This window comes from Styela clava, chromosome 12 (genome assembly GCF_964204865.1).
Source record: "Styela clava chromosome 12, kaStyClav1.hap1.2, whole genome shotgun sequence".
NCBI classification, from domain to species: Eukaryota; Metazoa; Chordata; class Ascidiacea; order Stolidobranchia; family Styelidae; genus Styela; species Styela clava.
In genome coordinates, this window is record NC_135261.1 from 10660704 (window position 1) to 10731594 (window position 70891).

At 34.6% G+C, this 70891-nt stretch overlaps 8 protein-coding genes across 8 annotated transcripts; all 8 read right to left on the bottom strand.

Annotated features, from left to right (window-relative positions):
• Positions 1-3445: 3445 nt before the first annotated feature.
• LOC144430835 (uncharacterized) lies at positions 3446-6133 on the bottom strand. The gene is made up of 10 exons (XM_078118961.1): positions 5938-6133; positions 5675-5855; positions 5427-5600; positions 5200-5360; positions 4927-5134; positions 4735-4856; positions 4455-4659; positions 4081-4387; positions 3712-4013; positions 3446-3642 (listed from the first exon to the last, which is right to left on the bottom strand). Exons 2-10 carry the CDS (start codon positions 5851-5853, stop codon positions 3579-3581), a joined length of 1722 nt encoding a protein of 573 aa, XP_077975087.1. The 5' UTR covers positions 5854-5855; positions 5938-6133; the 3' UTR covers positions 3446-3578.
• A 5294-nt stretch (positions 6134-11427) lies between these two features.
• LOC144430823 (uncharacterized) lies at positions 11428-14315 on the bottom strand. Its single transcript, XM_078118951.1, has 11 exons — positions 14172-14315; positions 13911-14103; positions 13648-13828; positions 13400-13573; positions 13173-13333; positions 12900-13107; positions 12708-12829; positions 12428-12632; positions 12054-12360; positions 11685-11986; positions 11428-11615 (listed from the first exon to the last, which is right to left on the bottom strand). Exons 1-11 carry the CDS (start codon positions 14205-14207, stop codon positions 11552-11554), a joined length of 1953 nt encoding a protein of 650 aa, XP_077975077.1. The 5' UTR covers positions 14208-14315; the 3' UTR covers positions 11428-11551.
• A 5245-nt stretch (positions 14316-19560) lies between these two features.
• LOC144430469 (uncharacterized) lies at positions 19561-22395 on the bottom strand. Its single transcript, XM_078118410.1, has 11 exons — positions 22247-22395; positions 21986-22178; positions 21723-21903; positions 21475-21648; positions 21248-21408; positions 20975-21182; positions 20783-20904; positions 20503-20707; positions 20129-20435; positions 19760-20061; positions 19561-19690 (listed from the first exon to the last, which is right to left on the bottom strand). Exons 1-11 carry the CDS (start codon positions 22280-22282, stop codon positions 19627-19629), a joined length of 1953 nt encoding a protein of 650 aa, XP_077974536.1. The 5' UTR covers positions 22283-22395; the 3' UTR covers positions 19561-19626.
• Positions 22396-27676: 5281 nt separating this feature from the next.
• Positions 27677-30472, bottom strand: LOC144430815 (uncharacterized). Its single transcript, XM_078118947.1, has 11 exons — positions 30316-30472; positions 30055-30247; positions 29800-29980; positions 29552-29725; positions 29324-29484; positions 29051-29258; positions 28859-28980; positions 28579-28783; positions 28205-28511; positions 27836-28137; positions 27677-27766 (listed from the first exon to the last, which is right to left on the bottom strand). The coding sequence occupies exons 1-11, from the start codon at positions 30349-30351 to the stop codon at positions 27703-27705; spliced, it is 1953 nt and encodes a 650-aa protein (XP_077975073.1). The 5' UTR covers positions 30352-30472; the 3' UTR covers positions 27677-27702.
• Positions 30473-35700: 5228 nt separating this feature from the next.
• Positions 35701-38055, bottom strand: LOC144430470 (uncharacterized). The gene is made up of 9 exons (XM_078118411.1): positions 37877-38055; positions 37629-37802; positions 37401-37561; positions 37128-37335; positions 36936-37057; positions 36656-36860; positions 36282-36588; positions 35913-36214; positions 35701-35843 (listed from the first exon to the last, which is right to left on the bottom strand). Exons 1-9 carry the CDS (start codon positions 38053-38055, stop codon positions 35780-35782), a joined length of 1722 nt encoding a protein of 573 aa, XP_077974537.1. The 3' UTR covers positions 35701-35779.
• A 5657-nt stretch (positions 38056-43712) lies between these two features.
• Positions 43713-46121, bottom strand: LOC144430472 (uncharacterized). Its single transcript, XM_078118412.1, has 9 exons — positions 45943-46121; positions 45695-45868; positions 45467-45627; positions 45194-45401; positions 45002-45123; positions 44722-44926; positions 44348-44654; positions 43979-44280; positions 43713-43909 (listed from the first exon to the last, which is right to left on the bottom strand). Exons 1-9 carry the CDS (start codon positions 46119-46121, stop codon positions 43846-43848), a joined length of 1722 nt encoding a protein of 573 aa, XP_077974538.1. The 3' UTR covers positions 43713-43845.
• Positions 46122-54815: 8694 nt separating this feature from the next.
• LOC144430704 (uncharacterized) lies at positions 54816-57795 on the bottom strand. The gene is made up of 11 exons (XM_078118744.1): positions 57562-57795; positions 57301-57493; positions 57046-57226; positions 56798-56971; positions 56570-56730; positions 56297-56504; positions 56105-56226; positions 55825-56029; positions 55451-55757; positions 55082-55383; positions 54816-55012 (listed from the first exon to the last, which is right to left on the bottom strand). The coding sequence occupies exons 1-11, from the start codon at positions 57595-57597 to the stop codon at positions 54949-54951; spliced, it is 1953 nt and encodes a 650-aa protein (XP_077974870.1). The 5' UTR covers positions 57598-57795; the 3' UTR covers positions 54816-54948.
• Positions 57796-62793: 4998 nt separating this feature from the next.
• Positions 62794-65642, bottom strand: LOC144430703 (uncharacterized). The gene is made up of 11 exons (XM_078118743.1): positions 65532-65642; positions 65271-65463; positions 65008-65188; positions 64760-64933; positions 64532-64692; positions 64259-64466; positions 64067-64188; positions 63787-63991; positions 63413-63719; positions 63044-63345; positions 62794-62974 (listed from the first exon to the last, which is right to left on the bottom strand). The coding sequence occupies exons 1-11, from the start codon at positions 65565-65567 to the stop codon at positions 62911-62913; spliced, it is 1953 nt and encodes a 650-aa protein (XP_077974869.1). The 5' UTR covers positions 65568-65642; the 3' UTR covers positions 62794-62910.
• Positions 65643-70891: the final 5249 nt, after the last annotated feature.

Sequence of the window (70891 nt, forward strand, 5' to 3'; positions counted from 1 at the left end):
GCTCGTACTGGAGAGCCTGCTGATGGGTTAGAAAACTCTCTTGGAGATTTTCCTGACTGGTAACAGTATTCGTCACCATCAATGACAAAGCGGTATCTCGAAAGTATCCTCAAACAATTTTCAGGGGATGAATCATGATTTTGATTAAGGTGAACTTATGATGAATAATTTGCCAATAATTAAATCATGAATTGAAATACATATTTATAACTGAACGTATTTGCAATCGTAGAGGTAGAAATTAATAACATACATATATTCAATTTAGAAAAAAAAAGGTTATGACCAAAATGTCCTCATAATATCCTGAGCATCATTTTTTTATCGTCACTTTTCAATTTCCCAAGTTTTACGTTAACTTAAAATAACCAAATCGGTCTGACTTTAGCACATTGTACAGTTATACTATCAACTGCCGAGCAGGATAATGGTGTTCAGCACAACACCATCGTCGGCAATATATTGTGTGCAGGCATGCATCTTTCAAAAATCCCATATTTTATTTCACCAAAGACCAAAATTTGATGAAAAATCCAATTTGTTAAAAAATCATCTAAATTAAGAAATGAAGACCTAAAATTGAACATTTCATATGACATTGAATTATTTTGCACAAATCCTGGAATAACATAATATAAATATGTACGATTCATAACATGCATTAAGTGGGAAAACTGTTCCAATCATAAAATATTAAATAGCTGATCCCATCTTTGGGGGGTAGCCCACAGAATTTCTTTATTATTTCTCCTTTTTTTTAAGGGCTGATCCAAAGATGTCTAACTTGATTATCCGTTCATGTTGTAGTTTACAGGTGGCAGGAGTTATAGCTTGCATATTCTAAAATCGTTTAAATCTTCTAAACCATTTCATGATTTTTTTACACGAAGTAACAACAAACCATGACTGGGAAAGTCTGCGAATCAAAGCTCCGGAAGGGTGAAATTGAGGGAAGGGTACGAGCAGGATATATGTGACTTGTGGGAAGGTATAGGATTCTGTATGGATTCAATACTGTTACCGACAACAACAGCTACCGTAGTTGCTGTAGAACGGATCCACCGATTCACCGAACGGATTCGGACAGGCCGAACGGATTCACCGATTTTCACAACTAGTAATGCAAGATCAGACTCTCAACATTCATTTATTTTTATTTTTTCCTGCCTGCTTTCACTTTTATGGTTGAACTTGAATGTCCAGGAAGAATAACCTATTATATTGATAACTGATAATAATACGTCTTTTGGCTTAAATATATTATTTAATTACCTCATTAATTAATTACCTTTTCTTTAATGTACTTTATTTCAGCTATCTGAGAATCACTCTACAATACATGAACTAACAACCTCTATTGACTTGAATAAAATACACGCAGTCAATACATCTTGCTATATGAAATCCTATTTCATAAATATATATACCAAATAGGCTATGATGGATGCTTACCTGCCCTTTCACCCCAATTAATTCATTTATATATTTTACCATATTTCCATGCATATTTTGAGGTTGTTTTTTCGAGTTGCGCCTAAAAGTGGTTTGCGTGTTTAAAACTATAATTTCACATGACATTTAACGGTATTAATTCCGAATGTCAACCCAGGTAGATCCAAATTTTAACTTCGTTCCATGACTCCAATATTAGGAAATCGTTGCGTCTTCAAAAAGTTTGGGTTACTACTGTTTGATGAATAAAGTTGAATAAAATCCAGAAAAACACATTTAGTGTTACAACAACGTACAATGTTTTTGAAATTTGTTCCGGAGAATACAAGCAAACGGACAGTAACCCCAACACCTGTTTTGCATAGTCGTTCCCGAAGTTGGCGATTAATCATCAGTGGCTTTAAAAAACTATAATGACGTCATATTGGATATAACGCATTGAGCCAAATAAAAAAATAACGTTGTACTTAAGTTTTCAATTTGTAAACTGAATTTATTAAGATCGGATGCCCTTGATTCTTCTGATTATATTCTCCAAGTTTTTGTTACTCTAAGTTTAGGTAATGTTTCCTAATTATCAATAAAATACCAGTCTTTCGAAACAGGAATGTACTAGAGCAGGGGTCAGCCTACGGCCCGCGGGCCAGATCCTGTCCGCGGAGTAAAATAATCCAGCACGCGATTCTTTACTGAATTATAGAAATCGGCTGTTTTGATGATTATATTCTTTACGTAACAGAATTTATTTTAAGTCACGTGTAGACTAATTTATACTATAACCTAACAAGTAAATAAGTAGGCTACTCGTTTATTAATTATAATTAGACAAATGGCAACAAACCGCAGAATAGTTTATGCTAAGTGCAAAGGGTTCAATGGCGCAGAAAATATTTAAATGAGTTTTATTGAGATGAAGAAATAAATTTATATTCCTTTTTAAGAAATGTATCTTTGCTTGATTTTTATAAAAAAGTATCTTCTTGAAAGAAAACCTTACCCCAATTTGAGTGACAAATCATGCGAATAATTTTCTATCGATGTTTGGAAGTACATATGTACGCGAACAATTATTTCAGAAAACGAACATTACAAGAAACAAGCTGAGAATTCGGATTAGTGATGCCCATTAATAAAATGTTTTTATCTTGGCTTCATTCAGTGTCCCATTCAGAAAACGTTTCCCATTCAGTGACGTTGAAAACGTATTAAGCGGGTTGCAACAAAAAGTGTCACATTAAATGTCATTTGTAATTTTTCTTCTCAAGTAAAACGATTAAGTTGAGTTCACGAGTTGTCGCAGTCTTCGCACGCTGCTTAAATCCTAAAATGTCAACATCTGATCTGATCAAAAAATTGCGATTAATCGGCCATACCTTCGGTTTTTAACTTTCTAAAAATATGTGACACCCAACAAGACTCGCAACCTTTAGTTTTGGTCCGCGAGCGACAAAAGGTTGCCGACATCATAAAGTTTTCTTATATGGTGCACAAATATCACCAGTATGTTATTAAGATATACTAATTGTGGAATTTGGCAATAATATGATTGTTCTGAGACATTCTTTTTAATATAATTCCATTTCTCATCCAACATTTGTCATTTCTGAACCTAACAATTTGACCTGTATTTCCCATTTTTATTTCTTGTGCATCGCTCAGAGTTTCATCTCAAATTATCAATTTTTAGAAGTACAATTTCAATGAGAAGTTTGAAAGTATCGGTTGTGCTTTAATAGGGATTTGGGAAATGAATTTTCGGCACAACAGTTTTTTCTACTATTTGCACCCTGGCGTTACCGGGTCGCAAATAAAGGAGGTTACAAGGAGTATGAAGCATGCATGTTGAAAAATAAAGCTCTTTGTGCTTTGCGAAGTATGTAACTGATGTTATTGCGTGATACAATTTTACATGTAAATGTATAGAAATAGTGTTCAATCCACACGTACTTTCAAATCCCGGTCACTAAGAATGCTTCTAACCACATTATAACACTTCTATTTGCATTTGCTTAGAATTTATTGTCAATATCAGCAGATGGTAAAGGCAATTGGCATAAATTCATCAGCCTAATCTAAAACTAAGATATTTCCATGGTCGTTTGTCGTTCGGTTGATGTCGGCGGTGTTTATATACATCTGACATATCTGAAGCATCCGTCATACTTGACAATGCGGTAGGATTTGTACGTGCTGAAATAGGATTATGTTAAGCAGGAAAAACTCTGATTCAATTCAATTACAAAACTAACTAAGACTTACCAGAATTGCTTGTAAGCAAAGCAATAAGAAGAAGACGTGGGCAACACGCATCGATAATTATAGGTGATCTTAAGTTCTCGAAGTTGCACACAGTATGTACATTTGAATCCACAAGCATAATGCTCCTTCAGATCACTGAGATGTTTCCCCCAGTCTTGTTCAATCTTGGTCACTATGTCGGTGTTTTCTTTCTTCGTTTTCTCTTCGTAGGCGTTGTACAATTTTTGAGCTTCGTTGCCGAGTGGTTTGCCCATATAAAATTCAAGCAGTTTCAAATACTGTTCTGTTCTGAGTTGGGCAATCTAAACATTTTTGCAAGAATTATATAAATATAAATTCATATTTTAAACAAAATGTCACGCTGTCAACCTTTTCCAATCTCTCTGTAATGCATTTCAGTCTTCTTTCAAACCGTTCCGATAAGCACTTTACGTAGCTTTCGATCTTTGTCTTTCTGGTAGATAGGCATGTTGCATATTGTGCAACATATTTGGCAATTCGCTCATTGAACCTTTGCTCGTGGCAACCAATCATGTCAGTGTATGCCTTGGAAGCGCGAGAAAGGCGCTCCCCAAGCTTTTTTTCATACTCTGCAATCGCTTTTTTCTTTTGTTCGTCCAATGATTTCTGATATTCTTCTAGGGAAGTCAAGTTATCTGCTGTGATGCAATTGTTTCTAGAAATATAAAGAGCAACTGAGCCAAATGTCATCTTATGATATACTTATTCACCGTGACACTTACTGTACTAAGTAATTTGCTTTATAATACGTTATCAAACATTTGTGTCTCTCATCAACAATCTTTTTGAAAGACTCCAATGCCTTCTGATTAGTTATTTTTGCTTGCGCATACCAATCATCATATGTTTTCTTCATGGATTCAATTATTGTCTTAGCTTTATTATCAAGGTCTTCTTTGAATTTTTGTTCGGTGATATTAACTTCATCTTAAGTGTAATAAAAACATTAAATTCAGTGAAACATAAAGACAATTGAGCAAACGTTTTAGGACTTGCACTAACCGGTTACACATTTTTTCAGCTCCTTGTATTTGATTGTCCTGTATTGAAATTTGTAGGTCAAGAAACGGAAGCAACTTCTTTGGGTAGTAATTTTGTACGTCCACCATTTCCCGATACTTCGACTATAAAGAAAAAACCAAGAGTAGAATTATATTGATATATACTATTTACCTGCCATTTATTTATAATTACCAATTGGTGTAAAATTGACTTCTGCCAAAACAGAGAGTTCCGCCGTATGCGCACTGATAAGCGCATGCGTAGCTTTTTACAAGTTCTCCGATAGCTGCAGTTAGCTTCGCGGTGTATTCGTCCAACTGTGTTTGATATGATTGAGTTTCTTTAGTTTTGAAAGCCTCCAAAACTGCATTAACGTCTGCTCCGTTCCAATCCTCAGAACCTAGATGTAAAGTTCCATTGTGAATAAAATTATGTTCAAAATTCGAAAGAAAAGAAAAAACTTACAATGGGCTCTGTATATCAGTTTTTGGAACACTTGAGATCTCTGTTTTACGATGGCTTCCATGACACATTTATATTTTGTCTCGTACTCTGTCACGCGCTTTTCGAGAGCTTTTTTGTATTCTTCTATTTTAGCTAAACGAGTGGTGAAGCATGTAACAGACCTGGAATAAGAAAGGTTCGAATTTTAGTTCTCTTGTAAACGAACTTTTAAACTTACAGTAACTCACCTCTCGACAAGTTTTTCGTGATATTCCAGCACACAAGCGTATCTTTTCTTCATGTCATCGTTATAATTTTTTTTTGCTTCTTCCAACAAAGAATCTAGTTTTGTATTATAATTTTCAATAGCCTTCTTGTTGGTCTGCTTCATTTCTTCTGACTCTTCCTGCAATCCCGTAATTCTAAAAATTCACGATGTTAGTAATTTGAGTAAGAAAAGAATACGTAAGAAAGAATTGTAAGAAGAAATACAAACTTCAAATACTGCTTTGTATATTCCTCGATAGCGTCTTCGTGCTTTGTCTTTGCCTCGGTATTTTGATTTGTTGCAGTTTCAACCCAATCTTCATATTTTTGTTGCATATCAAGATCTATTTTATCGGCCACTTCTTTCAATTGTTTTTTAACTTCAGTTTCAAAAACGGCGACCGTCATCTCTATAATACAAAAATTCATGCCTCAAAATGTGTGTTTCTCAAATTATTCAGAAAAACTTATCAAGATACAATTCAGAATTACCTTCGAATCCATCCTCTGTGCATTTCTCTCCTGGATAGCTCTTCAGAACATTAGAGTAATATTTCGTTGTGAACCAAGCAGGACAGTAGTAGCTTCGGAAACTGTAGCATCCGTAATTTATTCGGTAAAATTGTCCGACATTGTAAGTAACATATCCGCAATGACTCGGTTGGTATAGAGCGGCATTGGCAACCTGTAAACATTATAATTTAGGTAAAATTGATAAAAAGAAACGAAGGGCACTATTTATCAAATACTTACGGCCAAACAGCCTAGAAGTAACAATAGAATCTTCATGATCGTCTTTATTCAGGTTGTTGAACAACGACTTGTCGAATCCCTGTTGTGCGCTTGTAGATATAGGATTTCTTCCCTCTCTTCAAAATCCAAGTACCAGCTCCTTTATGTTTTAATGTTACTTTAGTGAGCTCTTATCTCGACCACAATGATTGAAATTGTCAGAAGCGCAACAAATGTTTACCTCGAATCGCTATGCCGTAGTTATAACAGAAAGTTCAGTTTATTTCATTTAAATCTTCCATCATTGTGCATTTAGTAAAAAGGTAATTGTTAATTAATCTTTTTATTGTGAAGTACATTATTTTTCAACTAATAAGATACCACTTCGACATAGCTATTCACTTCATCAGTACGCATTGTTTATATAAATATAACTTCAGGGTTGAAGATAGTTAGTCAATAGCTATTACATCCAATTGAACAGCATTACTAAAAAAATAGAAGTTTTTCAACAACACCTTATTTTTATTATTCACTCTTTGGTATACGCATACAATTGTTTTAACAGCAAAATGTACGACTTTTGAATCATAGATTGATTGACGTTCTCGTGCTTGACAGCGTCAATCAATCAGAAAAATTTCCTGATCATATAAGCATTAACAATGTATCTGGAATAGCCATAATGAATGGACACTGTAATATGAGTTATTCGGACATGGATTGTGCACACGAAGAATATTTCACTCGTTGTCAGTGGTATTGGAGTTGGGAATTATCTTTTCACCTCCAAAATGATAAATCGGAAATTGGTGTAGAATACTCCAATTAATTTAAAAATGAATTTTATGTTCTGTTTAATTGCTGGCATTTAAACATATATATATCTAACGCCAACGACAACCTCTAAATGAAAAGATAACGATTGTATTAATATCGGGATCGACACAAAACAGGATTATACAGAACTCGACGACGTTCGTCGACAACACCAATAAAGTCGAAATATCCAGTTTCATAACGTTTCGTCATAGGTCTCAAAGTCGAAAATTTTATTTCCGAATTCGGAATTCTCAAAACATTCGAATCCTACTTCAATATGATAAAGTTGGAAAGTACTAAATATTTTTAGTGTATTTCCATCATATTCAAAGCAAAAACACAAAATGTTGAGTTATAAATTATATTTTTAATCAAGAGCTGTCATATCCGTATAAATAATATCACAAATAAACCATTTGTTTTTGACGAAGCACTTATATCCTTATGTTAGAACAAGCAGTTTATTTTGCATATTCGTATGCAAGTAAAACGTTGATGTTTCGATAGATTGATTGACGTTGTCATTCTCCGAGAATACTGAATCCCAAAAGAATATTTCAACTACTTACCTAGCATCTAGTGGACAGTTTCATATCGGACGCCTTTAAATATATGGACTTCAAGATATTTTTTTGTAATTCGAAACAAATTTCCAAACATCATCAATATTTCCCGGATTCTCCTCATGCATAAATATTTCTATTTCTGAAAATATTCAATATGCTAATGTGCAGCTCGACTTTTGACGCGCGTCAAATATTGTTTGACAACGTCAATCAAACAAAACATGTAATTGTTTAGATAATAGATGCTCAAAAATTGTAAGCAAAACAATGTTTGTGATTACACCCTGTAGGAAGTGGATAATTCAGAACCGAAGATCAGCCATCATCAGAATTTGTTAAAACTCGTCAGTTGTTAAATATCATATTAATTAAAAGGCTATATCATGATATTAGTTCATGAAATGGTTTATTTTTCTGGAGAGCCTGCTGATGGGTTAGAAAACTCTCTTGGAGATTTTCCTGACTGGTAACAGTATTCGTCACCATCAATGACAAAGCGGTATCTCGAAAGTATCCTCGAAACAATTTTCAGGGGATGAATCATGATTTTGATTAAGGTGAACTTATGATGAATAATTTGCCAATAATTAAATCATGAATTGAAATACATATTTATAACTGAACGTATTTGCAATCGTAGAGGTAGAAATTAATAACATACATATATTCAATTTAGAAAAAAAAAGGTTATGACCAACATGTCCTCATAATATCCTGAGCATCATTTTTTTTATCGTCACTTTTCAATTCCCCAAGTTTTACGTTAACTTAAAATAACCAAATCGGTCTGACGTTAGCACATTGTACAGTTATACTATCAACTGCCGAGCAGGATAATGGTGTTCAGCACAACACCATCGTCGGCAATAGATTGTGTGCAGGCATGCATCTTTCAAAAATCCCATATTTTATTTCACCAAAGACCAAAATTTGATGAAAAATCCGATTTGTTAAAAAATCATCTAAATTAAGAAATGAAGACCTAAAATTGAACATTTCATATGACATTGAATTATTTTGCACAAATCCTGGAATAACATAATATAAATATGTACGATTCATAACATGCATTAAGTGGGAAAACTGTTCTAATCATAAAATATTAAATAGCTGATCCCACCTTTGGGGGTAGCCCACAGAATTTCTTTATTATTTCTCCTTTTTTTTAAGGGCTGATCCAAAGATGTCTAACTTGATTATCCGTTCATGTTGTAGTTTACAGGTGGCAAGAGTTATAGCTTGCATATTCTAAAATCGTTTAAATCTTCTAAACCATTTCATGATTTTTTTAAACGAAGTAACAACAAACCATGACTGGGAAAGTCTGCGAATCAAAGCTCCGGAAGGGTGAAATTGAGGGAGGTATACGAGCAGGATATATGTGACTTGTGGTAAGGTATAGGATTCTGTATGGATTCAATACTGTTACCGACAACAACAGCCACCGTAGTTGATGTAGAACGGATCCACCGATTCACCGAACGGATTCGGACAGGCCGAATGGATTCACCGATTTTCACAACGAGTAATGCAAGATCAGACTCTCAACATTCATTTATTTTTATTTTTTCCTGCCTGCTTTCACTTTTATGGTTGAACTTGAATGTCCAGGAAGAATAACCTATTATATTGATAACTGATAATAATACGTCTTTTGGCTTAAATATATTATTTAATTACCTCATTAATTAATTACCTTTTCTTTAATGTACTTTATTTCAGCTATCTGAGAATCACTCTACAATACATGAACTAACAACCTCTATTGACTTGAATAAAATACACGCAGTCAATACATCTTGCTATATGAAATCCTATTTCATAAATATATATACCAAATAGGCTATGATGGATGCTTACCTGCCCTTTCACCCCAATTAATTCATTTATATATTTTACCATATTTCCATGCATATTTTTAGGTTGTTTTTTTGAGTTGCGCCTAAAAGTGGTTTGCGTGTTTAAAACTATAATTTCACATGACATTTAACGGTATTAATTCCGAATGTCAACCCAGGTAGATCCAAATTTTAACTTCGTTCCATGACTCCAATATTAGGAAATCGTTGCGTCTTCAAAAAGTTTGGGTTACTACTGTTTGATGAATAAAGTTGAATAAAATCCAGAAAAACACATTTAGTGTTACAACAACGTACAATGTTTTTGAAATTTGTTCCGGAGAATACAAGCAAACGAACAGTAACCCCAACACCTGTTTTGCATAGTCGTTCCCGAAGTTGGCGATTAATCATCAGTGGCTTTAAAAAACTATAATGACGTCATATTGGATATAACGCATTGAGCCAAATAAAAAAATAACGTTGTACTTAAGTTTTCAATTTCTAAACTGAATTTATTAAGATCGGATGCCCTTGATTCTTCTGATTATATTCTCCAAGTTTTTGTTACTCTAAGTTTAGGTAATGTTTCCTAATTATCAATAAAATACCAGTCTTTCGAAACAGGAATGTACTAGAGCAGGGGTCAGCCCACGGCCCGCGGGCCAGATCCTGTCCGCGGAGTAAAATAATCCAGCACGCCATACTTTACTGAATTATAGAAATCGGCTGTTTTGATGATTATATTCTTTACGTAACAGAATTTATTTTAAGTCACGTGTAGACTAATTTATACTATAACCTAACAAGTAAATAAGTAGGCTACTCGTTTATTAATTATAATTAGACAAATGGCAACAAACCGCAGAATAGTTTATGCTAAGTGCAAAGGGTTCAATGGCGCAGAAAATATTTAAATGAGTTTTATTGAGATGAAGAAATAAATTTATATTCCTTTTTAAGAAATGTATCTTTGCTTGATTTTTATAAAAAAGTATCTTCTTGAAAGAAAACCTTACCCCAATTTGAGTGACAAATCATGCGAATAACTTTCTATCGATGTTTGGAAGTACATATGTACGCAAACAATTATTTCAGAAAACGAACATTACAAAGAACAAGCTGAGAATTCGGATTAGTGATGCCCATTTATAAAATGTTTTTATCTTGGCTTCATTCAGTGTCCCATTCAGAAAACGTTTCCCATACAGTGACGTTGAAAACGTATTAAGCGGGTTGCAACAAAAAGTGTCACATTAAATGTCATTTGTAATCTTTCTTCTCAAGTAAAACGATTAAGTTGAGTTCACGAGTTGTCGCAGTCTTCGCACGCTGCTTAAATCCTAAAATGTCAACATCTGATCTGATCAAAAAATTGCGATTAATCGGCCATACCTTCGGTTTTTAACTTTCTAAAAATATGTGACACCCAACAAGACTCGCAACCTTTAGTTTTGGTCCGCGAGCGACAAAAGGTTGCCGACATCATAAAGTTTTCTTATATGGTGCACAAATATCACCAGTATGTTATTAAGATATACTAATTGTGGAATTTGGCAATAATATGATTGTTCTGAGACATTCTTTTTAATATAATTCCATTTCTCATCCAACATTTGTCATTTCTGAACCTAACAATTTGACCTGTATTTCCCATTTTGATTTCTTGTGCATCGCTCAGAGTTTCATCTCAAGTTATCAATTTTTAGAAGTACAATTTCAATGAGAAGTTTGAAAGTATCGGTTGTGCTTTAATAGGGATTTGGGAAATGAATTTTCGGCACAACAGCTTTTTCTACTATTTGCACCCTGGCGTTACCGGGTCGCAAATAAAGGAGGTTACAAGGAGTATGAAGCATGCATGTTGAAAAATAAAGCGCCTTGTGCTTTGCGAAGTATGTAACTGATGTTATTGCGTGATACAATTTTACATGTAAATGTATAGAAATAGAGTTCAATCCACACGTACTTTCAAATCCCGGTCACTAAGAATGCTTCTAACCACATTATAACACTTCTATTTGCATTTGCTTAGAATTTATTGTCAATATCAGCAGATGGTAAAGGCAATTGGCATAAATTCATCAGCCTAATCTAAAACTAAGATATTTCCATGGTCGTTTGTCGTTCGGTTGATGTCGGCGGTGTTTATATACATCTGACATATCTGAAGCATCCGTCATACTTGACAATGCGGTAGGATTTGTACGTGCTGAAATAGGATTATGTTAAACAGGAAAAACTCTGATTCAATTCAATTACAAAACTAACTAAGACTTACCAGAATTGCTTGTAAGCAAAGCAATAAGAAGAAGACGTGGGTAACACGCATCGATAATTATAGGTGATCTTAAGTTCTCGAAGTTGCACACAGTATGTACATTTGAATCCACAAGCATAATGCTCCTTCAGATCACTGAGATGTTTCCCCCAGTCTTGTTCAATCTTGGTCACTATGTCGGTGTGTTCTTTCTTCGTTTTCTCTTCGTAGGCGTTGTACAATTTTTGAGCTTCGTTGCCGAGTGGTTTGCCCATATAAAATTCAAGCAGTTTCAAATACTGTTCCGTTCTGAGTTGGGCAATCTAAAAATTTTTGCAAGAATTATATAAATATAAATACATATTTTAAACAAAATGTCACGTAGTCAACCTTTTCCAATCTCTCTGTAATGCATTTCAGTCTTCTTTCAAACCGTTCCGATGAGCACTTTACGTAGCTTTCGATCTTTGTCTTTCTGGTAGATAGGCATGTTGCATATTGTGCAACATATTTGGCAATTCGCTCATTGAGCCTTTGCTCGTGGCAACCAATCATGTCAGTGTATGCCTTGGAAGCGCGAGAAAGGCGCTCCCCAAGCTTTTTTTCATACTCTGCAATCGCTTTTTTCTTTTGTTCGTCCAATGATTTCTGATATTCTTCTAGGGAAGTCAAGTTATCTGCTGTGATGCAATTGTTTCTGGAAATATAAAGAGCAACTGAGCCAAATGTCATCTTATGATATACTTATTCACCGTGACACTTACTGTACTAAGTAATTTGCTTTATAATACGTTATCAAACATTTGTGTCTCTCATCAACAATCTTTTTGAAAGACTCCAATGCCTTCTGATTAGTTATTTTTGCTTGCGCATACCAATCATCATATGTTTTCTTCATGGATTCAATTATTGTCTTAGCTTTATTATCAAGGTCTTCTTTGAATTTTTGTTCGGTGATATTAACTTCATCTTAAGTGTAATAAAAACATTAAGTTCAGTGAAACATAAAGACAATTGAGCAAACGTTTTAGGACTTGCACTAACCGGTTACACATTTTTTCAGCTCCTTGTATTTGATTGTCCTGTATTGAAATTTGTAGGTCAAGAAACGGAAGCAACTTCTTTGGGTAGTAATTTTGTACGTCCACCATTTCCCGATACTTCGACTATAAAGAAAAAACCAAGAGTAGAATTATATTGATATATACTATTTACCTGCCATTTATTTATAATTACCAATTGGTGTAAAATTGACTTCTGCCAAAACAGAGAATTCCGCCGTATGCGCACTGATAAGCGCATGCGTAGCTTTTTACAAGTTCTCCGATAGCTGCAGTTAGCTTCGCGGTGTATTCGTCCAACTGTGTTTGATATGATTGAGTTTCTTTAGTTTTGAAAGCCTCCAAAACTGCATTAACGTCTGCTCCGTTCCAATCCTCAGAACCTAAATGTAAAGTTCCATTGTGAATAAAATTATGTTCAAAATTCGAAAGAATAGAAAAAACTTACAATGGGCTCTGTATATCAGTTTTTGGAACACTTGAGATCTCTGTTTTACGATGGCTTCCATGACACATTTATAGTTTGTCTCGTACTCTGTCACGCGCTTTTCGAGAGCTTTTTTGTATTCTTCTATTTTAGCTAAACGAGTGGTGAAGCATGTAACAGACCTGAAATAAGAAAGGTTCGAATTTTAGTTCTCTTGTAAACGGACTTTTAAACTTACAGTAACTCACCTCTCGACAAGTTTTTCGTGATATTCCAGCACACAAGCGTATCTTTTCTTCATGTCATCGTTATAATTTTTTTTTGCTTCTTCCAACAATGAATCTAGTTTTGTATTAAAATTTTCAATAGCCTTCTTGTTGGTCTGCTTCATTTCTTCTGACTCTTCCTGCAATCCCGTAATTCTAAAAATTCACGATGTTAGTAATTTGAGTAAGAAAAGAATACGTAAGAAAGAATTGTAAGAAGAAATACAAACTTCAAATACTGCTTTGTATATTCCTCGATAGCGTCTTCGTGCTTTGTCTTTGCCTCGGTATTTTGATTTGTTGCAGTTTCAACCCAATCTTCATATTTTTGTTGCATATCAAGATATATTTTATCGGCCACTTCTTTCAATTGTTTTTTAACTTCAGTTTCAAAAACGGCGACCGTCATCTCTATAATACAAAAATTCATGCCTCAAAATGTGTGTTTCTCAAATTATTCAGCAAAACATATCAAGATACAATTCAGAAGTACCTTCGAATCCATCCTCTGTGCATTTCTCTCCTGGATAGCTCTTCAGAACATTAGAGTAATATTTCGTTGTGAACCAAGCAGGACAGTAGTAGCTTCGGAAACTGTAGCATCCGTAATTGATTCGGTAAAATTGTCCGACATTGTAAGTAACATATCCACAATGACTCGGTTGGTATAGAGCGGCATTGGCAACCTGTAAACATTATAATTTAGGCAAAATTGATAAAAAGAAACGAAGGGCACTATTTATCAAATACTTACGGCCAAACAGCCTAGAAGTAACAATAAAATCTTCATGATCGTCTTTATTCAGGTTGTTGAACAACGACTTGTCGAATCCCTGTTGTGCGCTTGTATATATGGGATTTCTTCCCTCTCTTCAAAATCCAAGTACCAGCTCCTTTATGTTTTAATGTTAATTTAGTGAGCTCTTATCTCGACCACAATGATTGAAATTGTCAGAAGCGCAACAAATGTTTACCTCGAATCGCTATGCCGTAGTTATAACAGAAAGTTCAGTTTATTTCATTTAAATCTTCCATCATTGTGCATTTAGTAAAAAGGTAATTGTTAATTAATCTTTTTATTGTGAAGTACATTATTTTTCAACTAATAAGATACCACTTCGACATAGCTATTCACTTCATCAGTACGCATTGTTTATATAAATATAACTTCAGGGTTGAAGATAGTTAGTCAATAGCTATTACATCCAATTGAACAGCATTACTAAAAAAATAGAAGTTTTTCAACAACACTTTATTTTTATTATTCACTCTTTGGTATACGCATACAATTGTTTTAACAGCAAAATGTACGACTTTTGAATCATAGATTGATTGACGTTCTCATGCTTGACAGCGTCAATCAATCAGAAAAATTTCCTGATCATATAAGCATTAACAATGTATCTGGAATAGCCATATTGAATGGACACTGTAATATGAGTTATTCGGACATGGATTGTGCACACGAAGAATATTTCACTCGTTGTCAGTGGTATTGGAGTTGGGAATTATCTTTTCACCTCCAAAATGATAAATCGGAAATTGGTGTAGAATACTCCAATTAATTTAAAAATGAATTTTATGTTCTGTTTAATTGCTGGCATTTAAACATATATATATCTAACGCCAACGACAACCTCTAAATGAAAAGATAACGATTGTATTAATATCGGGATCGACACAAAACAGGATTATACAGAACTCGACGACGTTCGTCGACAACACCAATAAAGTCGAAATATCCAGTTTCATAACGTTTCGTCATAGGTCTCAAAGTCGAAAATTTTATTTCCGAATTCGGAATTCTCAAAACATTCGAATCCTACTTCAATATGATAAAGTTGGAAAGTACTAAATATTTTTAGTGTATTTCCATCATATTCAAAGCAAAAACACAAAATGTTGAGTTATAAATTATATTTTTAATCAAGAGCTGTCATATCCGTATAAATAATATCACAAATAAACCATTTGTTTTTGACGAAGCACTTATATCCTTATGTTAGAACAAGCAGTTTATTTTGCATATTCGTATGCAAGTAAAACGTTGATGTTACGATAGATTGATTGACGTTGTCATTCTCCGAGAATACTGAATCCCAAAAGAATATTTCAACTACTTACCTAGCATCTAGTGGACAGTTCCATATCGGGCGCCTTTAAATATATGGACTTCAAGATATTTTTTTGTAATTCGAAACAAATTTCCAAACATCATCAATATTTCCCGGATTCTCCTCATGCATAAATATTTCTATTTCTGAAAATATTCAATATGCTAATGTGCAGCTCGACTTTTGACGCGCGTCAAATATTGTTTGACAACGTCAATCAAACAAAACATGTAATTGTTTAGATAATAGATGCTCAAAAATTGTAAGCAAAACAATGTTTGTGATTACACCCTGTAGGAAGTGGATAATTGAGAACCGAAGATCAGCCATCATCAGAATTTGTTAAAACTCGTCAGTTGTCAAATATCATATTAATTAAAAGGCTATATCATGATATTAGTTCATGAAATAGTTTATTTTTACTGCCTAATAACCGGTAACCAAGACTGAAACAAGCAAATTAAATTCAGAGGAAACCCTACAGACGACGATCAATCTGTTGGGGTAGCTTTGCTCGTACTGGAGAGCCTGCTGATGGGTTAGAAAACTCTCTTGGAGATTTTCCTGACTGGTAACAGTATTCGTCACCATCAATGACAAAGCGGTATCTCGAAAGTATCCTCGAAACAATTTTCAGGGGATGAATCATGATTTTGATTAAGGTGAACTTATGATGAATAATTTGCCAATAATTAAATCATGAATTGAAATACATATTTATAACTGAACGTATTTGCAATCGTAGAGGTAGAAATTAATAACATACATATATTCAATTTAGAAAAAAAAAGGTTATGACCAACATGTCCTCATAATATCCTGAGCATCATTTTTTTTATCGTCACTTTTCAATTCCCCAAGTTTTACGTTAACTTAAAATAACCAAATCGGTCTGACTTTAGCACATTGTACAGTTATACTATCAACTGCCGAGCAGGATAATGGTGTTCAGCACAACACCATCGTCGGCAATATATTGTGTGCAGGCATGCATCTTTCAAAAATCCCATATTTTATTTCACCAAAGACCAAAATTTGATGAAAAATCCGATTTGTTAAAAAATCATCTAAATTAAGAAATGAAGACCTAAAATTGAACATTTCATATGACATCGAAATATTTTGCACAAATCCTGGAATAACATAATATAAATATGTACGATTCATAACACGCATTAAGTGGGAAAACTGTTCTAATCATAAAATATTAAATAGCTGATCCCACCTTTGGGGGTAGCCCACAGAATTTCTTTATTATTTCTCCTTTTTTTTAAGGGCTGATCCAAAGATGTCTAACTTGATTATCCGTTCATGTTGTAGTTTACAGGTGGCAAGAGTTATAGTTTGCATATTCTAAAATCGTTTAAATCTTCTAAACCATTTCATGATTTTTTTACACGAAGTAACAGCAAACCATGACTGGGAAAGTCTGCGAATCAAAGCTCCGGAAGGGTGAAATTGAGGGAAGGGTACGAGCAGGATATATGTGACTTGTGGGAAGGTATAGGATTCTGTATGGATTCAATACTGTTACCGACAACAACAGCTACCGTAGTTGCTGTAGAACGGATCCACCGATTCACCGAACGGATTCGGACAGGCCGAACGGATTCACCGATTTTCACAACGAGTAATGCAAGATCAGACTCTCAACATTCATTTATTTTTATTTTTTCCTGCCTGCTTTCACTTTTATGGTTGAACTTGAATGTCCAGGAAGAATAACCTATTATATTGATAACTGATAATAATACGTCTTTTGGCTTAAATATATTATTTAATTACCTCATTAATTAATTACCTTTTCTTTAATGTACTTTATTTCAGCTATCTGAAAATCACTCTACAATACATGAACTAACAACCTCTATTGACTTGAATAAAATACACGCAGTCAATACATCTTGCTATATGAAATCCTATTTCATAAATATATATACAAAATAGGCTATGATGGATGCTTACCTGCCCTTTCACCTCAATTAATTCATTTATATATTTTACCATATTTTCATGCATATTTTGAGGTTGTTTTTTCGAGTTGCGCCTAAAAGTGGTTTGCGTGTTTAAAACTATAATTTCACATGACATTTAACGGTATTAATTCCGAATGTCAACCCAGGTAGATCCAAATTTTAACTTCGTTCCATGACTCCAATATTAGGAAAACGTTGCGTCTTCAAAAAGTTTGGGTTACTACTGTTTGATGAATAAAGTTGAATAAAATCCAGAAAAACACATTTAGTGTTACAACAACGTACAATGTTTTTGAAATTTGTTCCGGAGAATACAAGCAAACGAACAGTAACCCCAACACCTGTTTCGCATAGTCGTTCCCGAAGTTGGCGATTAATCATCATTGGCTTTTAAAAACTATTATGACGTCATATTGGATATTACGCATTGAGCCAAATACAAAAATGACGTTGTACTTGTGTTTTTAATTTGTAAACTGAATTTATTAAGATCGGATGCCCTTGATTCTTCTAATTATATTCTCCAAGTTTTTTGTTACTATAAGTTGAGGTAATGTTTCCTAATTATCAATAAAATACCAGTCTTTCGAAACAGGAATGTACTAGAGCAGGGGTCGGCCTACGGCCCGCGGGCCAGATCCGGTCCGCGGAGTAAAATAATCCAGCCCGCGATTCTTTACTGAATTATAGTAAGAAATCGGCTGTTTTGATAATTATATTCTTTACGTAACAGAATTTATTGTAAGTCACGTGTAAACTAATTTATACTATAACCTAACAAGTAAATAAGTAGGCTACTCGTTTATTAATTATAATTAGACAAATGGCAACAAACCGCAGAATAGTTTATTCTAAGTGCAAAGGGTTCAATGGCGCAGAAAATATTTAAATGAATTTTATTGAGATGAGGAAATAAACTTATATTCCTTTTTAAGAAATGTATCTTTGCTTGATTTTTATAAAAAAGTATCTTCTTGAAAGAAAACCTTACCCCAATTTGAGTGACAAATCATGCGAATAATTTTCTATCGATGTTTGGAAGTACATATGCACGCGAACAATTATTTCAGAAAACGAACATTACAAAGAACAAGCTGAAAATTCGGATTAGTGATGCCCATTTATAAAAGGTTTTTATCTTGGCTTCATTCAGTGTCCCATTCAGAAAACGTTTCCCATTCAGTGATGTTGAAAACGTATTAAGCGGGTTGCAACAAAAAGTGTCACATTAAATGTCATTTGTAATTTTTCTTCTCAAGTAAAACGACTAAGTTGAGTTCACGAGTTGTCGCAGTCTTCGCACGCTACTTAAATCTTAAAATGTCAACATCTGATCTGATCAAAAAATTGCGATTAATCGGCCATACCTTCGGTTTTTAACTTTCTAAAAATATGTGACACCCAACAAGACTTGCAACCTTTAATTTTGGTCCGCGAGCGACAAAAGGTTGCCGACATCATAAAGTTTTCTTATATGGTGCACAAATATCACCAGTATGTTATTAAGATATACTAATTGTGGAATTTGGCAATAATATGATTGTTCTGAGACATTCTTTTTAATCTAATTCCATTTCTCATCCAACATTTGTCATTCTTGAACCTAACAATTTGACCTGTATTTCCCATTTTGATTTCTTGTGCATCGCTCAGAGTTTCATCTCAAGTTATCAATTTTTAGAAGTACAATTTCAATGAGAAGTTTGAAAGAATCGGTTGTGCTTGAAAAGAATTTGGGAAATGAATTTTTGGCACAACAGCTTTTTCTACTATTTGCACCCTGGCGTTACCGGGTCGCAAATAAAGGAGATTACAAGGAGTATGAAGCATGCATGTTGAAAAATAAAGCGCCTTGTGCTTTGCGAAGTATGTAACTGATGTTATTGCATGATACAATTTTACATGTAAATGTATAGAAATAGAGTTCAATCCACACGTACTTTCAAATCCCGGTCACCAAAGATGCCTCTAACCACATTATAACACTTCTATTTGCATTTGCTTAGAATTTATTGTCAATATCAGCAGATGGTAAAGGCAATTGGCATAAATTCATCAGCCTAATCTAAAACTAAGATATTTCCAAGGTCGTTTGTCGTTCGGTTGATGTCGGCGGTGTTTATATACATCTGACATATCTGAAGCATCCGTCATACTTGACAATGCGGTAGGATTTGTACGTGCTGAAATAGGATTATGTTAAACAGGAAAAACTCTGATTCAATTCAATTACAAAACGAACTAAGCCTTACCAGAATTGCTTGTAAGCAAAGCAATAAGAAGAAGACGTGGGCAACACGCATCCATAATTATAGGTGATCTTAAGTTCTCGAAGTTGCACACAGTATGTACATTTGAATCCACAAGCATAATGCTCCTTCAGATCACTGAGATGTTTCCCCCAGTCTTGTTCAATCTTGGTCACTATGTCGGTGTGTTCTTTCTTCGTTTTCTCTTCGTAGGCGTTGTACAATTTTTGAGCTTCGTTGCCGAGTGGTTTGCCCATATAAAATTCAAGCAGTTTCAAATACTGTTCCGTTCTGAGTTGGGCAATCTAAACATTTTTGCAAGAATTATATAAATATAAATACATATTTTAAACAAAATTTCACACTGTCAACCTTTTCCAATCTCTCTGTAATGCATTTCAGTCTTCTTTCAAACCCTTCCGATAAGCACTTTACGTAGCTTTCGATCTTTGTCTTTCTGGTAGATAGGCATGTTGCATATTGTGCAACATATTTGGCAATTCGCTCATTGAGCCTTTGCTCGTGGCAACCAATCATGTCAGTGTATGCCTTGGAAGCGCGAGAAAGGCGCTCCCCAAGCTTTTTTTCATACTCTGCAATCGCTTTTTTCTTTTGTTCGTCCAATGATTTCTGATATTCTTCTAGTGAAGTCAAGTTATCTGCTGTGATGCAATTGTTTCTGGAAATATAAAGAGCAACTGAGCCAAATGTCATCTTATGATATACTTATTCACCGTGACACTTACTGTACTAAGTAATTTGCTTTATAATACGTTATTAAACATTTGTGTCTCTCATCAACAATCTTTTTGAAAGACTCCAATGCCTTCTGATTAGTTATTTTTGCTTGCGCATACCAATCATCATATGTTTTCTTCATGGATTCAATTATTGTCTTAGCTTTATTATCAAGGTCTTCTTTGAATTTTTGTTCGGTGATATTAACTTCATCTTAAGTGTAAGAAAATCATTAAATTCAGTGAAACATAAAGACAATTGAGCAAACGTTTTAGGACTTGCACTAACCGGTTTCACATTTTTTCAGCTCCTTGTATTTGATTGTCCTGTATTGGAATTTGTAGGTCAAGAAACGGAAGCAACTTCTTTGGGTGGTAATTTTGTACGTCCACCATTTCCCGATACTTCGGCTATAAAGAAAAAACCAAGAGTAGAATTATATTGATATATACTATTTACCTAACATTTATTTATAATTACCAATTGGTGTAAAATTGACTTCTGCCAAAACAGAGAGTTCCGCCGTATGCGCACTGATAAGCGCATGCGTAGCTTTTTACAAGTTCTCCGATAGCTGCAGTTAGCTTCGCGGTGTATTCGTCCAACTGTGTTTGATATGATTGAGTTTCTTTAGTTTTGAAAGCCTCCAAAACTGCATTAACGTCTGCTCCGTTCCAATCCTCAGAACCTAAATGTAAAGTTCCATTGTGAATAAAATTATGTTCAAAATTCGAAAGAATAGAAAAAACTTACAATGGGCTCTGTATATCAGTTTTTGGAACACTTGAGATCTCTGTTTTACGATGGCTTCCATGACACATTTATATTTTGTCTCGTACTCTGTCACGCGCTTTTCGAGAGCTTTTTTGTATTCTTCTATTTTAGCTAAACGAGTGGTGAAGCATGTAACAGACCTGAAATAAGAAAGGTTCGAATTTTAGTTCTCTTGTAAACGGACTTTTAAACTTACAGTAACTCACCTCTCGACAAGTTTTTCGTGATATTCCAGCACACAAGCGTATCTTTTCTTCATGTCATCGTTATAATTTTTTTTTGCTTCTTCCAACAATGAATCTAGTTTTGTATTATAATTTTCAATAGCCTTCTTGTTGGTCTGCTTCATTTCTTCTGACTCTTCCTGCAATCCCGTAATTCTAAAAATTCACGATGTTAGTAATTTGAGTAAGAAAAGAATACGTAAGAAAGAATTGTAAGAAGAAATACAAACTTCAAATACTGCTTTGTATATTCCTCGATAGCGTCTTCGTGCTTTGTCTTTGCCTCGGTATTTTGATTTGTTGCAGTTTCAACCCAATCTTCATATTTTTGTTGCATATCAAGATATATTTTATCGGCCACTTCTTTCAATTGTTTTTTAACTTCAGTTTCAAAAACGGCGACCGTCATCTCTATAATACAAAAATTCATGCCTCAAAATGTGTGTTTTTCAAATTATTCAGCAAAACATATCAAGATACAATTCAGAATTACCTTCGAATCCATCCTCTGTGCATTTCTCTCCTGGATAGCTCTTCAGAACATTAGAGTAATATTTCGTTGTGAACCAAGCAGGACAGTAGTAGCTTCGGAAACTGTAGCATCCGTAATTGATTCGGTAAAATTGTCCGACATTGTAAGTAACATATCCACAATGACTCGGTTGGTATAGAGCGGCATTGGCAACCTGTAAACATTATAATTTAGGCAAAATTGATAAAAAGAAACGAAGGGCACTATTTATCAAATACTTACGGCCAAACAGCCTAGAAGTAACAATAAAATCTTCATGATCGTCTTTATTCAGGTTGTTGAACAACGACTTGTCGAATCCCTGTTGTGCGCTTGTATATATGGGATTTCTTCCCTCTCTTCAAAATCCAAGTACCAGCTCCTTTATGTTTTAATGTTACTTTAGTGAGCTCTTATCTCGACCACAATGATTGAAATTGTCAGAAGCGCAACAAATGTTTACCTCGAATCGCTATGCCGTAGTTATAACAGAAAGTTCAGTTTATTTCATTTAAATCTTCCATCATTGTGCATTTAGTAAAAAGGTAATTGTTAATTAATCTTTTTATTGTGAAGTACATTATTTTTCAACTAATAAGATACCACTTCGACATAGCTATTCACTTCATCAGTACGCATTGTTTATATAAATATAACTTCAGGGTTGAAGATAGTTAGTCAATAGCTATTACATCCAATTGAACAGCATTACTAAAAAAATAGAAGTTTTTCAACAACACTTTATTTTTATTATTCACTCTTTGGTATACGCATACAATTGTTTTAACAGCAAAATGTACGACTTTTGAATCATAGATTGATTGACGTTCTCATGCTTGACAGCGTCAATCAATCAGAAAAATTTCCTGATCATATAAGCATTAACAATGTATCTGGAATAGCCATATTGAATGGACACTGTAATATGAGTTATTCGGACATGGATTGTGCACACGAAGAATATTTCACTCGTTGTCAGTGGTATTGGAGTTGGGAATTATCTTTTCACCTCCAAAATGATAAATCGGAAATTGGTGTAGAATACTCCAATTAATTTAAAAATGAATTTTATGTTCTGTTTAATTGCTGGCATTTAAACATATATATATCTAACGCCAACGACAACCTCTAAATGAAAAGATAACGATTGTATTAATATCGGGATCGACACAAAACAGGATTATACAGAACTCGACGACGTTCGTCGACAACACCAATAAAGTCGAAATATCCAGTTTCATAACGTTTCGTCATAGGTCTCAAAGTCGAAAATTTTATTTCCGAATTCGGAATTCTCAAAACATTCGAATCCTACTTCAATATGATAAAGTTGGAAAGTACTAAATATTTTTAGTGTATTTCCATCATATTCAAAGCAAAAACACAAAATGTTGAGTTATAAATTATATTTTTAATCAAGAGCTGTCATATCCGTATAAATAATATCACAAATAAACCATTTGTTTTTGACGAAGCACTTATATCCTTATGTTAGAACAAGCAGTTTATTTTGCATATTCGTATGCAAGTAAAACGTTGATGTTACGATAGATTGATTGACGTTGTCATTCTCCGAGAATACTGAATCCCAAAAGAATATTTCAACTACTTACCTAGCATCTAGTGGACAGTTCCATATCGGGCGCCTCTAAATATATGGACTTCAAGATATTTTTTTGTAATTCGAAACAAATTTCCAAACATCATCAATATTTCCCGGATTCTCCTCATGCATAAATATTTCTATTACTGAAAATATTCAATATGCTAATGTGCAGCTCAACTTTTGACGCGCGTCAAATATTGTTTGACAACGTCAATCAAACAAAACATGTAATTGTTTAGATAATAGATGCTCAAAAATTGTAAGCAAAACAATGTTTGTGATTACACCCTGTAGGAAGTGGATAATTGAGAACCGAAGATCAGCCATCATCAGAATTTGTTAAAGCTCGTCAGTTGTCAAATATCATATTAATTAAAAGGCTATATCATGATATTAGTTCATGAAATGGTTTATTTTTACTGCCTAATAACCGGTAACCAAGACTGAAACAAGCAAATTAAATTCAGAGGAAACCCTACAGACGACGATCAATCTGTTGGGGTAGCTTTGCTCGTACTGGAGAGCCTGCTGATGGGTTAGAAAACTCTCTTGGAGATTTTCCTGACTGGTAACAGTATTCGTCACCATCAATGACAAAGCGGTATCTCGAAAGTATCCTCGAAACAATTTTCAGGGGATGAATCATGATTTTGATTAAGGTGAACTTATGATGAATAATTTGCCAATAATTAAATCATGAATTGAAATACATATTTATAACTGAACGTATTTGCAATCGTAGAGGTAGAAATTAATAACATACATATATTCAATTTAGAAAAAAAAAGGTTATGACCAACATGTCCTCATAATATCCTGAGCATCATTTTTTTTATCGTCACTTTTCAATTCCCCAAGTTTTACGTTAACTTAAAATAACCAAATCGGTCTGACTTTAGCACATTGTACAGTTATACTATCAACTGCCGAGCAGGATAATGGTGTACAGCACAACACCATCGTCGGCAATATATTGTGTGCAGGCATGCATCTTTCAAAAATCCCATATTTTATTTCACCAAAGACCAAAATTTGATGAAAAATCCGATTTGTTAAAAAATCATCTAAATTAAGAAATGAAGACCTAAAATTGAACATTTCATATGACATTGAATTATTTTGCACAAATCCTGGAATAACATAATATAAATATGTACGATTCATAACATGCATTAAGTGGGAAAACTGTTCTAATCATAAAATATTAAATAGCTGATCCCACCTTTGGGGGTAGCCCACAGAATTTCTTTATTATTTCTCCTTTTTTTTAAGGGCTGATCCAAAGATGTCTAACTTGATTATCCGTTCATGTTGTAGTTTACAGGTGGCAAGAGTTATAGCTTGCATATTCTAAAATCGTTTAAATCTTCTAAACCATTTCATGATTTTTTTACACGAAGTAACAACAAACCATGACTGGGAAAGTCTGCGAATCAAAGCTCCGGAAGGGTGAAATTGAGGGAAGGGTACGAGCAGGATATATGTGACTTGTGGGAAGGTATAGGATTCTGTATGGATTCAATACTGTTACCGACAACAACAGCTACCGTAGTTGCTGTAGAACGGATCCACCGATTCACCGAACGGATTCGGACAGGCCGAACGGATTCACCGATTTTCACAACGAGTAATGCAAGATCAGACTCTCAACATTCATTTATTTTTATTTTTTCCTGCCTGCTTTCACTTTTATGGTTGAACTTGAATGTCCAGGAAGAATAACCTATTATATTGATAACTGATAATAATACGTCTTTTGGCTTAAATATATTATTTAATTACCTCATTAATTAATTACCTTTTCTTTAATGTACTTTATTTCAGCTATCTGAGAATCACTCTACAATACATGAACTAACCACCTCTATTGACTTGAATAAAATACACGCAGTCAATACATCTTGCTATATGAAATCCTATTTCATAAATATATATACCAAATAGGCTATGATGGATGCTTACCTGCCCTTTCACCCCAATTAATTCATTTATATATTTTACCATATTTTTATGCATATTTTGAGGTTGTTTTTTCGAGTTGCGCCTAAAAGTGGTTTGCGTGTTTAAAACTATAATTTCACATGACATTTAACGGTATTAATTCCGAATGTCAACCCAGGTAGATCCAAATTTTAACTTCGTTCCATGACTCCAATATTAGGAAAACGTTGCGTCTTCAAAAAGTTTGGGTTACTACTGTTTGATGAATAAAGTTGAATAAAATCCAGAAAAACACATTTAGTGTTACAACAACGTACAATGTTTTTGAAATTTGTTCCGGAGAATACAAGCAAACGAACAGTAACTCCAACACCTGTTTCGCATAGTCGTTCCCGAAGTTGGCGATTAATCATCATTGGCTTTTAAAAACTATTATGACGTCATATTGGATATTACGCATTGAGCCAAATACAAAAATGACGTTGTACTTGTGTTTTTAATTTGTAAACTGAATTTATTAAGATCGGATGCCCTTGATTCTTCTAATTATATTCTCCAAGTTTTTTGTTACTATAAGTTGAGGTAATGTTTCCTAATTATCAATAAAATACCAGTCTTTCGAAACAGGAATGTACTAGAGCAGGGGTCGGCCTACGGCCCGCGGGCCAGATCCGGTCCGCGGAGTAAAATAATCCAGCCCGCGATTCTTTACTGAATTATAGTAAGAAATCGGCTGTTTTGATAATTATATTCTTTACGTAACGGAATTTATTGTAAGTCACGTGTAAACTAATTTATACTATAACCTAACAAGTAAATAAGTAGGCTACTCGTTTATTAATTATAATTAGACAAATGGCAACAAACCGCAGAATAGTTTATGCTAAGTGCAAAGGGTTCAATGGCGCAGAAAATATTTAAATGAATTTTATTGAGATGAAGAAATAAATTTATATTTCTTTTTAAGAAATGTATCTTTGCTTGATTTTTATAAAAAAGTATCTTCTTGAAAGAAAACCTTACCCCAATTTGAGTGACAAATCATGCGAATAACTTTCTATCGATGTTTGGAAGTACATATGTACGCGAACAATTATTTCAGAAAACGAACATTACAAATAACAAGCTGAGAATTCGGATTAGTGATGCCCATTTATAAAATGTTTTTATCTTGGCTTCATTCAGTGTCCCATTCAGAAAACGTTTCCCATTCAGTGACGTTGAAAACGTATTAAGCGGGTTGCAACAAAAAGTGTCACATTAAATGTCATTTGTAATTTTTCTTCTCAAGTAAAACGATTAAGTTGAGTTCACGAGTTGTCGCAGTCTTCGCACGCTGCTTAAATCCTAAAATGTCAACATCTGATCTGATCAAAAAATTGCGATTAATCGGCCATACCTTCGGTTCTTAACTTTCAAAAAATATGTGTCACCCAACAAGACTCGCAACCTTTAGTTTTGGTCCACGAGCGACAAAAGGTTGCCGACATCATAAAGTTTTCTTATATGGTGCACAAATATCACCAGTATGTTATTAAGATATACTAATTGTGGAATTTGGCAATAATATGATTGTTCTGAGACATTCTTTTTAATATAATTCCATTTCTCATCCAACATTTGTCATTTCTGAACCTAACAATTTGACCTGTATTTCCCATTTTGATTTCTTGTGCATCGCTCAGAGTTTCATCTCAAGTTATCAATTTTTAGAAGTACAATTTCAATGAGAAGTTTGAAAGTATCGGTTGTGCTTTAATAGGGATTTGGGAAATAAATTTTCGGCACAACAGCTTTTTCTACTATTTGCACCCTGGCGTTACCGGGTCGCAAATAAAGGGGGTTACAAGGAGTATGAAACATGCATGTTGAAAAATAAAGCGCCTTGTGCTTTGCGAAGTATGTAACTGATGTTATTGCGTGATACAATTTTACATGTAAATGTATAGATATAGTGTTCAATCCACACGTACTTTCAAATCCCGGTCACCAAAGATGCCTCTAACCACATTATAACACTTCTATTTGCATTTGCTTAGAATTTATTGTCAATATCAGCAGATGGTAAAGGCAATTGGCATAAATTCATCAGCCTAATCTAAAACTAAGATATTTCCATGGTCGTATGTCGTTCGGTTGATGTCGGCGGTGTTTATATACATCTGACATATCTGAAGCATCCGTCATACTTGACAATGCGGTAGGATTTGTACGTGCTGAAATAGGATTATGTTAAACAGGAAAAACTCTGATTCAATTCAATTACAAAACTAACTAAGACTTACCAGAATTGCTTGTAAGCAAAGCAATAAGAAGAAGACGTGGGCAACACGCATCGATAATTATAGGTGATCTTAAGTTCTCGAAGTTGCACACAGTATGTACATTTGAATCCACAAGCATAATGCTCCTTCAGATCACTGAGATGTTTCCCCCAGTCTTGTTCAATCTTGGTCACTATGTCGGTGTGTTCTTTCTTCGTTTTCTCTTCGTAGGCGTTGTACAATTTTTGAGCTTCGTTGCCGAGTGGTTTGCCCATATAAAATTCAAGCAGTTTCAAATACTGTTCCGTTCTGAGTTGGGCAATCTAAACATTTTTGCAAGAATTATATAAATATAAATACATATTTTAAACAAAATGTCACGCTGTCAACCTTTTCCAATCTCTCTGTAATGCATTTCAGTCTTCTTTCAAACCGTTCCGATAAGCACTTTACATAGCTTTCGATCTTTGTCTTTCTGGTAGATAGGCATGTTGCATATTGTGCAACATATTTGGCAATTCGCTCATTGAGCCTTTGCTCGTGGCAACCAATCATGTCAGTGTATGCCTTGGAAGCGCGAGAAAGGCGCTCCCCAAGCTTTTTTTCATACTCTGCAATCGCTTTTTTCTTTTGTTCGTCCAATGATTTCTGATATTCTTCTAGGGAAGTCAAGTTATCTGCTGTGATGCAATTGTTTCTGGAAATATAAAGAGCAACTGAGCCAAATGTCATCTTATGATATACTTATTCACCGTGACACTTACTGTACTAAGTAATTTGCTTTATAATACGTTATCAAACATTTGTGTCTCTCATCAACAATCTTTTTGAAAGACTCCAATGCCTTCTGATTAGTTATTTTTGCTTGCGCATACCAATCATCATATGTTTTCTTCATGGATTCAATTATTGTCTTAGCTTTATTATCAAGGTCTTCTTTGAATTTTTGTTCGGTGATATTAACTTCATCTTAAGTGTAATAAAAACATTAAATTCAGTGAAACATAAAGACAATTGAGCAAACGTTTTAGGACTTGCACTAACCGGTTACACATTTTTTCAGCTCCTTGTATTTGATTGTCCTGTATTGAAATTTGTAGGTCAAGAAACGGAAGCAACTTCTTTGGGTAGTAATTTTGTACGTCCACCATTTCCCGATACTTCGACTATAAAGAAAAAACCAAGAGTAGAATTATATTGATATATACTATTTACCTGCCATTTATTTATAATTACCAATTGGTGTAAAATTGACTTCTGCCAAAACAGAGAGTTCCGCCGTATGCGCACTGATAAGCGCATGCGTAGCTTTTTACAAGTTCTCCGATAGCTGCAGTTAGCTTCGCGGTGTATTCGTCCAACTGTGTTTGATATGATAAAGTTTCTTTAGTTTTGAAAGCCTCCAAAACTGCATTAACGTCTGCTCCGTTCCAATCCTCAGAACCTAAATGTAAAGTTCCATTATGAATAAAAGTATGTGCAAAATTCGAAAGAATAGAAAAAACTTACAATGGGCTCTGTATATGAGTTTTTGGAACACTTCAGATCTTTGTTTTACGATGGCTTCCATGACACATTTATATTTTGTCTCATACTCTGTCACGCGCTTTTCGAGAGCTTTTTTGTATTCTTCTATTTTAGCTAAACGAGTGTTGAAGCATGTAACAGACCTGAAATAAGAAAGGTTCGAATTTTTTGTTCTCTTGTAAACGAACTTTTGAACTTACAGTAACACACCTCTCGACAAGTTTTTTGTGATATTCCTGCACACAAGCGAATCTTTTCTGCATGTCATCGTTATAATTTTTTTTTGCTTCTTCCAACAATGAATCTAGTTTTGTATTATAATTTTCAATAGCCTTCTTGTTGGTCTCCTTCATTTCTTCTGACTCTTCCTGCAATCCCGTAATTCTAAAAATTCACGATGTTAGTAATTTGAGTAAGAAAAGAATACGTAAGAAAGAATTGTAAGAAGAAATACAAACTTCAAATACTGCTTTGCATATTCCTCGATAGCGTCTTCGTGCTTTGTCTTTGCCTCGGTATTTTGATTTGTTGCAGTTTCAACCCAATCCCCCTTTTTTTGTTGCATATCAAGATATATTTTATCGGCCACTTCTTTCAATTGTTTTTTAACTTCAGTTTCAAAAACGGCCACCGTCATCTCTATAATACAAAAAATCATGCCTCAAAATGTGTGTTTCTCAAATTATTCAGAAAAACATACAATTCAGAATTACCTTCGAATCCATCCTCTGTGCATTTCTCTCCTGGATAGCTCTTCAGAACATTAGAGTAATATTTCGTTGTGAACCAAGCAGGACAGTAGTAGCTTCGGAAACTGTAGCATCCGTAATTGATTCGGTAAAATTGTCCGACATTGTAAGTAACATATCCACAATGACTCGGTTGGTATAGAGCGGCATTGGCAACCTGTAAACATTATAATTTAGGCAAAATTGATAAAAAGAAACGAAGGGCACTATTTATCAAATACTTACGGCCAAACAGCCTAGAAGTAACAATAAAATCTTCATGATCGTCTTTATTCAGGTTGTTGAACAACGACTTGTCGAATCCCTGTTGTGCGCTTGTATATATGGGATTTCTTCCCTCTCTTCAAAATCCAAGTACCAGCTCCTTTATGTTTTAATGTTACTTTAGTGAGCTCTTATCTCGACCACAATGATTGAAATTGTCAGAAGCGCAACAAATGTTTACCTCGAATCGCTATGCCGTAGTTATAACAGAAAGTTCAGTTTATTTCATTTAAATCTTCCATCATTGTGCATTTAGTAAAAAGGTAATTGTTAATTAATCTTTTTATTGTGAAGTACATTATTTTTCAACTAATAAGATACCACTTCGACATAGCTATTCACTTCATCAGTACGCATTGTTTATATAAATATAACTTCAGGGTTGAAGATAGTTAGTCAATAGCTATTACATCCAATTGAACAGCATTACTAAAAAAATAGAAGTTTTTCAACAACACTTTATTTTTATTATTCACTCTTTGGTATACGCATACAATTGTTTTAACAGCAAAATGTACGACTTTTGAATCATAGATTGATTGACGTTCTCATGCTTGACAGCGTCAATCAATCAGAAAAATTTCCTGATCATATAAGCATTAACAATGTATCTGGAATAGCCATAATGAATGAACACTGTAATATGAGTTATTCGGACATGGATTGTGCACACGAAGAATATTTCACTCGTTGTCAGTGGTATTGGAGTTGGGAATTATCTTTTCACCTCCAAAATGATAAATCGGAAATTGGTGTAGAATACTCCAATTAATTTAAAAATGAATTTTATGTTCTATTTAATTGCTGGCATTTAAACATTTATATATATAACGCCAACGACAACCTCTAAATGAAAAGATAACGATTGTATTAATATCGGGATCGACACAAAACAGGATTATACAGAACTCGACGACGTTCGTCGACAACACCAATAAAGTCGAAATATCCAGTTTCATAACGTTTCGTCATAGGTATCAAAGTCGAAAATTTTATTTCCGAATTCGGAATTCTCAAAACATTTGAATCCTACTTCAATATGATAAAGTTGGAAAGTACTAAATATTTTTAGTGTATTTCCATCATATTCAAAGCAAAAACACAAAATGTTGAGTTATAAATTATATTTTTAATCAAGAGCTGTCATATCCGTATAAATAATATCACAAATAAACCATTTGTTTTTGACGAAGCACTTATATCCTTATGTTAGAACAAGCAGTTTATTTTGTATATTCGTATGCAAGTAAAACGTTGATGTTTCGATAGATTGATTGACGTTGTCATTCTCCGAGAATACTGAATCCCAAAAGAATATTTCAACTACTTACCTAGCATCTAGTGGACAGTTTCATATCGGGCGCCTTTAAATATATGGACTTCAAGATATTTTTTTGTAATTCGAGACAAATTTCCAAACATCATCAATATTTCCCGGATTCTCCTCATGCATAAATATTTCTATTTCTGAAAATATTCAATATGCTAATGTGCAGCTCGACTTTTGACGCGCGTCAAATATTGTTTGACAACGTCAATCAAACAAAACATGTCATTGTTTAGATAATAGATGCTCAAAAATTGTAAGCAAAACAATGTTTGTGATTACACCCTGTAGGAAGTGGATAATTGAGAACCGAAGATCAGCCATCATCAGAATTTGTTAAAACTCGTCAGTTGTCAAATATCATATTAATTAAAAGGCTATATCATGATATTAGTTCATGAAATGGTTTATTTTTACTGCCTAATAACCGGTAACCAAGACTGAAACAAGCAAATTAAATTCAGAGGAAACCCTACAGACGACGATCCATCTGTTGGGGTAGCTTTGCTCGTACTGGAGAGCCTGCTGATGGGTTAGAAAATTCTCTTGGAGATTTTCCTGACTGGTAACAGTATTCGTCACCATCAATGACAAAGCGGTATCTCGAAAGTATCCTCGAAACAATTTTCAGGGGATGAATCATGATTTTGATTAAGGTGAACTTATGAAGAATAATTTGCCAATAATTAAATCATGAATTGAAATACATATTTATAACTGAACGTATTTGCAATCGTAGAGGTAGAAATTAATAACATACATATATTCAATTTAGAAAAAAAAAGGTTATGACCAACATGTCCTCATAATATCCTGAGCATCATTTTTTTTATCGTCACTTTTCAATTCCCCAAGTTTTACGTTAACTTAAAATAACCAAATCGGTCTGACTTTAGCACATTGTAGGTACAGTTATACTATCAACTGCCGAGCAGGATAATGGTGTTTAGCGCAACACCATCGTCGGCAATATATTGTGTGCGGGCATGCATCTTTCAAAAATCCCATATTTTATTTCACCAAAGACCATAATTTGATGAAAAATCCGATTTGTTAAAAAATCATCTAAATTAAGAAATGAAGACCTAAAATTGAACATTTCATATGACATTGAATTATTTTGCACAAATCCTGGAATAACATAATATAAATATGTACGATTCATAACATGCATTAAGTGGGAAAACTGTTCTAATCATAAAATATTAAATAGCTGATCCCACCTTTGGGGGTAGCCCACAGAATTTCTCTATTATTTCTCCTTTTTTTTAAGGGCTGATCCAAAGATGTCTAACTTGATTATCCGTTCATGTTGTAGTTTACAGGTGGCAAGAGTTATAGCTTGCATATTCTAAAATCGTTTAAATCTTCTAAACCATTTCATGATTTTTTTACACGAAGTAACAACAAACCATGACTGGGAAAGTCTGCGAATCAAAGCTCCGGAAGGGTGAAATTGAGGGAAGGGTACGAGCAGGATATATGTGACTTGTGGGAAGGTATAGGATTCTGTATGGATTCAATACTGTTACCGACAACAACAGATACCGTAGTTGATGTAGAACGGATCCACCGATTCACCGAACGGATTCGGACAGGCCGAACGGATTCACCGATTTTCACAACGAGTAATGCAAGATCAGACTCTCAACATTCATTTATTTTTATTTTTTCCTGCCTGCTTTCACTTTTATGGTTGAACTTGAATGTCCAGGAAGAATAACTTATTATATTGATAACTGATAATAATACGTCTTTTGGCTTAAATATATTATTTAATTACCTCATTAATTAATTACCTTTTCTTTAATGTACTTTATTTCAGCTATCTGAGAATCACTCTACAATACATGAACTAACAACCTCTATTGACTTGAATAAAATACACGAAGTCAATACATCTTGCTATATGAAATCCTATTTCATAAATATATATACCAAATAAGGCAAATAGGCTATGATAGATGCTTACCTGTCCTTTCACCCCAATCAATTCATTTATATATTTTACCATATTTCCATGCATATTTTGAGGTTGTTTTTTCGAGTTGCGCCTAAAAGTGGTTTGCGTGTTTAAAACTATAATTTTACATGACATTTAACGGTATTAATTCCGAATGTCAACCCAGGTAGATCCAAATTTTAACTTCGTTCCATGACTCCAATATTAGGAAATCGTTGCGTCTTCAAAAAGTTTGGGTTACTACTGTTTGACGAATAAAGTTGAATAAAATCCAGAAAAACACATTTAGTGTTACAACAACGTACAATGTTTTTGAAATTTGTTCCGGAGAATACAAGCAAACGAACAGTAACCCCAACACCTGTTTTGCATAGTCGTTCCCGAAGTTGGCGATTAATCATCAGTGGCTTTAAAAAACTATAATGACGTCATATTGAATATAACGCATTGAGCCAAATAAAAAAATAACGTTGTACTTAAGTTTTCAATTTGTAAACTGAATTTATTAAGATCGGATGCCCTTGATTCTTCTGATTATATTCTTCAAGTTTTTGTTACTCTAAGTTTAGGTAATGTTTCCTAATTATCAATAAAATACCAGTCTTTCGAAACAGGAATGTACTAGAGCAGGGGTCAGCCTACGGCCCGCGGGCCAGATCCTGTCCGCGGAGTAAAATAATCCAGCACGCGATTCTTTACTGAATTATAGAAATCGGCTGTTTTGATGATTATATTCTTTACGTAACAGATTTTATTTTAAGTCACGTGTAGACTAATTTATACTATAACCTAACAAGTAAATAAGTAGGCTACTCGTTTATTAATTATAATTAGACAAATGGCAACAAACCGCAGACTAGTTTATGCTAAGTGCAAAGGGTTCAATGGCGCAGAAAATATTTAAATGAATTTTATTGAGATGAAGAAATAAATTTATATTCCTTTTTAAGAAATGTATCTTTGCTTGATTTTTATAAAAAAGTATCTTCTTGAAAGAAAACCTTACCCCAATTTGAGTGACAAATCATGCGAATAACTTTCTATCGATGTTTGGAAGTACATATGTACGCGAACAATTATTTCAGAAAACGAACATTACAAAGAACAAGCTGAGAATTCGGATTAGTGAAGCCCATTTATAAAATGTTTTTATCTTGGCTTCATTCAGTGTCCCATTCAGAAAACGTTTCCCATTCAGTGACGTTGAAAACGTATTAAGCGGGTTGCAACAAAAAGTGTCACATTAAATGTCATTTGTAATTTTTCTTCTCAAGTAAAACGATTAAGTTGAGTTCACGAGTTGTCGCAGTCTTCGCACGCTGCTTAAATCCTAAAATGTCAACATCTGATCTGATCAAAAAATTGCGATTAATCGGCCATACCTTCGGTTTTTAACTTTCTAAAAATATGTGACACCCAACAAGACTCGCAACCTTTAGTTTTGGTCCGCGAGCGACAAAAGGTTGCCGACATCATAAAGTTTTCTTATATGGTGCACAAATATCACCAGTATGTTATTAAGATATACTAATTGTGGAATTTGGCAATAATATGATTGTCCTGAGACATTCTTTTTAATATAATTCCATTTCTCATTCAACATTTGTCATTTCTGAACCTAACAATTTGACCTGTATTTCCCATTTTGATTTCTTGTGCATCGCTCAGAGTTTCATCTCAAGTTATCAATTTTTAGAAGTACAATTTCAATGAGAAGTTTGAAAGTATCGGTTGTGCTATAATAGGGATTTGGGAAATGAATTTTCGGCACAACAGCTTTTTCTACTATTTGGACCCTGGCGTTACCGGGTCGCAAATAAAGGAGGTTACAAGGAGTATGAAGCATGCATGTTGAAAAATAAAGCGCCTTGTGCTTTGCGAAGTATGTAACTGATGTTATTGCGTGATACAATTTTACATGTAAATGTATAGAAATAGTGTTCAATCCACACGTACTTTCAAATCCCGGTCACCAAAGATGCCTCTAACCACATTATAACACTTCTATTTGCATTTGCTTAGAATTTATTGTCAATATCAGCAGATGGCAAAGGCAATTGGCATAAATTCATCAGCCTAATCTAAAACTAAGATATTTCCATGGTCGTTTGTCGTTCGGTTGATGTCGGCGGTGTTTATATACATCTGACATATCTGAAGCATCCGTCATACTTGACAATGCGGTAGGATTTGTACGTGCTGAAATAGGATTATGTTAAACAGGAAAAACTCTGATTCAATTCAATTACAAAACTAACTAAGACTTACCAGAATTGCTTGTAAGCAAAGCAATAAGAAGAAGACGTGGGCAACACGCATCGATAATTATAGGTGATCTTAAGTTCTCGAAGTTGCACACAGTATGTACATTTGAATCCACAAGCATAATGCTCCTTCAGATCACTGAGATGTTTCCCCCAGTCTTGTTCAATCTTGGTCACTATGTCGGTGTGTTCTTTCTTCGTTTTCTCTTCGTAGGCGTTGTACAATTTTTGAGCTTCGTTGCCGAGTGGTTTGCCCATATAAAATTCAAGCAGTTTCAAATACTGTTCCGTTCTGAGTTGGGCAATCTAAACATTTTTGCAAGAATTATATAAATATAAATACATATTTTAAACAAAATGTCACGCTGTCAACCTTTTCCAATCTCTCTGTAATGCATTTCAGTCTTCTTTCAAACCGTTCCGATAAGCACTTTACATAGCTTTCGATCTTTGTCTTTCTGGTAGATAGGCATGTTGCATATTGTGCAACATATTTGGCAATTCGCTCATTGAGCCTTTGCTCGTGGCAACCAATCATGTCAGTGTATGCCTTGGAAGCGCGAGAAAGGCGCTCCCCAAGCTTTTTTTCATACTCTGCAATCGCTTTTTTCTTTTGTTCGTCCAATGATTTCTGATATTCTTCTAGGGAAGTCAAGTTATCTGCTGTGATGCAATTGTTTCTGGAAATATAAAGAGCAACTGAGCCAAATGACATCTTATGATATACTTATTCACCGTGACACTTACTGTACTAAGTAATTTGCTTTATAATACGTTATCAAACATTTGTGTCTCTCATCAACAATCTTTTTGAAAGACTCCAATGCCTTCTGATTAGTTATTTTTGCTTGCGCATACCAATCATCATATGTTTTCTTCATGGATTCAATTATTGTCTTAGCTTTATTATCAAGGTCTTCTTTGAATTTTTGTTCGGTGATATTAACTTCATCTTAAGTGTAATAAAAACATTAAATTCAGTGAAACATAAAGACAATTGAGCAAACGTTTTAGGACTTGCACTAACCGGTTACACATTTTTTCAGCTCCTTGTATTTGATTGTCCTGTATTGAAATTTGTAGGTCAAGAAACGGAAGCAACTTCTTTGGGTAGTAATTTTGTACGTCCACCATTTCCCGATACTTCGACTATAAAGAAAAAACCAAGAGTAGAATTATATTGATATATACTATTTACCTGCCATTTATTTATAATTACCAATTGGTGTAAAATTGACTTCTGCCAAAACAGAGAGTTCCGCCGTATGCGCACTGATAAGCGCATGCGTAGCTTTTTACAAGTTCTCCGATAGCTGCAGTTAGCTTCGCGGTGTATTCGTCCAACTGTGTTTGATATGATAAAGTTTCTTTAGTTTTGAAAGCCTCCAAAACTGCATTAACGTCTGCTCCGTTCCAATCCTCAGAACCTAAATGTAAAGTTCCATTATGAATAAAAGTATGTGCAAAATTCGAAAGAATAGAAAAAACTTACAATGGGCTCTGTATATGAGTTTTTGGAACACTTCAGATCTTTGTTTTACGATGGCTTCCATGACACATTTATATTTTGTCTCATACTCTGTCACGCGCTTTTCGAGAGCTTTTTTGTATTCTTCTATTTTAGCTAAACGAGTGTTGAAGCATGTAACAGACCTGAAATAAGAAAGGTTCGAATTTTTTGTTCTCTTGTAAACGAACTTTTGAACTTACAGTAACACACCTCTCGACAAGTTTTTTGTGATATTCCTGCACACAAGCGAATCTTTTCTGCATGTCATCGTTATAATTTTTTTTTGCTTCTTCCAACAATGAATCTAGTTTTGTATTATAATTTTCAATAGCCTTCTTGTTGGTCTCCTTCATTTCTTCTGACTCTTCCTGCAATCCCGTAATTCTAAAAATTCACGATGTTAGTAATTTGAGTAAGAAAAGAATACGTAAGAAAGAATTGTAAGAAGAAATACAAACTTCAAATACTGCTTTGCATATTCCTCGATAGCGTCTTCGTGCTTTGTCTTTGCCTCGGTATTTTGATTTGTTGCAGTTTCAACCCAATCCCCCTTTTTTTGTTGCATATCAAGATATATTTTATCGGCCACTTCTTTTAATTGTTTTTCAACTTCAGTTTCAAAAACGGCCACCGTCATCTCTATAATACAAAAAATCATGCCTCAAAATGTGTGTTTCTCAAATTATTCAGAAAAACATACAATTCAGAATTACCTTCGAATCCATCCTCTGTGCATTTCTCTCCTGGATAGCTCTTCAGAACATTAGAGTAATATTTCGTTGTGAACCAAGCAGGACAGTAGTAGCTTCGGAAACTGTAGCATCCGTAATTGATTCGGTAAAATTGTCCGACATTGTAAGTAACATATCCACAATGACTCGGTTGGTATAGAGCGGCATTGGCAACCTGTAAACATTATAATTTAGGCAAAATTGATAAAAAGAAACGAAGGGCACTATTTATCAAATACTTACGGCCAAACAGCCTAGAAGTAACAATAAAATCTTCATGATCGTCTTTATTCAGGTTGTTGAACAACGACTTGTCGAATCCCTGTTGTGCGCTTGTATATATGGAATTTCTTCCCTCTCTTCAAAATCCAAGTACCAGCTCCTTTATGTTTTAATGTTACTTTAGTGAGCTCTTATCTCGACCACAATGATTGAAATTGTCAGAAGCGCAACAAATGTTTACCTCGAATCGCTATGCCGTAGGTATAACAGAAAGTTCAGTTTATTTCATTTAAATCTTCCATCATTGTGCATTTAGTAAAAAGGTAATTGTTAATTAATCTTTTTATTGTGAAGTACATTATTTTTCAACTAATAAGATACCACTTCGACATAGCTATTCACTTCATCAGTACGCATTGTTTATATAAATATAACTTCAGGGTTGAAGATAGTTAGTCAATAGCTATTACATCCAATTGAACAGCATTACTAAAAAAATAAAAGTTTTTCAACAACACTTTATTTTTATTATTCACTCTTTGGTATACGCATACAATTGTTTTAACAGCAAAATGTACGACTTTTGAATCATAGATTGATTGACGTTCTCATGCTTGACAGCGTCAATCAATCAGAAAAATTTCCTGATCATATAAGCATTAACAATGTATCTGGAATAGCCATAATGAATGAACACTGTAATATGAGTTATTCGGACATGGATTGTGCACACGAAGAATATTTCACTCGTTGTCAGTGGTATTGGAGTTGGGAATTATCTTTTCACCTCCAAAATGATAAATCGGAAATTGGTATAGAATACTCCAATTAATTTAAAAATGAATTTTATGTTCTGTTTAATTGCTGGCATTTAAACATATATATATCTAAGGCCAACGACAACCTCTAAATGAAAAGATAACGATTGTATTAATATCGGGATCGACACAAAACAGGATTATACAGAACTCGACGACGTTCGTCGACAACACCAATAAAGTCGAAATATCCAGTTTCATAACGTTTCGTCATAGGTCTCAAAGTCGAAAATTTTATTTCCGAATTCGGAATTCTCAAAACATTTGAATCCTACTTCAATATGATAAAGTTGGAAAGTACTAAATATTTTTAGTGTATTTCCATCATATTCAAAGCAAAAACACAAAATGTTGAGTTATAAATTATATTTTTAATCAAGAGCTGTCATATCCGTATAAATAATATCACAAATAAACCATTTGTTTTTGACGAAGCACTTATATCCTTATGTTAGAACAAGCAGTTTATTTTGAATATTCGTATGCAAGTAAAACGTTGATGTTTCGATAGATTGATTGACGTTGTCATTCTCCGAGAATACTGAATCCCAAAAGAATATTTCAACTACTTACCTAGCATCTAGTGGACAGTTTCATATCGGGCGCCTTTAAATATATGGACTTCAAGATATTTTTTTGTAATTCGAGACAAATTTCCAAACATCATCAATATTTCCCGGATTCTCCTCATGCATAAATATTTCTATTTCTGAAAATTTCAATATGCTAATGTGCAGCTCGACTTTTGACGCGCGTCAAATATTGTTTGACAACGTCAATCAAACAAAACATGTCATTGTTTAGATAATAGATGCTCAAAAATTGTAAGCAAAACAATGTTTGTGATTACACCCTGTAGGAAGTGGATAATTGAGAACCGAAGATCAGCCATCATCAGAATTTGTTAAAACTCGTCAGTTGTCAAATATCATATTAATTAAAAGGCTATATCATGATATTAGTTCATGAAATGGTTTATTTTTACTGCCTAATAACCGGTAACCAAGACTGAAACAAGCAAATTAAATTCAGAGGAAACCCTACAGACGACGATCAATCTGTTGGGGTAGCTTTGCTCGTACTGGAGAGCCTGCTGATGGGTTAGAAAACTCTCTTGGAGATTTTCCTGACTGGTAACAGTATTCGTCACCATCAATGACAAAGCGGTATCTCGAAAGTATCCTCGAAACAATTTTCAGGGGATGAATCATGATTTTGATTAAGGTGAACTTATGATGAATAATTTGCCAATAATTAAATCATGAATTGAAATACATATTTATAACTGAACGTATTTGCAATCGTAGAGGTAGAAATTAATAACATACATATATTCAATTTAGAAAAAAAAAGGTTATGACCAACATGTCCTCATAATATCCTGAGCATCATTTTTTTATCGTCACTTTTCAATTCCCCAAGTTTTACGTTAACTTAAAATAACCAAATCGGTCTGACTTTAGCACATTGTAGGCTACAGTTATACTATCAACTGCCGAGCAGGATAATGGTGTTTAGCACAACACCATCGTCGGCAATATATTGTGTGCAGGCATGCATCTTTCAAAAATCCCATATTTTATTTCACCAAAGACCAAAATTTGATGAAAAATCCGATTTGTTAAAAAATCATCTAAATTAAGAAATGAAGACCTAAAATTGAACATTTCATATGACATTGAATTATTTTGCACAAATCCTGGAATAACATAATATAAATATGTACGATTCATAACATGCATTAAGTGGGAAAACTGTTCTAATCATAAAATATTAAATAGCTGATCCCACCTTTGGGGGTAGCCCACAGAATTTCTCTATTATTTCTCCTTTTTTTAAGGGCTGATCCAAAGATGTCTAACTTGATTATCCGTTCATGTTGTAGTTTACAGGTGGCAAGAGTTATAGCTTGCATATTCTAAAATCGTTTAAATCTTCTAAACCATTTCATGATTTTTTTACACGAAGTAACAACAAACCATGACTGGGAAAGTCTGCGAATCAAAGCTCCGGAAGGGTGAAATTGAGGGAAGGGTACGAGCAGGATATATGTGACTTGTGGGAAGGTATAGGATTCTGTATGGATTCAATACTGTTACCGACAACAACAGATACCGTAGTTGATGTAGAACGGATCCACCGATTCACCGAACGGATTCGGATAGGCCGAACGGATTCACCGATTTTCACAACGAGTAATGCAAGATCAGACTCTCAACATTCATTTATTTTTATTTTTTCCTGCCTGCTTTCACTTTTATGGTTGAACTTGAATGTCCAGGAAGAATAACTTATTATATTGATAACTGATAATAATACGTCTTTTGGCTTAAATATATTATTTAATTACCTCATTAATTAATTACCTTTTCTTTAATGTACTTTATTTCAGCTATCTGAGAATCACTCTACAATACATGAACTAACAACCTCTATTGACTTGAATAAAATACACGCAGTCAATACATCTTGCTATATGAAATCCTATTTCATAAATATATATACCAAATAGGCTATGATGGATGCTTACCTGCCCTTTCACCCCAATTAATTCATTTATATATTTTACCATATTTCCATGCATATTTTGAGGTTGTTTTTTCGAGTTGCGCCTAAAAGTGGTTTGCGTGTTTAAAACTATAATTTCACATGACATTTAACGGTATTAATTCCGAATGTCAACCCAGGTAGATCCAAATTTTAACTTCGTTTCATGACTCCAATATTAGGAAATCGTTGCGTCTTCAAAAAGTTTGGGTTACTACTGTTTGACGAATAAAGTTGAATAAAATCCAGAAAAACACATTTAGTGTTACAACAACGTACAATGTTTTTGAAATTTGTTCCGGAGAATACAAGCAAACGAACAGTAACCCCAACACCTGTTTTGCATAGTCGTTCCCGAAGTTGGCAATTAATCATCAGTGGCTTTAAAAAACTATAATGACGTCATATTGGATATAACGCATTGAGCCAAATAAAAAAATAACGTTGTACTTAAGTTTTCAATTTGTAAACTGAATTTATTAAGATCGGATGCCCTTGATTCTTCTGATTATATTCTCCAAGTTTTTGTTACTCTAAGTTTAGGTAATGTTTCCTAATTATCAATAAAATACCAGTCTTTCGAAACAGGAATGTACTAGAGCAGGGGTCAGCCTACGGCCCGCGGGCCAGATCCTGTCCGCGGAGTAAAATAATCCAGCACGCGATTCTTTACTGAATTATAGAAATCGGCTGTTTTGATGATTATATTCTTTACGTAACAGAATTTATTTTAAGTCACGTGTAGACTAATTTATACTATAACCTAACAAGTAAATAAGTAGGCTACTCGTTTATTAATTATAATTAGACAAATGGCAACAAACCGCAGAATAGTTTATACTAAGTGCAAAGGGTTCAATGGCGCAGAAAATATTTAAATGAATTTTATTGGGATGAAGAAATAAATTTATATTCCTTTTTAAGAAATGTATCTTTGCTTGATTTTTATAAAAAAGTATCTTCTTGAAAGAAAACCTTACCCCAATTTGAGTGACAAATCATGCGAATAACTTTCTATCGATGTTTGGAAGTACATATGTACGCGAACAATTATTTCAGAAAACGAACATTACAAAGAACAAGCTGAGAATTCGGATTAGTGATGCCCATTTATAAAATGTTTTTATCTTGGCTTCATTCAGTGTCCCATTCAGAAAACGTTTCCCATTCAGTGACGTTGAAAACGTATTAAGCGGGTTGCAACAAAAAGTGTCACATTAAATGTCATTTGTAATTTTTCTTCTCAAGTAAAACGATTAAGTTGAGTTCACGAGTTGTCGCAGTCTTCGCACGCTGCTTAAATCCTAAAATGTCAACATCTGATCTGATCAAAAAATTGCGATTAATCGGCCATACCTTCGGTTTTTAACTTTCAAAAAATATGTGACACCCAACAAGACTCGCAACCTTTAGCTTTGGTCCACGAGCGACAAAAGGTTGCCGACATCATAAAGTTTTCTTATATGGTGCACAAATATCACCAGTATGTTATTAAGATATACTAATTGTGGAATTTGGCAATAATATGATTGTTCTGAGACATTCTTTTTAATATAATTCCATTTCTCATCCAACATTTGTCATTTCTGAACCTAACAATTTGACCTGTATTTCCCATTTTGATTTCTTGTGCATCGCTCAGAGTTTCATCTCAAGTTATCAATTTTTAGAAGTACAATTTCAATGAGAAGTTTGAAATTATCGGTTGTGCTTTAATAGGGATTTGGGAAATAAATTTTCGGCACAACAGCTTTTTCTACTATTTGCACCCTGGCGTTACCGGGTCGCAAATAAAGGGGGTTACAAGGAGTATGAAGCATGCATGTTGAAAAATAAAGCGCCTTGTGCTTTGCGAAGTATGTAACTGATGTTATTGCGTGATACAATTTGACATGTAAATGTATAGAAATAGTGTTCAATCCACACGTACTTTCAAATCCCGGTCACCAAAGATGCCTCTAACCACATTATAACACTTCTATTTGCATTTGCTTAGAATTTATTGTCAATATCAGCAGATGGTAAAGGCAATTGGCATAAATTCATCAGCCTAATCTAAAACTAAGATATTTCCATGGTCGTTTGTCGTTCGGTTGATGTCGGCGGTGTTTATATACATCTGACATATCTGAAGCATCCGTCATACTTGACAATGCGGTAGGATTTGTACGTGCTGAAATAGGATTATGTTAAACAGGAAAAACTCTGATTCAATTCAATTACAAAACTAACTAAGACTTACCAGAATTGCTTGTAAGCAAAGCAATAAGAAGAAGACGTGGGCAACACGCATCGATAATTATAGGTGATCTTAAGTTCTCGAAGTTGCACACAGTATGTACATTTGAATCCACAAGCATAATGCTCCTTCAGATCACTGAGATGTTTCCCCCAGTCTTGTTCAATCTTGGTCACTATGTCGGTGTGTTCTTTCTTCGTTTTCTCTTCGTAGGCGTTGTACAATTTTTGAGCTTCGTTGCCGAGTGGTTTGCCCATATAAAATTCAAGCAGTTTCAAATACTGTTCCGTTCTGAGTTGGGCAATCTAAACATTTTTGCAAGAATTATATAAATATAAATACATATTTTAAACAAAATGTCACGCTGTCAACCTTTTCCAATCTCTCTGTAATGCATTTCAGTCTTCTTTCAAACCGTTCCGATAAGCACTTTACATAGCTTTCGATCTTTGTATTTCTGGTAGATAGGCATGTTGCATATTGTGCAACATATTTGGCAATTCGCTCATTGAGCCTTTGCTCGTGGCAACCAATCATGTCAGTGTATGCCTTGGAAGCGCGAGAAAGGCGCTCCCCAAGCTTTTTTTCATACTCTGCAATCGCTTTTTTCTTTTGTTCGTCCAATGATTTCTGATATTCTTCTAGGGAAGTCAAGTTATCTGCTGTGATGCAATTGTTTCTGGAAATATAAAGAGCAACTGAGCCAAATGTCATCTTATGATATACTTATTCACCGTGACACTTACTGTACTAAGTAATTTGCTTTATAATACAATATCAGACATTTGTGTCTCTCATCAACAATCTTTTTGAAAGACTCCAATGCCTTCTGATTAGTTATTTTTGCTTGCGCATACCAATCATCATATGTTTTCTTCATGGATTCAATTATTGTCTTAGCTTTATTATCAAGGTCTTCTTTGAATTTTTGTTCGGTGATATTAACTTCATCTTAAGTGTAATAAAAACATTAAATTCAGTGAAACATAAAGACAATTGAGCAAACGTTTTAGGACTTGCACTAACCGGTTACACATTTTTTCAGCTCCTTGTATTTGATTGTCCTGTATTGAAATTTGTAGGTCAAGAAACGGAAGCAACTTCTTTGGGTAGTAATTTTGTACGTCCACCATTTCCCGATACTTCGACTATAAAGAAAAAACCAAGAGTAGAATTATATTGATATATACTATTTACCTGCCATTTATTTATAATTACCAATTGGTGTAAAATTGACTTCTGCCAAAACAGAGAGTTCCGCCGTATGCGCACTGATAAGCGCATGCGTAGCTTTTTACAAGTTCTCCGATAGCTGCAGTTAGCTTCGCGGTGTATTCGTCCAACTGTGTTTGATATGATAAAGTTTCTTTAGTTTTGAAAGCCTCCAAAACTGCATTAACGTCTGCTCCGTTCCAATCTTCAGAACCTAAATGTAAAGTTCCATTATGAATAAAAGTATGTGCAAAATTCGAAAGAATAGAAAAAACTTACAATGGGCTCTGTATATGAGTTTTTGGAACACTTCAGATCTTTGTTTTACGATGGCTTCCATGACACATTTATATTTTGTCTCATACTCTGTCACGCGCTTTTCGAGAGCTTTTTTGTATTCTTCTATTTTAGCTAAACGAGTGTTGAAGCATGTAACAGACCTGAAATAAGAAAGGTTCGAATTTTTTGTTCTCTTGTAAACGAACTTTTGAACTTACAGTAACACACCTCTCGACAAGTTTTTTGTGATATTCCTGCACACAAGCGAATCTTTTCTGCATGTCATCGTTATAATTTTTTTTTGCTTCTTCCAACAATGAATCTAGTTTTGTATTATAATTTTCAATAGCCTTCTTGTTGGTCTCCTTCATTTCTTCTGACTCTTCCTGCAATCCCGTAATTCTAAAAATTCACGATGTTAGTAATTTGAGTAAGAAAAGAATACGTAAGAAAGAATTGTAAGAAGAAATACAAACTTCAAATACTGCTTTGCATATTCCTCGATAGCGTCTTCGTGCTTTGTCTTTGCCTCGGTATTTTGATTTGTTGCAGTTTCAACCCAATCCCCCTTTTTTTGTTGCATATCAAGATATATTTTATCGGCCACTTCTTTCAATTGTTTTTCAACTTCAGTTTCAAAAACGGCCACCGTCATCTCTATAATACAAAAAATCATGCCTCAAAATGTGTGTTTCTCAAATTATTCAGAAAAACATACAATTCAGAATTACCTTCGAATCCATCCTCTGTGCATTTCTCTCCTGGATAGCTCTTCAGAACATTAGAGTAATATTTCGTTGTGAACCAAGCAGGACAGTAGTAGCTTCGGAAACTGTAGCATCCGTAATTGATTCGGTAAAATTGTCCGACATTGTAAGTAACATATCCACAATGACTCGGTTGGTATAGAGCGGCATTGGCAACCTGTAAACATTATAATTTAGGCAAAATTGATAAAAAGAAACGAAGGGCACTATTTATCAAATACTTACGGCCAAACAGCCTAGAAGTAACAATAAAATCTTCATGATCGTCTTTATTCAGGTTGTTGAACAACGACTTGTCGAATCCCTGTTGTGCGCTTGTATATATGGGATTTCTTCCCTCTCTTCAAAATCCAAGTACCAGCTCCTTTATGTTTTAATGTTACTTTAGTGAGCTCTTATCTCGACCACAATGATTGAAATTGTCAGAAGCGCAACAAATGTTTACCTCGAATCGCTATGCCGTAGTTATAACAGAAAGTTCAGTTTATTTCATTTAAATCTTCCATCATTGTGCATTTAGTAAAAAGGTAATTGTTAATTAATCTTTTTATTGTGAAGTACATTATTTTTCAACTAATAAGATACCACTTCGACATAGCTATTCACTTCATCAGTACGCATTGTTTATATAAATATAACTTCAGGGTTGAAGATAGTTAGTCAATAGCTATTACATCCAATTGAACAGCATTACTAAAAAAATAGAAGTTTTTCAACAACACTTTATTTTTATTATTCACTCTTTGGTATACGCATACAATTGTTTTAACAGCAAAATGTACGACTTTTGAATCATAGATTGATTGACGTTCTCATGCTTGACAGCGTCAATCAATCAGAAAAATTTCCTGATCATATAAGCATTAACAATGTATCTGGAATAGCCATAATGAATGAACACTGTAATATGAGTTATTCGAACATGGATTGTGCACACGAAGAATATTTCACTCGTTGTCAGTGGTATTGGAGTTGGGAATTATCTTTTCACCTCCAAAATGATAAATCGGAAATTGGTGTAGAATACTCCAATTAATTTAAAAATGAATTTTATGTTCTGTTTAATTGCTGGCATTTAAACATATATATATCTAACGCCAACGACAACCTCTAAATGAAAAGATAACGATTGTATTAATATCGGGATCGACACAAAACAGGATTATACAGAACTCGACGACGTTCGTCGACAACACCAATAAAGTCGAAATATCCAGTTTCATAACGTTTCGTCATAGGTCTCAAAGTCGAAAATTTTATTTCCGAATTCGGAATTCTCAAAACATTTGAATCCTACTTCAATATGATAAAGTTGGAAAGTACTAAATATTTTTAGTGTATTTCCATCATATTCAAAGCAAAACACAAAATGTTGAGTTATAAATTATATTTTTAATCAAGAGCTGTCATATCCGTATAAATAATATCACAAATAAACCATTTGTTTTTGACGAAGCACTTATATCCTTATGTTAGAACAAGCAGTTTATTTTGAATATTCGTATGCAAGTAAAACGTTGATGTTTCGATAGATTGATTGACGTTGTCATTCTCCGAGAATACTGAATCCCAAAAGAATATTTCAACTACTTACCTAGCATCTAGTGGACAGTTTCATATCGGGCGCCTTTAAATATATGGACTTCAAGATATTTTTTTGTAATTCGAGACAAATTTCCAAACATCATCAATATTTCCCGGATTCTCCTCATGCATAAATATTTCTATTTCTGAAAATATTCAATATGCTAATGTGCAGCTCGACTTTTGACGCGCGTCAAATATTGTTTGACAACGTCAATCAAACTAAACATGTCATTGTTTAGATAATAGATGCTCAAAAATTGTAAGCAAAACAATGTTTGTGATTACACCCTGTAGGAAGTGGATAATTGAGAACCGAAGATCAGCCATCATCAGAATTTGTTAAAACTCGTCAGTTGTCAAATATCATATTAATTAAAAGGCTATATCATGATATTAGTTCATGAAATGGTTTATTTTTACTGCCTAATAACCGGTAACCAAGACTGAAACAAGCAAATTAAATTCAGAGGAAACCCTACAGACGACGATCAATCTGTTGAGGTAGCTTTGCTCGTACTGGAGAGCCTGCTGATGGGTTAGAAAACTCTCTTGGAGATTTTCCTGACTGGTAACAGTATTCGTCACCATCAATGACAAAGCGGTATCTCGAAAGTATCCTCGAAACAATTTTCAGGGGATGAATCATGATTTTGATTAAGGTGAACTTATGATGAATAATTTGCCAATAATTAAATCATGAATTGAAATACATATTTATAACTGAACGTATTTGCAATCGTAGAGGTAGAAATTAATAACATACATATATTCAATTTAGAAAAAAAAAGGTTATGACCAACATGTCCTCATAATATCCTGAGCATCATTTTTTTTATCGTCACTTTTCAATTCCCCAAGTTTTACGTTAACTTAAAATAACCAAATCGGTCTGACTTTAGCACATTGTAGGGGAAAGGCAGGTTAGTTGATGCTGTAGTTTAGATGATACAGCGCTTCTCACGGCCGTGCAATGCACTTTAAGAAACTAATGCGCCACCTGGTGTTTGGCTAGAATATGATCTTCCTTTCTGTTAGTCGTCTGACGATGTTGGTTGCAGCACGTGTAAAATTTTCGAAAAAAATCAATTTTTGAGATCTGGAGTGAAAACGTCAAATCAAGGTAAATTGATTATTTTTTCAGGCATTATAAATGAGCGATGCAAGCGAGTATTTCCTTGCAGTAGTGTATGATATCGCTTACATAACAGCCTACATGTTTCTGGATACTGATTTGATTTCTTCCCACTACGGGCCTTTTTTTCAAAATGGCCACAGGTTGACTAGTTGATACAATCGTGGTTCCATTAGTTGATACGTGTATCGACTAACCCTGTTATTTATTCCATGTATTTTTTTAGCATATTTTTCAGCAAATATATTTTCAGACTTTCTTTTAACCGGCTTTTATGGTTTGCAGCATTGTCAATATTTTTACGCTGCCAATATTGTTTTCAACGTATTTTAGGTGATGCCTCAGTTCTAGAGAAGAAAAACAAACAGAGCCATAAGAACTCCCCCGGATGTGATGTCGAGGGCGGCTGACGATGTTGTTCGCGGGCGATCATTGAGGAGTGTAGCTGAAGCATTTGGCATCGATAAAATGACTTTGTCTCGTTTTATAGCCAAGCGCAAAAATAATCCTAACGCAATTACAGGTTACGCTGCTGTTGCTCATGCACATTATGTTATTCCTCAGCAAATGGAAGAAGATCTGGGAAATCATGTCAAACGATTGGCCGACATGTTTTTTGGACTCTCTCTTGAAACAGTGTTGTAAACTAGCTTATGAATTTACATTTCAAAACCAGCTGTATATGCCATTGTCTTGGAAAATCAACAAAAAAGCGGGAAAAGCTTGGTGGCTAGGGTTCAAAAAACGACAAAATCTTTCCATACGGACTCCAGAGGCAACTTCACTCGGAAGGGCGACTGCATTTAATCGTCACACGGTTGGTGAATTTTTCGACAACTTAGCACAGGTCATGGATGTGGACGATTTTCACCCTGAAGATATTTACAATCTCGATGAAACCGGGTGCACCACTGTTCAAACCCCATCTGATATTGTTACAGCCAAGGGTAAAAAACAAGTGGGTGCAGCTACGTCTGCTGAGCGTGGTGAACTGGTTACGGTAGTCTACACCATCTGCGCCTCTGGTAATGTGCTTCCACCTATGTTTATATTTCCGCGCGTAAACTTCCACAACCACTTTATCATTGAAGGGCCACCGGGCTGCATTGGACAAGCAACAAAGTCTGGCTAGATTAATGAAGAACTTTTTCTCGTTTATCTAGAACATCTGGTGCGCCAGACTCGTTGTACTCCCGAAAGAAAAATTCTTTTGATTTTGGATAACCACGAGTCTCATATTTCTTTACGTGCTGTTGAGATGGCAAGATCCAATGGAGTAGTTATGCTTACTTCACCACCTCACACATCTCATCGATTGCAACCGCTTGATAAAACGGTGTATGGTCCTTTCAAAGCCAGTTATAACAGAGCGATGGAGAGTTGGCTACGTAGTCATGCTGGGAAAACTGTTACAATATATGATGTTCCTGGCATTGTAAAAGAGGCTCAAATGTCAGCAATGACATCGAGGAATATTCTATCTGGATTTCAAAGCACTGGGATATACCCTTTCAATCGCGATATTTTTACTGATGCAGATTTTGCAGCTGCAACTTTAACGGACCGAGAAGTCGTTGGCGTTGATCGTAATGAACCAGGACAGTCCTCAAAATGCACGGATCCACTGACCCCATGCTGTAGTACTGAAAAAAAAAAAAAAAAAAAAAAAAAAAAAAAAAGTACTGAAAATCGTTGCACTCCTAAACCGAGGGTTGATGAATCAGCGTTTCAGTTACAGAAAACGGGCAACCCAGATCCCGACTTATCAAATTCTTGCTCGTCGTACGTATCGCCAAGCGAGATTCAAAAAATCCCAAAAGCTCCACAAAGAAAGACCAAGCGCTCCCGAAAAAAGGAAAGACAAAGATTTTAACATCTACGCCTGTATTAAAAGAGATTTCCCTAGAGAATGAAAAAAGAAAGAAAAACAAGATATGCAGTTCGAGAAAAAAACTTTTCGCTACAAAAAATAGGAAAGTTCGCCCCCACAATACTAGCAATAGTTCAGAAGAGGAGCGTGCTGTTGTTAGATATGATGATACGACTGATGAAGATGAATTATCTGCAGAAGAAATTATGGAAGGTGATTACGTGGTTGTCAAAGTTGACGGGAGATCTAGAAATGTACATTACATCGCTCGTATAGATTTGCTGGAAGATAATGAGTATGAGGGAGTTTTTCTAAAGAAAGTTTCTAGTCGAGTTTCTGTCGAAGGAGAGCACACTGGTTTTGTATTTGTTCCAAATGAAGATGATGGGGCTTCATTCTCGCATGAGGACATAATATGCAGACTACCTCAGCCAACAATTCTTGCAGGATCAGCTCGGAGATGTGTTCGACTTAAATTTGATTGCGATTTGAGTAAATGGAATGTAAATTAGAGGTTGTCTACCACCATCCAGCAAACCATTTCGTTAAATGAGTTATTTGTTCTTTTTTATTTTTTTTGCCGCCGTTTCTGGTGAAACTTTCTCTCTCGTTCTTTTGAAACAAGTTATAAGTGATATTTGTGCCTCGTTCCATTTCATTTTTGGAGTAATTGCCTGCTTTTAAAAACTTTATGCAGAGTGTATCAACAAAACTACCACTGCGCATCAAGTAACCTTACCAGGCAGGATATTTGATACGTTTGACAAGAAAACTTTAGCGACTGTAAGCGCTAAGTTAGGAAATGACTGAGAGCCCCATTTTGTGGTCATATGTGAGGGACCTATAAATGAATAAATAGGACAAACCAGAACGGCGATTATTCGAACGGTATTTTTTATGGATCAGTAAAACTAAATTATGTATCAACTTACCTGCCTCTCCCCTACAGTTATACTATCAACTGCCGAGCAGGATAATGGTGTTTAGCACAACACCATCGTCGGCAATATATTGTGTGCAGGCATGCATCTTTCAAAAATCCCATATTTTATTTCACCAAAGACCAAAATTTGATGAAAAATCCGATTTGTTAAAAAATCATCTAAATTAAGAAATGAAGCCCTAAAATTGAACATTTCATATGGCATTGAATTATTTTGCACAAATCCTGGAATAACATAATATAAATATGTACGATTCATAACATGCATTAAGTGGGAAAACTGTTCTAATCATAAAATATTAAATAGCTGATCCCACCTTTGGGGGTAGCCCACAGAATTTCTCTATTATTTCTCCTTTTTTTTAAGGGCTGATCCAAAGATGTCTAACTTGATTATCCGTTCATGTTGTAGTTTACAGGTGGCAAGAGTTATAGCTTGCATATTCTAAAATCGTTTAAATCTTCTAAACCATTTCATGATTTTTTTACACGAAGTAACAACAAACCATGACTGGGAAAGTCTGCGAATCAAAGCTCCGGAAGGGTGAAATTGAGGGAAGGGTACGAGCAGGATATATGTGACTTGTGGGAAGGTATAGGATTCTGTATGGATTCAATACTGTTACCGACAACAACAGATACCGTAGTTGATGTAGAACGGATCCACCGATTCACCGAACGGATTCGGACAGGCCGAACGGATTCACCGATTTTCACAACGAGTAATGCAAGATCAGACTCTCAACATTCATTTATTTTTATTTTTTCCTGCCTGCTTTCACTTTTATGGTTGAACTTGAATGTCCTGGAAGAATAACTTATTATATTGATAACTGATAATAATACGTCTTTTGGCTTAAATATATAATTTAATTACCTCATTAATTAATTACCTTTTCTTTAATGTACTTTATTTCAGCTATCTGAGAATCACTCTACAATACATGAACTAACAACCTCTATTGACTTGAATAAAATACACGCAGTCAATACATCTTGCTATATGAAATCCTATTTCATAAATATATATACCAAATAGGCTATTATGGATGCTTACCTGCCCTTTCACCCCAATTAATTCATTTATATATTTTACCATATTTCCATGCATATTTTGAGGTTGTTTTTTCGAGTTGCGCCTAAAAGTGGTTTGCGTGTTTAAAACTATAATTTCACATGACATTTAACGGTATTAATTCCGAATGTCAACCCAGGTAGATCCAAATTTTAACTTCGTTCCATGACTCCAATATTAGGAAATCGTTGCGTCTTCAAAAAGTTTGGGTTACTACTGTTTGACGAATAAAGTTGAATAAAATCCAGAAAAACACATTTAGTGTTACAACAACGTACAATGTTTTTGAAATTTGTTCCGGAGAATACAAGCAAACGAACAGTAACCCCAACACCTGTTTTGCATAGTCGTTCCCGAAGTTGGCGATTAATCATCAGTGGCTTTAAAAAACTATAATGACGTCATATTGGATATAACGCATTGAGCCAAATAAAAAAATACCGTTGTACTTAAGTTTTCAATTTGTAAACTGAATTCATTAAGATCGGATGCCCTTGATTCTTCTGATTATATTCTCCAAGTTTTTGTTACTCTAAGTTTAGGTAATGTTTCCTAATTATCAATAAAATACCAGTCTTTCGAAACAGGAATGTACTAGAGCAGGGGTCAGCCTACGGCCCGAGGGCCAGATCCTGTCCGCGGAGTAAAATAATCCAGCACGCGATTCTTTACTGAATTATAGAAATCGGCTGTTTTGATGATTATATTCTTTACGTAACAGAATTTATTTTAAGTCACGTGTAGACTAATTTATACTATAACCTAACAAGTAAATAAGTAGGCTACTCGTTTATTAATTATAATTAGACAAATGGCAACAAACCGCAGAATAGTTTATGCTAAGTGCAAAGGGTTCAATGGCGCAGAAAATATTTAAATGAATTTTATTGAGATGAAGAAATAAATTTATATTCCTTTTTAAGAAATGTATCTTTGCTTGATTTTTATAAAAAAGTATCTTCTTGAAAGAAAACCTTACCCCAATTTGAGTGACAAATCATGCGAATAACTTTCTATCGATGTTTGGAAGTACATATGTACGCGAACAATTATTTCAGAAAACGAACATTACAAAGAACAAGCTGAGAATTCGGATTAGTGATGCCCATTTATAAAATGTTTTTATCTTGGCTTCATTCAGTGTCCCATTCAGAAAACGTTTCCCATTCAATGACGTTGAAAACGTATTAAGCGGGTTGCAACAAAAAGTGTCACATTAAATGTCATTTGTAATTTTTCTTCTCAAGTAAAACGATTAAGTTGAGTTCACGAGTTGTCGCAGTCTTCGCACGCTGCTTAAATCCTAAAATGTCAACATCTGATCTGATCAAAAAATTGCGATTAATCGGCCATACCTTCGGTTTTTAACTTTCAAAAAATATGTGACACCCAACAAGACTCGCAACCTTTAGTTTTGGTCCACGAGCGACAAAAGGTTGCCGACATCATAAAGTTTTCTTATATGGTGCACAAATATCACCAGTATGTTATTAAGATATACTAATTGTAGAATTTGGCAATAATATGATTGTTCTGAGACATTCTTTTTAATATAATTCCATTTCTCATCCAACATTTGTCATTTCTGAACCTAACAATTTGACCTGTATTTCCCATTTTGATTTCTTGTGCATCGCTCAGAGTTTCATCTCAAGTTATCAATTTTTAGAAGTACAATTTCAATGAGAAGTTTGAAAGTATCGGTTGTGCTTTAATAGGGATTTGGGAAATAAATTTTCGGCACAACAGCTTTTTCTACTATTTGCACCCTGGCGTTACCGGGTCGCAAATAAAGGGGGTTACAAGGAGTATGAAGCATGCATGTTGAAAAATAAAGCGCCTTGTGCTTTGCGAAGTATGTAACTGATGTTATTGCGTGATACAATTTTACATGTAAATGTATAGAAATAGTGTTCAATCCACACGTACTTTCAAATCCCGGTCACCAAAGATGCCTCTAACCACATTATAACACTTCTATTTGCATTTGCTTAGAATTTATTGTCAATATCAGCAGATGGTAAAGGCAATTGGCATAAATTCATCAGCCTAATCTAAAACTAAGATATTTCCATGGTCGTTTGTCGTTCGGTTGATGTCGGCGGTGTTTATATACATCTGACATATCTGAAGCATCCGTCATACTTGACAATGCGGTAGGATTTGTACGTGCTGAAATAGGATTATGTTAAACAGGAAAAACTCTGATTCAATTCAATTACAAAACTAACTAAGACTTACCAGAATTGCTTGTAAGCAAAGCAATAAGAAGAAGACGTGGGCAACACGCATCGATAATTATAGGTGATCTTAAGTTCTCGAAGTTGCACACAGTATGTACATTTGAATCCACAAGCATAATGCTCCTTCAGATCACTGAGATGTTTCCCCCAGTCTTGTTCAATCTTGGTCACTATGTCGGTGTGTTCTTTCTTCGTTTTCTCTTCGTAGGCGTTGTACAATTTTTGAGCTTCGTTGCCGAGTGGTTTGCCCATATAAAATTCAAGCAGTTTCAAATACTGTTCCGTTCTGAGTTGGGCAATCTAAACATTTTTGCAAGAATTATATAAATATAAATACATATTTTAAACAAAATGTCACGCTGTCAACCTTTTCCAATCTCTCTGTAATGCATTTCAGTCTTCTTTCAAACCGTTCCGATAAGCACTTTACATAGCTTTCGATCTTTGTCTTTCTGGTAGATAGGCATGTTGCATATTGTGCAACATATTTGGCAATTCGCTCATTGAGCCCTTGCTCGTGGCAACCAATCATGTCAGTGTATGCCTTGGAAGCGCGAGAAAGGCGCTCCCCAAGCTTTTTTTCATACTCTGCAATCGCTTTTTTCTTTTGTTCGTCCAATGATTTCTGATATTCTTCTAGGGAAGTCAAGTTATCTGCTGTGATGCAATTGTTTCTGGAAATATAAAGAGCAACTGAGCCAAATGTCATCTTATGATATACTTATTCACCGTGACACTTACTGTACTAAGTAATTTGCTTTATAATACGTTATCAAACATTTGTGTCTCTCATCAACAATCTTTTTGAAAGACTCCAATGCCTTCTGATTAGTTATTTTTGCTTGCGCATACCAATCATCATATGTTTTCTTCATGGATTCAATTATTGTCTTAGCTTTATTATCAAGGTCTTCTTTGAATTTTTGTTCGGTGATATTAACTTCATCTTAAGTGTAATAAAAACATTAAATTCAGTGAAACATAAAGACAATTGAGCAAACGTTTTAGGACTTGCACTAACCGGTTACACATTTTTTCAGCTCCTTGTATTTGATTGTCCTGTATTGAAATTTGTAGGTCAAGAAACGGAAGCAACTTCTCTGGGTAGTAATTTTGTACGTCCACCATTTCCCGATACTTCGACTATAAAGAAAAAACCAAGAGTAGAATTATATTGATATATACTATTTACCTGCCATTTATTTATAATTACCAATTGGTGTAAAATTGACTTCTGCCAAAACAGAGAGTTCCGCCGTATGCGCACTGATAAGCGCATGCGTAGCTTTTTACAAGTTCTCCGATAGCTGCAGTTAGCTTCGCGGTGTATTCGTCCAACTGTGTTTGATATGATAAAGTTTCTTTAGTTTTGAAAGCCTCCAAAACTGCATTAACGTCTGCTCCGTTCCAATCCTCAGAACCTAAACGTAAAGTTCCATTATGAATAAAAGTATGTGCAAAATTCGAAAGAATAGAAAAAACTTACAATGGGCTCTGTATATGAGTTTTTGGAACACTTCAGATCTTTGTTTTACGATGGCTTCCATGACACATTTATATTTTGTCTCATACTCTGTCACGCGCTTTTCGAGAGCTTTTTTGTATTCTTCTATTTTAGCTAAACGAGTGTTGAAGCATGTAACAGACCTGAAATAAAAAAGGTTCGAATTTTTTGTTCTCTTGTAAACGAACTTTTGAACTTACAGTAACACACCTCTCGACAAGTTTTTTGTGATATTCCTGCACACAAGCGAATCTTTTCTGCATGTCATCGTTATAATTTTTTTTTGCTTCTTCCAACAATGAATCTAGTTTTGTATTATAATTTTCAATAGCCTTCTTGTTGGTCTCCTTCATTTCTTCTGACTCTTCCTGCAATCCCGTAATTCTAAAAATTCACGATGTTAGTAATTTGAGTAAGAAAAGAATACGTAAGAAAGAATTGTAAGAAGAAATACAAACTTCAAATACTGCTTTGCATATTCCTCGATAGCGTCTTCGTGCTTTGTCTTTGCCTCGGTATTTTGATTTGTTGCAGTTTCAACCCAATCCCCCTTTTTTTGTTGCATATCAAGATATATTTTATCGGCCACTTCTTTCAATTGTTTTTTAACTTCAGTTTCAAAAACGGCCACCGTCATCTCTATAATACAAAAAATCATGCCTCAAAATGTGTGTTTCTCAAATTATTCAGAAAAACATACAATTCAGAATTACCTTCGAATCCATCCTCTGTGCATTTCTCTCCTGGATAGCTCTTCAGAACATTAGAGTAATATTTCGTTGTGAACCAAGCAGGACAGTAGTAGCTTCGGAAACTGTAGCATCCGTAATTGATTCGGTAAAATTGTCCGACATTGTAAGTAACATATCCACAATGACTCGGTTGGTATAGAGCGGCATTGGCAACCTGTAAACATTATAATTTAGGCAAAATTGATAAAAAGAAACGAAGGGCACTATTTATCAAATACTTACGGCCAAACAGCCTAGAAGTAACAATAAAATCTTCATGATCGTCTTTATTCAGGTTGTTGAACAACGACTTGTCGAATCCCTGTTGTGCGCTTGTATATATGGGATTTCTTCCCTCTCTTCAAAATCCAAGTACCAGCTCCTTTATGTTTTAATGTTACTTTAGTGAGCTCTTATCTCGACCACAATGATTGAAATTGTCAGAAGCGCAACAAATGTTTACCTCGAATCGCTATGCCGTAGTTATAACAGAAAGTTCAGTTTATTTCATTTAAATCTTCCATCATTGTGCATTTAGTAAAAAGGTAATTGTTAATTAATCTTTTTATTGTGAAGTACATTATTTTTCAACTAATAAGATACCACTTCGACATAGCTATTCACTTCATCAGTACGCATTGTTTATATAAATATAACTTCAGGGTTGAAGATAGTTAGTCAATAGCTATTACATCCAATTGAACAGCATTACTAAAAAAATAGAAGTTTTTCAACAACACTTTATTTTTATTATTCACTCTTTGGTATACGCATACAATTGTTTTAACAGCAAAATGTACGACTTTTGAATCATAGATTGATTGACGTTCTCATGCTTGACAGCGTCAATCAATCAGAAAAAATTCCTGATCATATAAGCATTAACAATGTATCTGGAATAGCCATAATGAATGGACACTGTAATATGAGTTATTCGGACATGGATTGTGCACACGAAGAATATTTCACTCGTTGTCAGTGGTATTGGAGTTGGGAATTATCTTTTCACCTCCAAAATGATAAATCGGAAATTGGTGTAGAATACTCCAATTAATTTAAAAATGAATTTTATGTTCTGTTTAATTGCTGGCATTTAAACATATATATATCTAACGCCAACGACAACCTCTAAATGAAAAGATAACGATTGTATTAATATCGGGATCGACACAAAACAGGATTATACAGAACTCGACGACGTTCGTCGACAACACCAATAAAGTCGAAATATCCAGTTTCATAACGTTTCGTCATAGGTCTCAAAGTCGAAAATTTTATTTCCGAATTCGGAATTCTCAAAACATTCGAATCCTACTTCAATATGATAAAGTTGGAAAGTACTAAATATTTTTAGTGTATTTCCATCATATTCAAAGCAAAAACACAAAATGTTGAGTTATAAATTATATTTTTAATCAAGAGCTGTCATATCCGTATAAATAATATCACAAATAAACCATTTGTTTTTGACGAAGCACTTATATCCTTATGTTAGAACAAGCAGTTTATTTTGCATATTCGTATGCAAGTAAAACGTTGATGTTTCGATAGATTGATTGACGTTGTCATTCTCCGAGAATACTGAATCCCAAAAGAATATTTCAACTACTTACCTAGCATCTAGTGGACAGTTTCATATCGGGCGCCTTTAAATATATGGACTTCAAGATATTTTTCTGTAATTCGAAACAAATTTCCAAACATCATCAATATTTCCCGGATTCTCCTCATGCATAAATATTTCTATTTCTGAAAATATTCAATATGCTAATGTGCATCTCGACTTTTGACGCGCGTCAAATATTGTTTGACAACGTCAATCAAACAAAACATGTCATTGTTTAGATAATAGAAGCTCAAAAATTGTAAGCAAAACAATGTTTGTGATTACACCCTGTAGGAAGTGGATAATTGAGAACCGAAGATCAGCCATCATCAGAATTTGTTAAAACTCGTCAGTTGTCAAATATCATATTAATTATAAGGCTATATCATGATATTAGTTCATGAAATGATTTATTTTTACTGCCTAATAACCGGTAACCATGACTGAAACAAGCAAATTAAATTCAGAGGGAACCCTACAGACGACGATCAATCTGTTGGGGTAGCTTTGCTCGTACTGGAGAGCCTTCTGATGGGTTAGAAAACTCTCTTGGAGATTTTCCTGACTGGTAACAGTATTCGTCACCATCAATGTCAAAGCGGTATCTCGAAAGTATCCTCGAAACAATTTTCAAGGGATGAATCATGATTTTGATTAAGGTGAACTTATGATGAATAATTTGCCAATAATTAAATCATGAATTGAAATACATATTTATAACTGAACGCATTTGCAATCGTAGAGGTAGAAATTAATAACATACATATATTCAATTTAGCAAAAAAATAGTTATGACCAACATGTCCTCATAATATCCTGGGCATCATTTTTTTTATCGTCACTTTTCAATTCCCCAAGTTTTACGTTAACTTAAAACAACCAAATCGGTCTGACTTTAGCACATTGTACAGTTATACTATCAACTGCCGAGCAGGATAATGGTGTTCAGCACAACACCATCGTCGGCAATATATTGTGTGCAGGCATGCATCTTTCAAAAATCCCATATTTTATTTCACCAAAGACCAAAATTTGATGAAAAATCCGATTTGTTAAAAAATCATCTAAATTAAGAAATGAAGACCTAAAATTGAACATTTCATATGACATTGAATTATTTTGCACAAATCCTGGAATAACATAATATAAATATGTACGATTCATAACATGCATTAAGTGGGAAAACTGTTCTAATCATAAAATATTAAATAACTGATCCCACCTTTGGGGGTAGCCCACAAGATTTCTTTAATATTTCTCCTTTTTTTAAGGGCTGATCCAAAGATGTCTAACTTGATTATCCGTTCATGTTGTAGTTTACAGGTGGCAAGAGTTATAGCTTGCATATTCTAAAATCGTTTAAATCTTCTAAACCATTTCATGATTTTTTTACACAAAGTAACAACAAACCATGACTGGGAAAGTCTAGGAAAGTTCTGTATGGATTCAATACTGTTACCGACAACAACAGCTACCGTAGTTGATGTAGAACGGATCCACCGATTCACCGAACGGATTCGGACAGGCCGAACGGATTCACCGATTTTCACAACGAGTAATGCAAGATCAGACTCTCAACATTCATTTATTTTTATTTTTTCCTGCCTGCTTTCACTTTTATGGTTGAACTTGAATGTCCAGGAAGAATAACCTATTATATTGATAACTGATAATAATACGTCTTTTGGCCCAAATATATTATTTAATTACCTCATTAATTAAATACCTTTTCTTTAGTGTACTTTATTTCAGCTATCTGAGAATCACTCTACAATACATGAACTAACAACCTCTATTGACTTTAATAAAATACACGCAGTCAATACATCTTGCTATATGAAATCCTATTTCATAAATATATATACCAAATAGGCTATGATGGATGCTTACCTGCCCTTTCACCCAAATTAATTCATTTATATATTTAACCATATTTTCATGCATATTTTGAGGTTGTTTTTTCGAGTTGCGCCTAAAGTGGTTTGCGTGTTTAAAACTATAATTTCACATGACATTTAACGGTATTAATTCCGAATGTCAACCCAGGTAGATCCAAATTTTAACTTCGTTCCATGACTCCAATATTAGGAAATCGTTGCGTCTTCAAAAAGTTTGGGTTACTACTGTTTGATGAATAAAGTTGAATAAAATCCAGAAAAACACATTTAGTGTTACAACAACGTACAATGTTTTTGAAAATTGTTCCGGAGAATACAAGCAAACGAACAGTAACCCCAACACCTGTTTCGCATAGTCGTTCCCGAAGTTGACGATTAATCATCATTGGCTTTAAAAAACTATTATGACGTCATAATGGATATTAAGCATTGAGCCAAATACAAAAATGACGTTGTACTTAAGTTTTCAATTTGTTAACTGATTTTATTAAGATCGGATGCCCTTGATTCTTCTGATTATATTCTCCAAGTTTTTTGTTACTCTAAGTTGAGGTAATGTTTCCTAATTATCAATAAAATACCAGTCTTTCGAAACAGAAATGTACTAGAGCAGGGGTCACCATACGGCCCGCGGGCCAGATCCGGTCCGCGGAGTAAAATAATCCAGCCCGCGATTCTTTACTGAATTATAGTAAGAAATCGGCTGTTTTGATGATTATATTCTTTACGTAACCTAATAACCTAATAACCTAACAAGTAAATAAGTAGGCTACTCTTTTATTAATTATAATTAGACAAATGGCAACAAACCGCAGAATAGTTTATGCTAAGTGCAAAGGGTTCAATGGCGCAGAAAATATTTAAATGAATTTTATTGAGATGAGTAAATAAATTTATATTCCTTTTTAAGAAATGAAACTTTGCTTGATTTTTATAAAAAAGTATCTTCTTGAAAGAAAACCTTACCCCAATTTGAGTGACAAATCATGCGAATAATTTTCTATCGATGTTTGGAAGTACATACGCACGCGAACAATTATTTCAGAAAACGAAAATTACAAAGAACAAGCTGAGATTAGTGATGCCCATTTATAAAATGTTTTTATCTTGGCTTCATTCAGTGTCCCATTCAGAAAACGTTTCCCATTCAGTGATGTTGGAAACTTATTAAGCGGGATGCAACAAAAAGTGTCACATTAAATGTCATTTGTAATTTTTCTTCTCAAGTAAAACGACTAAGTTGAGTTCACGAGTTGTCGCAGTCTTCGCACGCTGCTTAAATCTTAAAATGTCAACATCTGATCTGATCAAAAAGTTGCGATTAATCAGCCATACCTTCGGTTTTCAACTTTCTAAAAATATGTGACACCCAACAAGACTCGCAACCTTTAATTTTGGTCCGCGAGGGACAAAAGGTTGGCGACATCATAAAGTTTTCTTATATGGTGCACAAATATCACCAGTATGTTATTAAGATATATTAATTGTGGAATTTGGCAATAATATGATTGTTCTGAGACATTCTTTTTAATATAATTCCATTTCTCATCCAACATTTGTCATTCCTGAACCTAACAATTTGACCTGTATTTCCCATTTTGATTTCTTGTGCATTGCTCAGAGTTTCATCTCAAGTTATCAATTTTTAGAAGTACAATTTCAATGAGAAGTTTGAAAGAATCGGTTGTGCTTTAATAGGGATTTGGGAAATGAATTTTCGGCACAACAGCTTTTTCTACTATTTCCACCCTGGCGTTACCGGGTCGCAAATAAAGGAGGTTACAAGGAGTATGAAGCATGCATGTTGAAAAATAAAGCGCCTTGTGCTTTGCGAAGTATGTAACTGATGTTATTGCATGATACAATTTTACATGTAAATGTATAGAAATAGAGTTCAATCCACACGTACTATCAAATCCCGGTCACTAAGAATGCTTCTAACCACATTATAACACTTCTATTTGCATTTGCTTAGAATTTATTGTCAATATCAGCAGATGGTAAAGGCAATTGGCATAAATTCATCAGCCTAATCTAAAACTAAGATATTTCCATGGTCGTTTGTCGTTCGGTTGATGTCGGCGGTGTTTATATACATCTGACATATCTGAAGCCTCCGTCATACTTGACAATGCGGTAGGATTTGTACGTGCTGAAATAGGATTATGTTAAACAGGAAAAACTCTGATTCAATTCAATTACAAAACTAACTAAGACTTACCAGAATTGCTTGTAAGCAAAGCAATAAGAAGAAGACGTGGGCAACACGCATCCATAATTATAGGTGATCTTAAGTTCTCGAAGTTGCACACAGTATGTACATTTGAATCCACAAGCATAATGCTCCTTCAGATCACTGAGATGTTTCCCCCAGTCTTGTTCAATCTTGGTTACTATGTCGGTGTGTTCTTTCTTCGTTTTCTCTTCGTAGGCGTTGTACAATTTTTGAGCTTCGTTGCCGAGTGGTTTGCCCATATAAAATTCAAGTAGTTTCAAATACTGTTCCGTTCTGAGTTGGGCAATCTAAACATTTTTGCAAGAATTATATAAATATAAATACATATTTTAAACAAAATTTCACACTGTCAACCTTTTCCAATCTCTCTGTAATGCATTTCAGTCTTCTTTCAAACCGTTCCGATAAGCACTTTACGTAGCTTTCGATCTTTGTCTTTCTGGTAGATAGGCATGTTGCATATTGTGCAACATATTTGGCAATTCGCTCATTGAGCCTTTGCTCGTGGCAACCAATCATGTCAGTGTATGCCTTGGAAGCGCGAGAAAGGCGCTCCCCAAGCTTTTTTTCATACTCTGCAATCGCTTTTTTCTTTTGTTCGTCCAATGATTTCTGATATTCTTCTAGTGAAGTCAAGTTATCTGCTGTGATGCAATTGTTTCTAGAAATATAAAGAGCAACTGAGCCAAATGTCATCTTATGATATACTTATTCACCGTGACACTTACTGTACTAAGTAATTTGCTTTATAATACGTTATTAAACATTTGTGTCTCTCATCAACAATCTTTTTGAAAGACTCCAATGCCTTCTGATTAGTTATTTTTGCTTGCGCATACCAATCATCATATGTTTTCTTCATGGATTCAATTATTGTCTTAGCTTTATTATCAAGGTCTTCTTTGAATTTTTGTTCGGTGATATTAACTTCATCTTAAGTGTAATAAAAACATTAAATTCAGTGAAACATAAAGACAACTGAGCAAACATTTTAGGACTTGCACTAACCGGTTTCACATTTTTTCAGCTCCTTGTATTTGATTGTCCTGTATTGGAATTTGTAGGTCAAGAAACGGAAGCAACTTCTTTGGGTGGTAATTTTGTACGTCCACCATTTCCCGATACTTCGACTATAAAGAAAAAACCAAGAGTAGAATTATATTGATATATACAATGTACCTGCCATTTATTTATAATTACCAATTGGTGTAAAATTGACTTCTGCCAAAACAGAGAGTTCCGCCGTATGCGCACTGATAAGCGCATGCGTAGCTTTTTACAAGTTCTCCGATAGCTGCAGTTAGCTTCGCGGTGTATTCGTCCAACTGTGTTTGATATGATTGAGTTTCTTTAGTTTTGAAAGCCTCCAAAACTGCATTAACGTCTGCTCCGTTCCAATCCTCAGAACCTAAATGTAAAGTTCCATTGTGAATAAAAGTATGTGCAAAATTCGAAAGAATAGAAAAAACTTACAATGGGCTCTGTATATGAGTTTTTGGAACACTTCAGATCTCTGTTTTACGATGGCTTCCATGACACATTTATATTTTGTTTCGTACTCTGTCACGCGCTTTTCGAGAGCTTTTTTGTATTCTTCCATTTTAGCTAAACGAGTGGTGAAGCATGTAACAGACCTGAAATAAGAAAGGTTCGAATTTTTTGTTCTCTTGTTAACGGACATTTAAACTTACAGTAACCCACCTCTCGACAAGTTTTTCGTGATATTCCAGCACACAAGCGTATCTTTTCTTCATGTCATCGTTATAATTTTTTTTTGCCTCTTCCAACAATGAATCTAGTTTTGTATTATAATTTTCAATAGCCTTCTTGTTGGTCTCCTTCATTTCTTCTGACTCTTCCTGCAATCCCGTAATTCTAAAAATTCACGATGTTAGTAATTTGAGTAAGAAAAGAATACGTAAGAAAAAATTGTAAGAAGAAATACAAACTTCAAATACTGCTTTGTATATTCCTCGATAGCGTCTTCGTGCTTTGTCTTTGCCTCGGTATTTTGATTTGTTGCAGTTTCAACCCAATCATCATATTTTTGTTGCATATCAAGATATATTTTATCGGCCACTTCTTTCATTTGTTTTTTAACTTCAGTTTCAAAAACGGCGACCGTCATCTCTATAATACAAAAATTCATGCCTCAAAATGTGTGTTTCTCAAATTATTCAGAAAAACATATTAAGATACAATTCAGAATTACCTTCGAATCCATCCTCTGTGCATTTCTCTCCTGGATAGCTCTTCAGAACATTAGAGTAATATTTCGTTGTGAACCAAGCAGGACAGTAGTAGCTTTGGAAACTGTAGCATCCGTAATTGATTCGGTAAAATTGTCCGACATTGTAAGTAACATATCCGCAATGACTCGGTTGGTATAGAGCGGCATTGGCAACCTGTAAACATTATAATTTAGGCAAAATTGATAAAAAGAAACGAAGGGCACTATTTATCAAATACTTACGGCCAAACAGCCTAGAAGTAACAATAAAATCTTCATGATCGTCTTTATTCAGGTTGTTGAACAACGACTTGTCGAATCCCTGTTGTGCGCTTGTATATATAGGACTTCTTCCCTCTCTTCAAAATCCAAGTACCAGCTCCTTTAGGTTTTAATGTTACTTTAGTGAGCTCTTGTCTCGACCACAATGATTGAAATTGTCAGAAGCGCAACAAATGTTTACCTGAATCGCTATGCCGTAGTTATAACAGAAAGTTCAGTTTATTTCATTCAAATCTTCCATCATTGTACATTTAGTAAAAAGGTAATTGGTAATTAATCTTTTTATTGTGAAGTACATAATTTTTCAACTCATAAGATACCACTTCGACATCGCTATTCACTTCATCAGTACGCATTGTTTATATAAATATAACTTCAGGATTGAAGATAGTTAGTGAATAGCTATTACATCCAATTGAACAGCATTACTAAAAAATAGAAGTTTTTCAACAACACTTTATTTTATTATTCACTCTTTGGTATACGCATACAATTGTTTTAACAGCAAAATGTACGACATTTGAATCATAGATTGATTGACGTTCTCATGCTTGACAGCGTCAATCAATCAAAAATTTTCCCTGCTAATATAATCACTGGCAATGTATCTGAAATAGCCATAATGATTGGATACTGTAATATGAGGTATTTGGACATGAATTTTGCTCACGAAGTATATTTCACTCGTTGTCAGTGGTATTGGAGTTGGGAACAATTTTTTTACCTCCAAGTTGATTTAGCGGAAATTAGTGTAGAATACTTCAATTAATCCAAAAACGAATTTTATGTTCTGTTCAATTGCTGGCATTTAAACACTTATAAAACTAACGCCAACCAAAACCCCCAAATTAAAAGATTGAATTAATATCGAGATCGACACAAAACAGGATTATACGGAACTCGACGACGGTCGTCATAAACACCAATAAAGTCAAAATATCCAGTTTCATAACGTTTCGTCATAGGTCTCAAAGTCGAAAATTTTATTCCCGAATTCCGAATTCTCAAAACATTTGAATCTTACTTCAGTATAGTAAAGTTGAAAAGTACTAAATATTTTAAGTTTATTTCTGTCATATTCAAAGCAAAAACACAAAATGTTGAGTTAAATACCAATTTTAAAGATTAATATATTTTTAATCAAGATCTGTACTATCCGTATAAATGCTATCACAAATAAACCATTTGTTTTTGATGAAGCACTTATATCCTTATGTTAGAACAAACAGTTTATTTTGCATACTCGTTTGCAAGCAGAACTTTGGTGTTTCGATGGATTGATTGACGTTGTCATTCTCCGAGAATACTTAATTCCAAAAGAATATTTCAACTACTTAACCAGCATCTAGCGGACAGTTTCATATCGGTCGCTTTAAAAAATTTGGACTTTAGGATATTTTTTTGTAATTCGAAACGAATTTCCAAACATCATCAATATTTCCCGGATTCTCCTCATGCATAAATATTTCTATTTCAGGAAATATTCAATATGCTAATGTGCAGCTCGACTTTTGACTCGCGTCAAATATTGTTTGACAACGTCAATCAAACAAAATATGTCATTGTTTAGATAATAGATGCTCAAAATGGTAAGCAAAACAATGTTTGTGATTACATCCTGTAAGAAGTGGATAATTGAAAACCGAAGATCAGCCATCATCAAAATTTGTTAAAACTCGTGTTCAGGCATAATTGCACTCGAACATCACTTCATTCATCTTCAAACCAAAGTTAATTTCAACAATTTGCGTAGAATGTTTCAATTAAATACGCGTTCCAGTTGCTCCTTCAACAAGTATAATATCTTAACGTCAAAAAGTATTACTAGACTTTTGTGAATAGAACAATTCTTTTCATTATACGCATGTATTTTATGGCGCAAGTCATTGAAACTTGCATCGAAACAAGGAGAAGAGATGATGCGGCGTTGGGACGCAAACACTATCTCTGTTCGTTGCATTTAAAAAGCTTTCATCAGTTATTTTATTCACAATGTATAATTTCCAGGTGTCTGTCTTAGTGTTTGTGGGCTCTGCCATGATTCGTATATATATTAGGGAAGACAATGTCTAATTTCACGGACACGAGGGTCAATTAACAACGACAAAAAAGCCTGAGTTAGGAAGAAATGACTACATTGTCAACGCCCCTTTTCCGGACGATTTATCAACGCAGACAAATATGGGCTTGTTTTATATATCCAAATGTAATTGGGTTGTTATGATATTATTTCCGCATGTCTGCGCTATTAAATCGAGTTGGTCGTTATTAACCAAAAATTTAACCATACTTGCGACATTTTGGCAGCAATGAGTTTTGCGCAAAGTTTATAAAAAAAATTTGTTTCGGTATTATACGTGATTCGCTTAATTACCGCTGCTCATTGGTTTTATTTTTCATATTATCCAGACATGTACATTAAATAGAAACTGGAGGGGGTGAACACCATCCATTTAAAAAAAGACTAAAATGAAAAGCTGGAAAACATACTCGTTGCAGAATAGATGACTAATATGATGATTCATCGCAATCAAAATACTATGGTTTTGATCTGCAATTTTTTGTTCTCCGAATATTACAATTATTAGACACGAAATGGACCTATAAATCGTTTGGTTATTATGTTGTTCTCATTCTTGTTATTTTCTTTTATCTTTAAGAAAAATTTGCTTTCTCTTTAACAACTACCCGACCTGTTGCTTTAAAATTTTATAGATTAATATTTTGCTAGAGGGCTATACCTTTCATTTCCTTCCAAAGTTTTTGTGGGCTTCATGGGATTATTTTTTCGTGTACGATGACCTGATCACAATTAAGAATAGCGCACAGTATGGCGGTTCCGCCATCGTATTTCGTGCGATGCGGTGCTCATCGAGGTACGATCAGGAAAGCTTCCATTACTAAACTACTACTGTAATATAAACAGGAAACATAATAAAGATTTCAGTTCGGAATGTTTGATAGTGAAATTAATTTCCATTCCCAAAACCATCGAATTGCAAAACTCCGACAGAAATTTTTCAATTGGCATGACATTGCCTATCTCAGGACAAAATTTATAAATTTGCACATCATTGGCTGACTTCAAACCAAAATTTTGAACCTACATATTTAGGATAAAAAGCGCAGTGTATTGGATTGCCTGATTTCGGACAAAAATGTTAAATTTGCATATCTTTGCTAAAGATCGCTGTGTATTAAATTGCCTAACTTCGGACATAAAAAGTCCTGGTTACCGATACCGGTACCCTGATACAGGTACTAGTAAGTTATCGTACATTAGCTGTTTCACAATACAGCTTCGTCAAGCACATCGTATGATTTGGGGAAATTGATGGTGAATTGTCTCGTTTTGGATTTCGTGTCCATGTATTCGTGTATGGCCTTCGCGTTTATATTATCGCATTATTTGAAGAATTCCGGTTCCAAGTTCAAGACCCCAAATTTTGCATTAAATAGAGAGAGGAGCATTATCCGAATGTATTTTGGTTTTTCTACCCCACGGCTACGGCCGGGGGTCTAGGCGTCCTGAAGGTTGCCCGCGGAGATTGTTGCAAAATTTTATCGAGCCTAGGAGGAGACGCAGGCTCCGACAATCAACTTTCTCACCCGTTAAAACTCATCTGAGCCAGATGGACGACGCATCGGTGGTGATTTTGGGGGCAAACTGCGTCCTATGAGTCGCCGTATCGGCCTTTGCTGGGGTATATCCTCGGAGGGGAAATTCAAGATAACCGCCAGCTGTCTAACAGCCTCCTGATCGAGAGAGGCAAAAAGTTAATTCTGGTGTTTCACCATGTGTCCAACACCCGTTGGCTGAGTCGGTGGGGCAAGCTGCGAGACCAAAAAAAAAACAGTTTCCTTTCATTTTCCCGGTTAGTTGCTCAAATAGCTTTCTTTCCACCTGTGTCGCTCCCGCTCAGTTTGAGATTTTGTGGGTTTTGAAAGCTCGATTGAATCTTCTGCCGTTGCGATCCGTTCGCAGGCGGTTTTCGGCATATGCGGAATTTCGGCTCACCTATACCACCTGTCAGGTTTTATTGACGCGATATCGACGTAATTTGTCGAGAGCAAAATGCCAGAACAGCTGAGATGCTGCGGCCGATTTGATTTTCAAGAAAATTGGTTAGTCTCGGGTCGTAGTACTCGATGTGGTGTGCCTGTTCAACAACTGCGAGGCTGCCATAGATGATGCGGCCACTCGGAAGCACTCAATGTATGAAGAGTTATGTCGCTCCATTGCTCTTGCCACTGGCAAGATGGTGGAGTTTCACGCATTTGTGGTTGGTTCCCTTGGCAGTTATGCCGCGGGTACCTAGACTGCTCTTCGTGCTTTGTAGGTGCCGCTACGGCGGTCTACCGTAACTGCGCTAGGAACACCATTCGGGGTTCTCATCGCGTCTGGAGGCCTGGTGTGGACTTCCTGACAGTGTCGGCTGATCTGACTTCACCCTCTTTTCCGACACTGCATTCGTTTCTGTCCTATTTTCTTCTTTCCTCTTGGCATATATTGGTAGTTTGCGAGCTTGTGTGTGTGTTTCGTAAATAAATTGTTCATACTCGCTCGGTTGATTCTCACTGGTGGTTTCTCTTGGTCGTTTGAGCCCTTTGTTCATTAAATTAAGTCCACATGTCATGTGGCTCAAAATTATTTTGTTTGTATTTTATTCCTTTCTCCACCACTTGCCTCCACAAACTCACGCTCAGCGATGGGCTTGGACCCACATAGATGCCATATATATATTATATTTCACCGCTTGCCTTTATTGTCCCAATTTTAATTTGCGGTTATTCAAACACGTTTCCACATGGATTTATTAGTTTGATTATTTTCATTTTAATCTGATACTTTATCAAATTTTATCACTTCCATTGTTTCATAATTTCCTCGGGTTGATAGGAAAAGGCGAGCGGTAATTATAATTCAGTTACATTTTCTTTATGTTTAGAAGCCCCTAGCAACAATTTGATATTTCGTATTTTTGCATTTGACTTTCTCTGTGAGTTGTCCGTGTCTGCCGTTGACGCGTTTTTTATTTATCTTAAAATGTACTATCCGCCAGACAACGTACCACTTACCAAATATTTATCTATTCATTTCTAGCAGTCAGTATTTCTTTGAGGGACTGGTTCAGTTAGATAAGTCTTACTTTTTCTTTATATTATACTTTTATTCCATTTTTTATTATTTAGGTTAAAATTAATTGTATTTATTTTATAAATACCGTTTTTGCCTCCTGTGCGGGGGTGGCCAGGGTTACTGGCGAATGTACCATTAATAATACAAATAAAAGTACATAAAACAATAATTATCGTCACAG

Bases quoted from the DNA above. Each gene is read 5' to 3' on its own strand.
- LOC144430835 (XM_078118961.1), bottom strand. From the start codon at position 5,853: ATGACGGTCGCCGTTTTTGAAACTGAAGTTAAAAAACAATTGAAAGAA. The intron at 5,601-5,674 runs GTTTGTATTTCT...GTGAATTTTTAG, and splicing joins TATACAAAGCAGTATTTGAA to AATTACGGGATTGCAGGAAG. The intron at 3,643-3,711 runs GTAAGTCTTAGT...ATCCTATTTCAG, and splicing joins TTTGCTTACAAGCAATTCTG to CACGTACAAATCCTACCGCA.
- LOC144430823 (XM_078118951.1), bottom strand. From the start codon at position 14,207: ATGAAGATTTTATTGTTACTTCTAGGCTGTTTGGCC. The intron at 14,104-14,171 runs GTAAGTATTTGA...TAATGTTTACAG, and splicing joins TACTTCTAGGCTGTTTGGCC to GTTGCCAATGCCGCTCTATA. The intron at 12,830-12,899 runs GTAATTATAAAT...TTTTCTTTATAG, and splicing joins AGTCAATTTTACACCAATTG to TCGAAGTATCGGGAAATGGT.
- LOC144430469 (XM_078118410.1), bottom strand. From the start codon at position 22,282: ATGAAGATTTTATTGTTACTTCTAGGCTGTTTGGCC. The intron at 21,409-21,474 runs GTGAGTTACTGT...TTCTTATTTCAG, and splicing joins CACGAAAAACTTGTCGAGAG to GTCTGTTACATGCTTCACCA. The intron at 20,708-20,782 runs GTTAGTGCAAGT...CTTACACTTAAG, and splicing joins GCTGAAAAAATGTGAAACCG to ATGAAGTTAATATCACCGAA.
- LOC144430815 (XM_078118947.1), bottom strand. From the start codon at position 30,351: ATGAAGATTTTATTGTTACTTCTAGGCTGTTTGGCC. The intron at 30,248-30,315 runs GTAAGTATTTGA...TAATGTTTACAG, and splicing joins TACTTCTAGGCTGTTTGGCC to GTTGCCAATGCCGCTCTATA. The intron at 28,784-28,858 runs GTTAGTGCAAGT...ATTACACTTAAG, and splicing joins GCTGAAAAAATGTGTAACCG to ATGAAGTTAATATCACCGAA.
- LOC144430470 (XM_078118411.1), bottom strand. From the start codon at position 38,055: ATGACGGTGGCCGTTTTTGAAACTGAAGTTGAAAAACAATTAAAAGAA. The intron at 37,058-37,127 runs GTAATTATAAAT...TTTTCTTTATAG, and splicing joins AGTCAATTTTACACCAATTG to TCGAAGTATCGGGAAATGGT. The intron at 36,215-36,281 runs GTTGACAGCGTG...AAAAATGTTTAG, and splicing joins TTACAGAGAGATTGGAAAAG to ATTGCCCAACTCAGAACGGA.
- LOC144430472 (XM_078118412.1), bottom strand. From the start codon at position 46,121: ATGACGGTGGCCGTTTTTGAAACTGAAGTTGAAAAACAATTGAAAGAA. The intron at 45,124-45,193 runs GTAATTATAAAT...TTTTCTTTATAG, and splicing joins AGTCAATTTTACACCAATTG to TCGAAGTATCGGGAAATGGT. The intron at 43,910-43,978 runs GTAAGTCTTAGT...ATCCTATTTCAG, and splicing joins TTTGCTTACAAGCAATTCTG to CACGTACAAATCCTACCGCA.
- LOC144430704 (XM_078118744.1), bottom strand. From the start codon at position 57,597: ATGAAGATTTTATTGTTACTTCTAGGCTGTTTGGCC. The intron at 56,731-56,797 runs GTGTGTTACTGT...TTTTTATTTCAG, and splicing joins CACAAAAAACTTGTCGAGAG to GTCTGTTACATGCTTCAACA. The intron at 55,758-55,824 runs GTAAGTGTCACG...TTATATTTCCAG, and splicing joins AAAGCAAATTACTTAGTACA to AAACAATTGCATCACAGCAG.
- LOC144430703 (XM_078118743.1), bottom strand. From the start codon at position 65,567: ATGAAGATTTTATTGTTACTTCTAGGCTGTTTGGCC. The intron at 64,467-64,531 runs GTAAGTTTTTTC...CTTTACATTTAG, and splicing joins ACTCATATACAGAGCCCATT to GTTCTGAGGATTGGAACGGA. The intron at 62,975-63,043 runs GTAAGTCTTAGT...ATCCTATTTCAG, and splicing joins TTTGCTTACAAGCAATTCTG to CACGTACAAATCCTACCGCA.